Source organism: Quercus lobata, chromosome 11 (assembly GCF_001633185.2).
Source record: "Quercus lobata isolate SW786 chromosome 11, ValleyOak3.0 Primary Assembly, whole genome shotgun sequence".
Taxonomy (NCBI): Eukaryota; Viridiplantae; Streptophyta; class Magnoliopsida; order Fagales; family Fagaceae; genus Quercus; species Quercus lobata.
Genome location: NC_044914.1, coordinates 26,232,539 through 26,304,627, shown reverse-complemented (window position 1 = coordinate 26,304,627; position 72,089 = coordinate 26,232,539). Strand labels below are relative to the sequence as shown.

At 36.9% G+C, this 72,089-nt stretch overlaps 3 protein-coding genes across 3 annotated transcripts in view; 1 reads left to right on the top strand and 2 right to left on the bottom strand.

The window, feature by feature from the left end:
• Positions 1–1,051, bottom strand: part of LOC115966627 — a 1,353-nt gene extending 302 nt beyond the window's left edge. The window contains exons 1-2 of the mRNA XM_031085827.1: positions 737–1,051; positions 1–580 (exon numbers count right to left, since the gene is read on the bottom strand). The exon at positions 1–580 is cut by the window's left edge and continues 302 nt beyond it. Of these exons, the coding sequence (XP_030941687.1) occupies positions 1–580; positions 737–1,051 (895 nt within the window). The remainder of the gene's footprint in view (positions 581–736) is intronic.
• A 28,317-nt stretch (positions 1,052–29,368) lies between these two features.
• Positions 29,369–47,411, bottom strand: LOC115969230 (MADS-box transcription factor 23). Its single transcript, XM_031088835.1, has 9 exons — positions 47,332–47,411; positions 46,711–46,928; positions 39,072–39,150; positions 31,071–31,132; positions 30,234–30,333; positions 30,090–30,131; positions 29,917–30,000; positions 29,600–29,756; positions 29,369–29,500 (listed from the first exon to the last, which is right to left on the bottom strand). The coding sequence occupies exons 2-8, from the start codon at positions 46,890–46,892 to the stop codon at positions 29,652–29,654; spliced, it is 654 nt and encodes a 217-aa protein (XP_030944695.1). The 5' UTR covers positions 46,893–46,928; positions 47,332–47,411; the 3' UTR covers positions 29,369–29,500; positions 29,600–29,651.
• Positions 47,412–51,103: 3,692 nt separating this feature from the next.
• On the top strand, positions 51,104–51,652 carry LOC115966626. Its single transcript, XM_031085826.1, has one exon. The coding sequence runs from the start codon at positions 51,104–51,106 to the stop codon at positions 51,650–51,652; it is 549 nt and encodes a 182-aa protein (XP_030941686.1).
• Positions 51,653–72,089: the final 20,437 nt, after the last annotated feature.

Below are 72,089 nucleotides of genomic sequence, written 5' to 3'. Positions count from 1 at the left end.
ACGACAAGATGAAAGATTCAAATTTCATTTGCATACGCCTAACTTGACTCAAATACCCATGCATTCTTAGATCTCGGGCTTCCAGTTCTCCTTTCACTTGGCCGACTACCAATCTTGAATCCGAGAATAATTCTGCTATCTTTCTACCCATTTTCTGATCCATACTCATTCCCATCAATAAAACTTCGTATTCTGCTTCGTTGTTAGTAGCCGAGAATCCCAACCTCAAGGATTTCTCAATGATGATCTCTTCAGAGGATATCAAAACTAGCCCCAATCCTGCCCCCCGATGGTTTGCTGCTCCGTCCACATATACCCTCCAGGAGGAACCGCCTTGTGTGGATATCAGACCAACTGATTTTTCATCCATGTCATTTTGCTTCATGTTAGCTTTTTCTGGGCACTTGGCGAACTCGGTTACCAAATCGGCAAGGACTTGGCCTTTCACAGAGGTGCGAGGCATATACTTGATATCGAAAGCACCTAGGATTGTGCTCCACTTAGCAATTCTTCCAGTGTAATCTGTACTTATAAGTATGGACTTGAGAGGTAGTTGAGTTAAAACAACCACAGTGTGGGCCTGAAAGTAATGTGGAAGTTTGCGTGTTGCATGGACCGCTGCCAAGATAGCCTTTTCTAATGATAAGTATCTCACCTCGGCTTCATGAAGGGACTTACTTATGTAATAAATTGGTCTTTATACGCCGCTGTCCTCTCGTATTAAAACAAAACTAACTGCATGAGGGGCAACTGCTAGATAGGTAAACAGCACCTCATCCACCTCAGGACTAGACATGATAGGCGGCCTGGATAGGTACTCCTTCAACTGCTGAAATTCCACAGCACACTCCTCGGTCCATTTAAATCCTTTCCACTTATGTAGTAGAAGGAAAAAGGGATGACACATTTCGGCCGACCTGGAGATAAATCGGTTCAAAACAGCAGTCATTCCAGTCAGGTTCTGCACCTCTTTTGGATTCCGAGGTGCTTGAAAATCGTTGATGGCCTTAATCTGATTTGAGTTCACTTCAGTTCCTCTATGAGTCACCATGTATCCCAAGAACCTTCCGGAGCCTACACCAAAGGAACACTTTGAAGCATTAAGACGTAGCTTATACTTTCTCAGTATTCCAAAGATGTTCATAAGATTTTCCACATGCTAGGACACCACTTTACTCTTCACTACGATGTCATCGATATAGACTTCAATACTTCTACCCAGTTATGGTTCGAACATTTTAGTCATCATCCGTTGGTAGGTAGATCCGGCATTTTTCAAACCAAAGGGCATCACTTTGTAGTGAAAGTTTCCAATAGGTGTGACAAAAGTAGTCTTCTCTTGATTGTCCATGCTAGTGGTATTTGGTGATATCCTTAGAAGGCATCCAAGAAACTCATCCTAGGATGACCAACGGTTGCATTCACCAACTAGTCTATCTTCGGCATGGGAAATGGATCCTTGGGACAAGCCTTATTGAGGTCCGTGAAATCCATGCACACTCGTCACTTTCCTGTCTTCTTCTTTACCACCACCGTATTGGTCAACCATTGAGGATAAAAAACTTCTTTGATGGCCCCAGCCTGCTTGAGCTTGGCCACCTCACTTTTGACAGCTTCGGCGTGCTCTTTTGATGGTCGCCAAGGTGGCTGTCTTTTGGGAATAACACAAGGATTCACATTGAGTCGATGACAAATGAAATTTGGATCTACACTTGGGGCTTCATATGGGCTCCATGCGAACACATCTACATTTTCTCTGAGGAATTCCAGTAATCTCTCCTTCTCTTGCAAAGGCAGTTTAGCCCTAACCTGGAATCTTTCCGGATCATCAGCAACAATTACCCTCTCCAAATCTTCACACTTTACCTTGTCGACTAGTACATCCAAGGGTAATGCTGGGGGTTTTAATTTCTATAATCCATTATCGACGGTAGCCGAGGTCTCTGTCTCTGCCTCTGGCCGATGTTGTATAGTCGCTACCAAGAACTGCCAAGCTGCAACCTGGCTTCCTACTATCTCCAATACTTGGCTTCCAGATGGGTACTTCACTTTCTGATGTAGAGTAGATGAGACTTCTCCCAGGGTATGAAGCCAAGGTCTGCCCATAATAGCCATGTATGGAGAGAAAATGTCTACAACAATGAAGTCCACCTCCACCACATCCATACCGGTTTGCACGGGTAGTCTAATCTGTCCTTTTGGAGCGACCATCCTTCCCTCAAAACTCACCAGAGGGGAACTGTAGGCTGCTAAGTCCTCTGGCTTCAGACCTAGCCCCTTATACAAATCTGGGTACATTATATCAACAGCACTACCTTGATCAATCATCACCCTTTTGACATCGTACCCACCAATTCTCAGCGTGACCACTAGAGCATCATCATGGGGCTGTATGGTTCCAATCTTGTCCTCATCCGAAAAGCCCAAAATCAGGGGAACATCCACCCTGGCTCTCTTCGAAGCTTGGCAATGATCCTCAGCCGGAGGTCGGAACACTGACAGTACCCTGGAAAGACAAGCTCCAGTACTCCCTGGGGCAGCAAAAATAACGTTTATCATACCAAGGGGGAGTCTTGAAGAAACGTCCCCATGCATTTCTGAGCCTGCCTGGCTTACCCTACCATTGGAATGATGCAAGAGTTGCTTCAATTTCCCCTCTCGGACTAACTGTTCCAAATGGTCCCATAAGTTTCTGCAATCCTTCGTCGTGTGCCCATGATCCTGATGATAGTGGCAATAAAGGTTCGGGTTGCGTCTCTTAGGCTCTCTTGCCAACTTGTTTGGCTATTTAAAAAAGGGCTCATTCTTTATCTTCTCTAATACTTGCTGCACCGGCTCCCGAAAGTCAGTAGAACTTGATTGCCCAACGAAGTCTTTCCGAGGTCGGTTACTATTGTAACGGTCCGACTTGAAATCCCTCATCTCCTGAGAGATTACCTTAGCTTTTCCTTTTCCCTGAAGTTGGTCTTCTTCTACTTTTCTGTACTTATCAATCCTATCCATCAATTGGTGTACACTGGCAACAGGCTTACTAGTTAGAGATTTCCTTAAATCATGCTCGGTTGGGAGGCCAGCCTTGAAGGTACTTATGGCCACATCATCATGCTCTCCCTCTATTTCATTAAACATTTCCCAGTATCTATTTGAATAAGCCTTGAGAGTCTCGCCATCTCGCATGGACATAGACAGCAAGGATCCCAAAGGCTGAGGAACCCTACTGCAAGTGATAAAACGAGCGCCAAAAGCCCTGGTAAGCTTTTTGAAGGACTCAATAGAGTTGGCCCTTAAATCGTTGAACCATCTCATCGCCACCGGACCCAAACTTGATGGAAAGACCTTGCACATCAAGGTCTCGTCCCTGGAGTAGATAGCCATCTTTTGTCTAAAATGGCTAACGTGTTCTACTAGGTCTGACCGGCCATCATATAGGGTGAATGTAGGCTAGTGGAATCGCCGAGGAATGATCGAATTTTCTATATTCCTTGTGAAGGGTGATTTGGAGACTTGGCTTAACGCTTTGTTCATAGCGTTGTTCCCCAAGCCCCTACTAGGCGGGCTTTTGTACCTATGTCGATGGTCGTGCTCCTCTTCATAGGAGAAAGTCTCATTAGGCGGAGTTCTGAATCTCTGCCTATAACTAACTCCATCCGTCTCCTCGGATGATGGTTCGGAGCAAGGTGGGGAACGTTCTCGCCGGGCATAGCACAACTCTCTTTTCAACTCGTCAATCTCACGTTGCAGGTTCCTGTCATTTTTTGCATGGGAAACATGACTCTTCCCACGAGAGCGACTTTTGGTGGTATGAGTTGTGCGCACACTCCCCTCACGGCCTTCTCTCTGTTCGAGACCCCGGTGCTGATCACCATGCTGGGAGCCCCTTGACTTTGCTTGGTGTGGGTTGGCATCTACCTGATGTGGTCCTGCTGCGTAGTGATGTGGACCTGCTTCCTCCATCATGAACGTTGCACCGGATTTCTTTTAAGTTAGATCAAGCTCTTCCCACAGATGACGCCAATTGTAAGGACTTAATTTGTAACGATCCCAAATTCGTATTGGATTCGAACGTTAAAGGCCCAAATAATAAATTTGTAGAGCGTGGATGTCAAAGAACTAGGTTAACTCCAAAAGAAAAACGATTAAATTTAACGTTTATAGATGGATTAACACTAATATAACGATCAATTTCTCCGTGAAATAAGTTCAATTCTTTGTTTCATAAGGTTTTCTTCTATGTACTACTCGTTTAGAAGTCCCGATCCCTTTTCTCAATGCATTCTTCCATGTTATATACTGCCCTCTTGGTGTCATCTTCACCATACACGTGTAGGTTGGGTTCGGGGGATTCCTTCCTGTCCCATCCAACACCTCTTGGAACCTCCAACCAGCAGCTGTAAGGCTGCCTCATCACTGTTCAGGCATCACCTCCACATTAATGTGGTCAGAGAGTTGGTTGAGAGGCAATTAATACGGAGGCAGCTGTTGTTAAAGATATTTGTTTACCTTTTCTTTTTTACCCTTGGTCCCATGTCCCACCTTCAGTGGTAATGTAGCTATGAAGCGTGTTTGCAATAATGTGGCGTTCAGGTCGTCCTCGGACTCATACTGTCGAGAAGGATTTTGTCCTCGGACGAATACTGAACTCACCTCACGTGATATCTACTCTCCTTTTCATTTGGTTACCCTTATACCCTGATATGGGTCTCTTCGGACAGTTTTACGTCCTCGGATAGGCCACAGGCCCAGTTAACATGATTTTAATAATTTATTGATTAACCGCCCCCCACACACACACATATATATATATATATATATATTAAGGTTATGACACAATAGTTTTTAGGAAAATATAGTTTCCATAGATAGTTTCCAAAAGTATGTCTAACCCAAAAACAACATTTATGCAACATGTTATTTTTCAAAAATCCCATTAAAAAGCTACTTACCTCGCAACCGCAAAAGCCTAATTCTCCAAGCTCCAAAGAGATTAGCTAGAACCTAAACAATATCAAGTAAACCTATTACAATAAGCATAGAGCTTGAAATTGTATCTAGCTACAAATTAGGAATTGCAAAATAAGCACTTAATTAGGCAAGCCTAATATTTAACCTCATCAATAATAATATATTCCACTTCCAAATTTTCTTAACAAATGGATTCACAAGACATAAACTCCAATTTATAAAGTTAACCCATTTATATCATCTCCAACATCATGACTAGTTTCCATAAAATTTACACTACATCATTAAGAGACCCATGAAAGCAAAATCAAAATCAAAATATCCTCCAAGACAAGAAATTTAGAACTTCAACTAACTCCAAATAAACCCAATGGCAATGAAAAAAATTAAATTTACCAACCATCACAAGTTATAACTTAAAACCCCTAAATTTTCCACCATGCATAAACCTTAAGTAGTCATCATTAGCACAAATTATATACCCACTCATCAAATAATTCCACCAATACAAAACCCATACATAAAAACACATAAATATCACTTCCAATATTCATAAATCACATGGGTGTCATTATTAAAGCTTAGATAAAAATAACCTCAAGCAAAAGTGTAAAACCTACTAAAAAGATTAGAAAATTTTACCTCAAATAAAAGGGATGATGATGCTTAGGGGTTCCTAAGGATTTTTCAAGTGGTCTTGCCAGAAAATGATGGTGGAAATAGTGATATGGAGGTACCAGCGGGAGAGTTTGAAGGAGTGAAGAGGAGTGTTCTACTGAAAATGAAAAAGAAGAAAAAGAAAGAAAAGAGAAGTAAGGAGAAGTGAGGAGCCGGTCAAAGAGAGTAAGAGATAAGTGAAAATGAGTGGTGGGGAGTGGGGTTAGGTGGGGCACGTGAGAACTTAAAAATCTGATCTTTTACTTTTTTTTGTCTGACTGGGATGTTACAGTGGCACTTCTTCCAGTAGAAGTGGATGATGCTAATGAAGAGAATAACCACAATAATAGCACCCACAGTCTTAATGAGATCAGTGCTCCATGATGGCCCAAAGGAGTGAGTTGCCATGGCTATGAGAGAGAGAGAGAGAGAGAGAGAGAGAGAGAGAGAGATCTAAGAGTTTGAGAAAATGAGAAACATATGAGAGAGGGATGAGAGGAAGAAATAGAGTTCGAATAAGTCATCTTCAAAGTCACTTTGAATTAATTTCGTATTCGAAGTTAGCTTTCGAAGAGAAAGTGATGTTTGATTGGATGATTAGCCCCGTATGTAATGCTATTTGTATATGGCTGCCTTCTGAGTGAATGGCTTTATTGACTTATTGCAACAAAAAGTTTTGTTGCAATAAGTTTCAAATGTACTTTATTAACCTATCACAATAAAAAGATTTGTTGCAATAAGTTTTCAAAGGTACTTTATTGCAACAAAAATTATTGTTGCGGTAATCTATCACAACAAAAATATTGTTGCAATAAATTATAGCAACAAATTATTTGTTGCAATAAAGTATTTTTAATAATAATAAAATTATTTTATTGCAACAAACTTAATGCAACAAAAATTTATTGCAACAAATTTTTGTTGTAATAGTCTATTGCCATAGACTTTATCGCAACAGTGGGCAATGAAAATATTTCATTGCAATAGAGGTTTATTGCAACAATATGAAAGCTTATTGCAACAAAAAATTTCGTTGCAATAAGACTATTTTCTTGTAGTGAAAATTCCTAGCTCCGCACTCTATTGAGAGTTTCAACTTGATATCATACAACTTTTTGTTGGTTTTTATATACTTATTGGAGTTTAAAATATGAAAATTTTCTTAAGACATTATTTTGTGTGTGTGTGTGTTGTGAATGCGTGTGGGAGTGTCTCTTAACTAATATACTAAGAGCATCTCCAACAGATGTGGTAACTCTATTTTTTGGAGAGAAATGGCTACTGTTCACGCTCCAATGGGTTCGCTATACACAAAACTTTTTTTTTTTTTTTTTGAAGTTGCTACAGTGCTTTCTTAATTTAGTAAACACTGTAACAACTCTATTCCCTTATTTTATCTTAAAAAATTGAACAGTGGTATTTTTATACTAGTCTTTCTCTCTCATCCAAATGTTTTTCCTTCTTCTCTATTGTGCTCTTGGTTTCGGTTCAGAAAGCTCTCTCTCTTCAAAAACTCCTCTCTCACAAAATCAACCCTTGTCGCTGCTCTCTCTCACAAAAAACTCACACCGTGTTTTTCACAAAAGAACTCACATCGTGTCTTTCAATTGAAGTTCGCTCAACCACCTGTGACGAAGAATGGATTTTTGAAAACATTGGCTCAACCTTGAATATCGGTACCCAAAATTTTGATTTAATAGGGTTTTTGTCATGTTTGAATTTATTAGTTTATTGTACGAGTTGATGATTTGGTGGTTTTGAATGATTTTCTATTGTTCTTCACCACTATCTGGGTTTAGGTTTTGGGTTTTTGGTTCTTTTCTCTCTGTTTGTCTTTCACTCTGTTCTTGATATTTTCTCTATTTTTTCTATTTAATTAATCTTATTAGAGTTAATAAACTAATCTGATTCCCTTTTACACACCCAAACCAAGAAAAACAAAAAAACCCAAACAAACAAAACAACAAAAAGGAAAATAGAATCGTTTTCCTCATTTGATTCCCACCTACCTAAATTTCATGCCTTTATACATTGCTTTCCTTTGCCTCTTCAATAATCAAGTCAGTAATTCAATACCCAATTTTTTATTTTTAGAAAAGAATTCATCTTTAACTATTATTTTTTATTGTTTATCAGTAATATTTATGTCTCTGTTTTTTTTTTTTTTTTTTTTTTTTTTTTTGGTGTGGAAATATTGAGAATCTGAATTTTCGGTTTTTTTGTAGTTGAAATTGTGATGGGTTTCAAGCTCTAATCAAAATTTTTTGATCCAGTGATTTTTTTTTTTTTGAGTTGAGGTCAACCCTGCTGATTGTGGCTGTGTTCTCTGTTGTGTTGACTTTGAAGAATTCTTGGTAATGGCAATGATGTTTGATCGCTGAATTCATATTGGGTTTTGCATGTTTGTCATTTTTGCTTGGTGGGTTTTTGATATCTATGTGGTTGGAATGGTTTTTGGAAAATGTTTTCTGGGAATTCTTGTTTTTGTTCTTTTTAAAGAGAATTGTCATAATTTCCATATGATTCTTTGAATTTTTGTTTCTGAATGTGATTTTCATTGATAATGTGTGAATATGTGTGTTTCTATAGCTAAAAATTAAAAAAATGATTGACAAATGTATGAGTTGCTGTTGCATTGAATTTTGTGGGCCATGAATTAAAAAGTAGTGAAAATCTTAGAGTTCTTGTTGCAATTGACTTGTGTAGTTGTGTGTGTGTGTAAATAATTCTATGAATGAAAATGTAAGTGACTAATCTAAGAGTTCATGTTGCATTGAGTTGTGTAGTTCTAGAAGTTGTAATTTATGCTGCTTGGTTCCATGAGATTTTGTGAAAATTGTTTCTGAATGTACAATCTTAATTGTGAGATCTCGTGTTGTTAATATTTTGGGCTGAGAATGAAAAATTTATGGACAGCTTTGAGGTTGAGTTTTTTAGAATGTGGTGATCATTGTAGTTTTGTTTCACAAGCTCGAGCATTTAGCCAAATGTCTCCACCCTAAGTTGACTCCACAGCTAAGAAAGTACGTGGCAACAACTTCTCTATAGAAGAAGACGTGCTTCTTGTGTCCACATTTCTCAATGTCAACCAAGATGTAGTGCAAAGCACTAACCAAAAACGCACAACATATTGGTCAAGAATTTGGGAGTATTACCACCAGTGGAAGACCTTCACTTCTGAGCGTACGGTGAGTTCTCTAACGAATCGATGGTCAACGATTCAACTTTGCACCAATAAGTTTTGTGGGTGTTTGGCACAAATTGAATCAAAGAATGAAAGTGGTAAGACTAATGAAGACAAGGTACATTTTATAAAGAAATTTGTGTTAATTTGCTAATTTGTTCCAACTATTTCAAAATAGTAACTATAAACTATCTGTTAATTTTTTAGCTTAATGCAGCAAAAGAGCTCTATCAAATATTGCAGCATACCAAATTTCAATATGAACATTGCTGGAATTTATTAAAGTACTCACCAAAATGGTTGGCTATTGGTAACAATCAGCAACCAAAAAAAAGAGGGAGATCTGAGACATCTTCACCTTCTAATCTAGAGTCAATAAGTTTAGAGGATGATGGTATTCCATAAGTTCCAATTGTAAACTTGGAGAGACCAGTAGGGGTGAAGGCCGAAAAAGAAAGATTGAAAAACAAAAGTCCAGAGAAGGCATGACTTCACATATAGAAGACATATTGAATGTCATGATGGAAGAAGGAAGAAAAATAAGTGAGATGAAAATGGCTTGTATTGAGAAAGGACATCTTGTAGACCAGGAGCATGAGATGGCACAAATTCAACTTAAGGATAAAAAACTTGAAATAGCAAGAATGAAGGAGGACAATGAAACAGAGAAATTGAGAATGGAAAAGCTAAAGGAAGAAAAAGAGCTTATGATGATGGATGTAAATATGTTGTCTTCAGTGCAGCAAGAATATATTCGTCAATGCCAAATAAAAATCCTTGAAAAATGAAGGTCTTGTTCTTAGACTATTATCATTATCAATGCTCTTATTTTTTATATGATTAAAAGAGCTCTTTAAACTTGTTTTGTATATTGGGTCTCTCATTTTTGTTTTGCTGCATGATTCTATTGCACTATTCATTTTGTTTTGCTACAATGTGATTCTATTGTTCTATATATGTATATCCAAGGTGATGGTAATCTCTGCGACACATGAAGCTGCGTAATTTCATTTTGTTTTACAGCACATGAAGCTGCGAAATTTGCTTTAAACTTTGTTTTCCCCTTCTATTTTTCTGATGGTAATCTCCCCCCCTCGCTTAAGGCAGTTTATAAGGGAGATGCCTTTGCTTGTAGTCCTTCTTAGTTTTTTAATGAAATTGCAGTTTATCCAAAAAAAAAAAGAAAAAGAAAAAAAAAGGTGGTGTTCAACCTTATTGTATTAAAGCTTTTGTTCAAATTTCATGCTTCCCATATACATGGCTTTCGTTCAGATTGTGTGTGTGTGTGTGTGTGTGCGCGCGCGCGTTGCCCATATATAGGGGTTGTGTTTGTGTGTGCTGCCCATATACAGGGGCTTTCATTCAGATTGTGTGTGTGTAGCTTTAAAAATATTATTGTTGGGAGATTTAAAAATATAGCTGTTGGGAATGAATAGAAAAAGAATAAAAAAATATTAAAAAAAGAATAAAGAAAGGTTAAAGAAATAATGAAGAAATAATATTTAAATGAGATAGAGAATCTGTTGAAAAGTAGATTTGAAAAAGTGGGTAGCTAAAAAGTATAAGTTACTGTTTATTTTCCAAACAGTACAAAAATTTGGAGAATCTGCTAGAGATGCTCTAACAATTCGGCCCTCCAAACTAAAATTCTCGACTCTGCACTCTATTAAGAGTTATCTTGTCTTCCTTCCTTAGTAAACAGAAACTTCAACCTTTGGCCTTTGTTACCTTTTATTATATTAAAATACCAACCCTCAACAATTACAATTAAATTTGTTATGGAATTAGTCCAACGTCAAATATTCTAACATATATATACAGCCGTAGGATCACGCTCATATTAACCAGAAGGTACACCTTATATTGAGTACATGCTTCTCCTTTGTCACAGCTGGTGGGTACAACTCCTCAATAGAACCAACCAGCTGTTAAAGAGGGGAAACATATACTCGATTCAAGATGGATTTTTCCCATATTGACATGCGGGACATAAGGAACCAGAGGCCTGTGTTATGACACGTATATCTACGAGTTTTAAGTTTTGTGCGACAAAGTGCATGGAGTTCGTATGTTGTGTCGTATTTTTATTTTGGCCATGTTTAATAATTAAAAACTAGCAGTGTTTGAGGCTTTGAGTCAGACACAACTTTCTTCGATCTCTTCTCTCAATATCTGTGTTTTGCTCTCTTTTCTTCCTTTTTCTTCGTACAAAGTTCCTTAATTCCAAGAACCAGATCTGGCATGTCTTCGATCTTTGTACGTTTTTTTACATGACTTTTCTGTACCTACGGGATTATCTTTTTTTCCCTGCAAGCATGATGCATCAATTCCTTACTGAGAAGTCTGAGATTAATGTTTTTCACAGAAACCTCGTTCCTTTTACTTAGGGCTTCTTCGTATTCTGGTTAATATTACAATATTTGCAGGTTACTATGGTTATAGCTGCCATCTATATAGTTTGATGGGTGACAAACTGTTGATCTTCACTGATGGCATGCCTTCACACTTTGATGTTCTTTCTGATCTTCGCTGGCTGGTAAAGTTTGATCACTACTAGTTTCAATTTCTCACCATTTCTTTCTTTCTTTTCTTCTGTTTTGATGATGTTTATTGACTAAAATTTTCTTTTATGTTTATGATTTATTAATCAAATAATCACACACACTAGTTCTTTTGTTACAAGAAGAAATAATTATAAGTGGTTTGATTTGATCACGAGCTTAACTAGTACTTTTCCTTTAATTGTTTTATCTTATATGGCTGTTTTTTAGCACACTTTTTTTCCTCCCTTGTTCGCCTTTTCTTTGAAGCATTCCTCGTTTGATTGATGTTTACAGAGCTGGTATATGTCTCAACCATTGAAAAACAAATGACATGCAAAATATGAGTTCAAGTAGCTAGGGATATATCGCACTGTGTTAGGTTTAGAGGATCTTTTAGTTTTATATATTCTAAACCCTAATAGTATGGGTTTGAGCTTTTTAAAATAGAAACGCGTGGATTCGGTACTAGTCAGTAACCAATGTTATGCACGGAAAGTTTATTAAATAATTTTTAATCTTTTAATTTTTTTTAATATAAAATTTAATAATCAAGGTAATTTTTATAGACAATTATTATAATTATGTTTTTTTTTTCAAATTTTTACGTAATTAAATTGCATAAGGAACTATATACTTTATACCCTAAAGGAAATATAAAATAGAAAGATTCTAATAGGATTTTAAAATATATAATAGAATTTGACATCGATTATTATTATTATTATTTTTTAAAACAATGATGTGTAAATTGTGAAAACTCAAAGATTTTATGTTAGAAAAATATTACAAGATCAACCAAAATTAAAATATATTTGTTTTTAAATTAGACTATGACCTAATCATGCATTTGATTTATTAATTTTATTATACAGAAAGAAAACTAAGATTTCTTTGTAAAAATATATATATATATATATATATATATATATTTATATTAGTGTGCATATCTTCTCTTTTAAAAATCTATAAAGAACTTAGGTTTTCTGATACCACTTGTACTTTTTTAGATCCTTTAACACAAGTTGTTTAATCTAGTTATTTAGCAAAGTAATTACTTAGGTAAATTATTTAAATCTAGGTTAACACAAGTAAATCATATCAGGTAAAAAATACGGAAAATAAAGAATACAACGATATGATAACCCAGGAAAACCAAACCGGTAAAAAATCTGGGGAGGATTTAACCTAACTATCCTTAAGGTAAAACAGATTCACTATGAAAGAATTGATGTTTTTACAATAGTGACTTAGATTACTAACATCTTATTGCTACCTTGAGTAAAAAACTTACTACCACGACCACGTGATAGCTCTGAGTCCACAGACTATTTCTTTCTTTGATCCACAGCAACCACAAGTGCTCCCACTTGTGTTTTCTTTAAGTTCTTGAAACAGCAACCGAAGAGATCACCAAGCTCTTGGCATCAATCTTGATCTTGATAACTCTAAGTATGTATGAAGGTAAGCACCTCTAGATCTCACAAGAGATTCACACACATAGCTTATCAACTACTTTTAAAATGTGGCTAGAGTTTTTCCTTTTATACTTGAAGTAAAATATAAAACCCTACACATTATATGAGCTTGGGCTGAGTTGGAAAATCTGTAGAAAAAAAAAAAACAATCTGCAGGAGTTTCAATCAATCGAGTTTGATTTTCAATCGATCGAGCCTTGTAGAAATTGAATAGTAATTTCTTACAATTACTCGATTCCAACTTTACACATAACCACACTTTGAGCAGCCTAAATTTAGACTAAATGTTTTGATCATGGTTTCTCAACATTACACATTGAAGTTCTAATATATTTAGATCCTAAAGTCTTAGAACCTAACACCACCATATCTTATCTCTAATCCATAAACAATATGCTAATGCATTCCAACATTCAATTGAAAGAATTTGGAAAAAAGAAAGTGGAAGTGATATGCTGTTAAACGATATTATGTGCTGTCTTGGTTTATAAATAATTTTTTGGATGGTTTGAAATTAATGCTACATGATTCAAAAATGGTGTACTATATGAATTTCGCATTTATTTTTTTTTTAATGTTTTGAACATAATCAAATATGATAACACAGTAATACTGATTATATTTGGATTGTATTATAAATATCATTTACTCCAATCTAGTGTAAGAGTATTTACAATAACTAATACTTGAATTTACTCGAATTAAAACAACTGAATCCGATCTACTCAGATAAATAAGTGTTTCTGAAATTTGTGTTGGAATTCTATATAGTGCCAGTTTGTTTGCACTTTCAAAAGGAAAAAAAGCGCTTTTTGAAACCCAAAAAGTAATATAAGCGTTTGGTTAGATTTTAAAAGTAGCTTTAGCTAAAAGCTGTGTTTTGAAATTGTGAAGGAAGAGGACTTTGGTAGTGGGCAGCTCTTCGGAGCCTTTTGTAAAAGCTAACGCGCGTTTCATCAATATTACTGTTAGAGGCAGTGTTAAATTACCAAATTGCCCATTGTGCTGGTACAAAGGTCCTCTCCATGCTGCTCTGCTATAGAACTCACCTTAATTGATATTTAATGAAGTTAGAGAAAATGAGAAGCAGAAAGAAGATGAGAATCAGAGAAAGAAGATAAGGATGGGAGAATATAAAGGTGGAAGAAGGTCCTCTTTGTGTTGCTCTGCTACAGAACTCACCTTAATTGATTTTTAATGAAATTAGAGAAAATGAGAAGCAGAAAGAAGATGAGAAGCTGAGAAAGAAGATAACGATGGGAGAATATAAAGGTGGAAGAAGATAAGGGTGAATGGAAACGTGTGGTTGAGAAGAAAAAAAAAAGCAAAAAAAGAAAAAAAGAAAAAGAGTAAAAGGTAGAGTGGGATATGTGTCCATGCAAGGAAATTTACAAAATGAAAATTACAATTGTATTAGGACACAATAAATTATCACAAAAGTTTCAAAACAGTTGAGGTATCAAATCTTTTATTCGACTAGGATTGACCACAACTAAAAACAAATTGTATTGTGAAAATAATGTTACATTTTATTGTATCTCTGGACTTTTTAAATTAGTGCTATTTTCTTTAGAAAAAAAAATAATGTTATTGATACAATATTTTCATAACAATCTCATAATAAATTTTACATAGTAAGTTGTTATTGGTTCTCATTTAGACCTACTAGTAACATTATTATTTTTTTATCTACCATTAACAACTTGTCATATAGACTTTATTATGAAATTTTTGTAAAAATGTTGTGTTCATAACTTGCATTAAGAGAGATAATTAAAATAAAGAATTCTCTTTTATATATATATATATATTTAGATTTATATCTTGTCCTTTTTGGTAATTTACAATTCAAATCTCCACTTTTATAAGCCATTTTTCAAAAAGCATTTTTTAACAGTTTTTACCAAACACTCAGTTTTTTCAAAAGCCCAATTTCATACTACACTTTTTGAAAACCCCACTTTTTCAAAGAGCTTAGTTTCAAAAAGTTGAATCAAACTCACCCATAATAGGATTAAGAAGATGATGGTTTAACATGTAAAATATCTACCCAATGTGAGTTTAGAAAAGTGCTTTATTTATTTATTTATTTTTTTATATCCAAACCTGAGTCACCTTACAAGTTATCATTCTTGATTCAAGGCAAACCCTTTTTTGTTTAGTCTTATGATGTAGCATTAGCTCACTTGATAACGCATAGGATGACTCCTACGCTTTGATGAAAAATTATTATATGCTTTAATATATATATTTTTTCGATAAGTTATTATATGCTTTGATAGAAGGTCGAAACATTGTAGCATTTATCTCCACTAAGTACCTTTGTGGCGATGATAATTGATAATCACGCTGGGAAGTATTCGTCCGAGTCACAAATCTTGTTTTTTTTTTTTTTTTAGCTGAATAAGCTTGTTTGTTTATTTATGATATAGGATTTGCTACTCATAGTATTAAAAAGCACAATATAATGCCATTAAGAATAAGACATCAACATAATATTATCAAGGACTTCGACCAACTTTCTTAATTGCTGTTCTCTCTCCTCCCTTATCCTCTCTTTTCTCTTCGGTTCATCATGCGTGCAAAAAGAATTTGTTTATGAAATAAAATAATAGTCTTCTGATTCTTTTCCTAGAAAAATGATAAACAATAAAAGTATAGCGGCAAACGAAACAAACTTTGTCTATTAATAATAAAAGTAATCAAGTTTAGCTAGAATTCAAACTAAGCATACAAATAATTTTCAAACTCGAATTTGTATAAAAGTTTGAAAGCTTAAACTTGACTTAATTCATTAGTCAAGTTAAGCTCAATGTGAAGCTTTTGAGTTTAAGATCTAACACAAGTACATGTTTAAGCCTACATTAAGCTTAATAGGTTTGGACGAGTGATCTCAATTCTCAATTAATAAAATTCTTAGTAAGATATAAGTTTATTTGACCCTAAAAAAAAAAAAAATAGATATAAGTTTATTTGTCAAGCTCATATTGAGTTTATTATCAAGCTCATTAATAATCATAAGCTCACCAAATGTTCACGAGTTTATTCATAAAGAATAATAATAATAATAATAATAATAATAATAATAATAATAATAATAATTATTATTATTATTATCATCATTCTTAGACTCTATTCATTTATTAACAAACCTAAAATTGAAACTCAAGTTTAGTTTGTTTATTAGCAAACAAAGATGAAATTGAGTTTTTTTTTTTTTTTTTAATCAAGTCAAGTTTGAGCTACTTATTTTTTTTGCTAGGTAAGTGCAGGGGATAAAATTCTTGAGCAATAGGTTACAAAGGAACCCGAGTGCTACTTGGCTACAAGACCATTGGCAAGTTTGAGCTATTTATAAATGAATTGATATATTTATAATTTTATAACCCTGAATTATTTGGTGAGAGCAAAAAGCTTGTGTCTAACCAATAAAATAGGTATCTCAATGAAATATAGATCTGCTAATAAAAAATTATATTATTTTGTAGAAGAATATAAAATATAGAATATTTGTCAAACTCTAGCATGTTCTTATATAATAAAAAAGTTTAGCCCTATTCCCGTGATCAATCAATATTTGTCTTTGTATTTTGATTGGCCAACAATTTCGATGATCGTGCTGTTGCCTAGAGAAAAGATTCTCCTTTTTTTTTTTTTTTTTTTTTTTTTTTTTTTTTTTTTTTTTTTTTTTTTTTTTGAGAATCGAAAGATTTCAAAATCTATTCTCTAGGCAACAGCAAAAGATTTAAAAAAAAAAAAAAAAAAAAAAAAAACTCTCATAGTCATAGTGATAGATGAAAAATTATTAGATACTCCTAGAGTATCATAAATGTATACTCTTTCTTCTCACATGAATGGTGAGTTCTACCATGAATTTAATTAATAGGATTCACCATTTATGTGAGAGGAGAGAGTACACGTTTATAGTACTCCGAAAGTATACAATAATTTCCCTTGATAGATATGATCTAATATTAATTGTATACATACTAACTAAGAATTAAATTATGATACAAAATCCTTTTTATTTATTATTATTCCATGAAATGTGATTTAAAGTATTATCATTCCTGGGCTGGGTTGAGCGTCCCAACAGTTGGTGCCCCCCGCATATGATAACTGCGCGTTTGGGAGCATCAGTGATCAGTTTAACACTTTTAAGCCTGGTTTGGATACAACTTATCACGTCTGCGCTTTCAAGTTGTATTTTTTTTTTTCCAGCCGCTATTGTTGACCAAGTCTTCCGTGAACAGTACACGGATGCACTGTTCACAGATCCACACTTCACTTTTCAATAACTTTTTCATTAAAAATGGGTTCCACGGTATTATTCACATATTTAAAAATTATTTTGCTACAGTGTTTTCAGTTTTCAGTTTCAACAAAATAAGTTCTATCCAAACGGACCTTTACTTTCAGTTTTTATTTTTTTGTCTCAACTTTTATTAAATATTATTAAGTTAATTATTTTTTAATTTAATTTTTTTTTATCTCACCTTTAATGAGCTATCCAAAATTACCGGATGCCAAACTCATTCCTATTATTTAGAGATGGAGCACAACGTTTGATATGGAACTAATGAAATATTTTATGAGTGGTGGTTATAACTTATAAGAACACAAAAGTTTTTGCTACAATTTTGTCATAATTTTAATGTGGTATACTGCGAGTAGTCATCACTTTTACATGGAATCACTATTTTTATTTTTTATTTTTACCATTTGCACTTTGTCACATTACAGTTTTGACAAAAAAATTGTGAAATAATTTGTATTACTATATTGTTTTTGTATCCTAGACTTAAGGAAGGAAAAAAGTGTTATGTTTTTTTTTATCTTCTGTCCCACTATTTGTATACCACTTTAATATTCTATTAATAATAACTTGTCATGTATTCATTTGTCTTTTTTTTATTATTATAAAATAACCAAAGTTTCCCATTAGTTTAAAATGGGAAAAAAAAAAAAATCCAACACATAACAAGTTGTGATTAATAGAGTATAAAGTAGAACACAAATAGTGAGACATAAATTTGTATTTGAAACCAACCACAATAAAATAACTACTCCCACAACTATATATATGTTTCACTTGTAAGCAGGTTGCGTTATTCCTTTTTAGGTCATGTGAACCTCAACAACTATTGTATGTATCATATATTTTCTCTCACAAAATATAAGTTTCACAATGTCATGCATATGCTTAACACAATATAATGCGAGAGAAATAATATAAGAAAGTCTAGAGATACAATAAAATAATACAACTTTTTAACAACATATATCCTTCTCTTTAGTTGGGGTGAATTTGGCTTAACATTTTTTTATTTTATTTTAGCCTACAATAAACTGCCACCTGTTATAAAAATATTATGATATTTTGTTGTGCTCAAGTAACAACTCAAATAATACACATAACATAATCCAATATGTATCTGTAAAATAGTTGGTGGTGCTAGAACTTATCATACATAAAATACTCAAAAGAGTAAATGACTGCTTTTGAAAACGTGATTGCACTGAATCCTTGTCCCCCTTATTGCTTTTTTAATTTATTATTTATACTTTTCCCATGATAGACGTGAGTCGAAGTGTTCCTTTTGGAATATTAATTATATGCTTTATTTTCTTTCCACCCACCAAGTTCCGAAGACCAAATCAAATTTTCTTTTTCTTTCCAACTTTTCCTTCCTTCTTCTTCATCTAATCCGCGTCTTCTATCCCTCATGCGCTGTAGGTCTCAGTTGCATGGATGCAAACTTTTCATGAAATGACCACTGGAGCTGTTCTTCTTCTTATTCTTTTTAATTTTTTTTTAATTTTTTTTTGTTGAGCAACTATTATTTACTCTCTGGTTAATGTTAGTTTCGATGTGCAGGGTCAACTGCCTTTTAATGGATTTCCTTTCCACTCACACGTGTAGGTGAAGAACTATTTTCTTATTGTTTTGGTTTTGGTTTCTCGTGTACAGATAAATGCATTTCTCATATATATGTGTGCGCGTGAATCTAAGATTCTAAATACTTTATTGATGTGTGTGCTATAGTTTCCATTGACAAGAGTTTATGAGTTTGATTGTTATTCACTTAGAAGGGACAATTACCTTATTCTCTTGTCAACTCACAACATGCAACAAGGTTCTGGATGCTTTACTGATTTGAGCTTTGCTTTGTTCATCATCTCACTCATGCTAATTTCACAATCAATAATCTTGTTACACAACTTCCTACCTGCAGCTTTGTGAATACTATGTTTGATGCTTTGGCAGAGGTGCAAGCTGTGGAACTGGCTTTAAAAGAAGGATGAAAGAGATTGTTGAACCCGACGCAAAATCAGTAATAGGGGATATTATGGATCTTCAAAGGTACGTCAGTTGGGAAATTATGCAAATAAACTCTGATATTATGAGACTTGATTCGAAGCAAGCCTCAATTTCAGTTTTGCTTTGAACGAAGTCAAAGGTCCAGAAATATAAGTGAGACATTAAGAATGTAGAGCCAGGGCTCTTCCTCAGGTAAATCTGACTGAAAGGGTGATTATAGCTCTTAGTGCAGATGGGTCACTAATTGTGTTATTTTGCTCAGGTTTGTTTGACTCTCTTTCTTTTGGTTGTATTTCGTCTTAATGTTTCATTGTTGTTTGTTGGCAATGCTTGTTCTTTGTTGAGGGGAGAAAACAAAAAAAGCTATGCAGATATATAAGATGTTTATTGGCAGCTAATTCTAAGAAAGTTGTGTTAGTAAAAGAACTATTGTGTTATGACTAATGCATTATGAAGGATAATATAGAATCCGACTGTATATTAAACAGTAGATTAATTGAGATTAGTTGATTTACCAATTATGTATTCAATATAATTATAGGTTAATTACCATGAACAAACAAATAACTACATGAAAAGCAATAAGTAAAAAAGAACGTGGTACTGGATATGGTGATGAAGTGGAAAATTCAATAAAAACTAAGAAAATAACCACAATGAGGAAGACGTTCCCCATATCGACCATAATCAAGAGAAATTTACAATTAAGGGTAAAATCATTACCTAGACCCTACCCTATAGGTGAACTTACTGCATAAACTTTTTATAACTTCTTAACCTTTAAACTCTTCAATTATCTAGATGCTCCATGAATAACTTACAAGTGCTTCATGACCGAATCCTTTGATCGACTTTAAGAACTTCATGAGGATTTGAACTCGCAATAGTAGCATTAGGATGACTTATGGCTTCAACCTTGATCTCTATTAATCTTCAAGGATATTGTCTTCCAATCTACTTCTTGAACTCTAGTATGATGGTGAACTAGAGAAAATTAGGATTTGAACTTTTTATGTACAACAAAGTGCTCTCTCTCTCTCTCTCATACATTTTAGTTTACCTAATATGTTCTTATATAGTATGATAATAAGTAGGGCATAAATTAGAACTGAAATGACCAATTTCATGGGCCAATTGAGAATTTTGTTTCATGATTATCGATCTATCTAGAGATATGTTCAGAGGTGTTAAGTTGTGTGATGAGAAACTAGAAACTTCCATTTTATTGAACTAATTTGGGTCATCATCTTGAACTTGAATAAGTGCATTTGAACATAAAAAAATTCACAATTTGTCCTAATTTGCTAAGACTTAAACTATTGAATGTGATAATCTCCCCTTTGTCAATTATTGACAAAACCCAATACCCAAAAAAAGAAAAGAAAAAAGAAAAAAAGAATTATAACTCAAGATTACAAAATGATCAATTGGTCAATTAGAATATAAACTTATCAAACTCAATTAGCAGTCCCCATAAGCCAAGTATTGAACTAAGATAACAGACTTTATAAGCTCTATACGTGTTTTTTGTAAAACACTAAACAAACACATTATGCATATCACATGGAAATTATGACCGGTAATAATCAATTACAACTCAAGACATGCATTCTCACAAAAAACAAAGAACACACTTGCAAATATATTATCAATTGTAAGAATATGATCAATTAGTATAGCAATGTGTAACCAACTAAGGATATCAATTAAAGATAAAATTGTTAAATCAAGATTGATGTCAAGAACAAGTACAAAACCCAAAAGTACAGACCAAAAATATAGATGGCTACTCAAAGCAAATAGAACAATCTCCCCTGCAAAATGCTACACTACCCCTAAGCAAATTAGATAAAACTCCCCTTACATAGATATATACATCTCCCCTAAGACCAGCTCAAGGGATTTGGGGGCCTAAGATGACACTTAAATTTGGGCTTTCTATATATTTAATTTAATTTAATGATTTTTTTTATAGTTTTTTTAGTGAATTTCTTGTTCATTTGTGAGTTGTTACCTAAAATTTTTATAACTTTTTTTTTTTGAAAAATTTCTTATATTCATTTGTGAGATTTTCATCTAATTCTTTTCTATGATATTGTATATATTGCTAGGAAAAAATTATCTAAATAACCCTTTTGAGACTTGATTAATTTTTCACAATTTTTTCACAACCAATATATATATATATATATATAATGATTTCACAACATTCCTAATGAGCATAGAAAATATTTAAATTAGAGATTGTGGTGGACCTATGTGTGAGTTGGTGTGTTAATCTAGGAATGTTGTGAAATTATTGTAATATTTTGTTATGTCTATAGCATTAAAGTGTTATGAAAATGTTATGGATATAGCATTTCTTTAATCCATTAGCTAATATTTAGTGTCTAATTAATAGAAATATCCTTATTAGTACAAATTTGGGGGTCTTAAGCGACTACCTAATTGGCCTAGTGGTAGGGCCAGCCCTGCAATCTCCTCAACATGTATACTCTCCCCTTATATCACAAAGCATATCTCCTCCATCTTGTCATAAATGGACAAAGGGCACAAAACAATACACAGCTTAACTAGGGAACTAACACAAAAATTGTCTAGGTGACAAAATGCCGAAGACATCATGAAAGACATAAATTAAAAAAATAAATAAATAAATAAAATGAATGCATGCCATAAGCAAAAAATTGATGCAAAATATGAAAGATCAAGATAGCAAACATGAAATGGTATTTTGATCGATCAAGGGAAAATCAAGGATCAATTGAGAAAACAGAAACTCTAAATTTATTTTTTAATTTTTTTTTTTTTTTTAAAAAACAGCTCAATATAGCTAGAAGGAGTAGACACAGTCGAGAAGGTCTTGATTGATCGAGAGGCGAGTCTAGAATAGATCAAGAAAACATAAACATAATCAATTTACCAAGGAAAGCTTTCTATCGATTGAAGGGGTTGAGGGGTCGATCAAAACATGCGGAAATGCAATTATGCATAGCAGTTACTACAAAATTGATGTACAAGGATGCATAAGACTCTCAAAATGCCCATGATGCAACTATATGTCAAACGATCAATACTAACTCATGCTGCTTGACATGTACAACACCTCTCTCACCAAAAATCGCTCATGTGATACAAAAAGCATAAGATTAATAAATTTTTAAGGTCATTAAATTAGAACAGGCCATTCACCCAATCATTGATCCATTTCACATTAATAGTGGAATGTATCATATGTAGCAAAACTTTGATGGTTATGTGTGAAGCAATTTGTAAGCAACTTACAAAGTTTTGTGAGGTAGTGTTAAGGTCCAAAATGTGACAAGGAGCCGAGCCCATGAATACAAAGAAAGTCCAACCCATGGGGACAAAAGAAGGAGGGCTTGGGCCTTAAGTAGAAAGGAAGCCTAGCCCATAAAATAAGGACATAAAGGCCCAAAAGGGCCCAATGAGAAAAGGAAGAATAAGGAACAAGGAAACCTGAGAAGGAAAAGGATCTAGGATTAAGCCTAAGCAGGTCCTCTATCCTCGGGAAGCAGGTCTTCAGAGAAGTTTGGAGGATGCTGAGTAGGACGTGGACATCTCAAAAGGGGGTCCAGGAACAAGGCATTCTTATTTTGAAAAAGAACAGAAAATGAAGAAAGTCCTATCAAAGTTAAGCTCCTGGGATCCAGAAAGCAATGATAGGGACAAATGGTGGCCTTAAGATCAATACTTGATGAAAGTACCAAGGGACCTCGGGTAAGGCAGAGGACATGGAATAAAAAGAAGGTGGTCAGAAACCCTTCAAGTCCACCATTTGCAAGAAGGAATCCATCCCATTTCCAAGAAAGGCCAAATTATGAGAAGTCAACATCAAGGTCTCAGGGCCTTTGAAGTGTCCTTTTAAGGCCTTGGAGGAAGAATAAGAAGCATTGACTTTAGAAGGGAATTCAGATTTACCCAAGAAATGAGCTCCCACAAGTGGAAAATCAGTAGATGAACTTTCAAGTATCAATTCCCAGGAAGGCGAAATAAGAAAAAATAAAGAAATGACCAGCCACCAATGTCTCAGACAAAGTAGTGACTCAAGTACCTAGAAGGACAAAGGGAGAGAATAGTAATTTGAAGAGCCCTCCAAGAGCACTATAAAAGGGAGAGCCTAAGGTGAAAGAAGGGGGCATTAAAACACAAGTGATTAGGAGAGAAAATACAAGAAAAAGAGTCTTAAGCTTCTTTAAGCTTTTAATTGAGCTCATTAAGAGAAAAGAGGCATTGTAGAAGGCCCTGTGGCAAAATACTTAAGGAGCCACTCGGATTTAAAGGGACTCAACCTCACAAGTCTTGAGAGCCCAAGAGGAAGTACTCAAGTCTGTAATCTTTGAGGTTTATTGAACCTTGCGGAGTATCCTTGTAGAGTAGGACCTAATGTACTCTAATACTTGACTTAATAAAAAGTAATACAATCTTCTTTGAGGAATTCACAATCACCATCCTTTATTGTTTACTTTGCATTGTGTATTTGTTGTTCCTTATTATTTGCTCAACCAATATATATGTGTAGTGGAGTTCATTTGTCTTGTGCACAGGTTGGTTCATACAACAGCTCAAGAGGGTCGCGGTAAGCTAATCCCAGTCCCAATATCCACTCATCCCCTTTTGGTGACCCAGGATCCTCAATCAGTTCTGGGCCTGGAAACTATCAAAAAAAGGAAGACCCATAGGTAGCTAAACTAAGGCCATACAAGAAACCAGGCATACGAACCTCACATCCTATATCACTGTAGTTTAACAAGCACTATCATCCTTCGAGGTACATCTTATAACTCCCTTCGCTATTTGTCTTCTTAAAATCCCTTTTACTTAATTTATGAGCACCGATGCTTTCATTAAGCGTGAGGGTAATTTACCTTTCGGATACTAGTGGTAGGCAAATATTTATGTCTTTCTCATAAAATATTTTTAGTGTTCCGTCAAAGCAAGTGATATGGAAACAAACCTAACATGATCGATTACTGGCAAACATGCACACAAGTCCACCAAACTAGGCTCAACTAAGCATTAAGATTCAAAGCTACAAGAGGTACACAAACATAGACACAATATTTTATGATCCACCAAGGGGAATAAACACACAACACATTGTTTTTTGTTTTTTATTTTATTATTATTATTTATTTTGACCAAGAACCAAAAGAAACAAGCACAATATTAAATTAAAGAAATGCAAACGTAATGCATAAAGAAAAACGTGCAGTAGTGTACACAAATGATTCCTAAACTGATTATGCATGAAGTGCAGTCAAGGAATCAAGTAGGAATGTCCTAGTTTAAATTGGAAGAATTCAAAAGATGCTCAATTCTTGGAATCATTCTTAACTCCCAGAGCTCAAGTTAGAGAAAAATTAAGCATTCAAGCATCAATGGAGCAACCAGTTTTGAGGAAGGATCCCTTACAATTGAATCCTCTAACTCTCCCATTTATAGTTGGGTGTACAACATATGACATTTATTTCATTTTTATATGTCACATATCATACATTTAAATAAAAATTGAACAAGATTAGAGGATTCAATGGGAAGATCTTATACCATTGAACACTGTTTGTTTTGATATTAACATTTTCTAAAAAATAAATCCTTTTTTAAAAAGTATTTTTTAGAAAACTATCTTATTTTTCTATGCTTGGTAGTAACCTTAAAATGAACTGGAAAACTATTTTTAAACTTCTCTTATTTAGCTACATGTGAGATCGATTACAGAGTTGTTTTTCAAAAAAATTTAACGGATTTTTATTTATTTATTTATTTATTATTTTTTATCTCATGTCATGTTAAATAAGAGAACTTAAAAGGTAATCTTCTTTTAACCTTTTCTTTTAAATTTTTTTATAAACCAAACATAATATATATATATATATATATATACACACACACACAAAAACCATCCTCACATAAAAAATTTCATTGAAACAAGCAAAACATAAATAAAAACAACAATGACGGGGTTTCATAAAAAGTCTAAATATTTATAATTGCTTAAGTTGAAAGGTGTAGAAGGAAAAGGATTAAAAATCCTAATCCTAGAGTATGCGGCTACATACGGAAGGAACAAACAAAATTTAAAACAATACAACAGCTTCATTACGGACAATGTATGTTTAACATGTGACTTCTGTAGTGGACCTTAACAGCGAAAGATGGATGCAGCAGGGAATCTTCATAAAATCTCAAAGGACAGAATTTTAGCCCATTATTCAGTTATTCTTGTTTATAGTTGCAACATTACTAATTAATTTTTTGTATTTAAATTTTATTACATATATTTTGAATTTTTTTTGAATAAACAATAATATTTATTAGAACACACGAAAATAGTAATACTAGCATTTTAAATTGAGTTTATAATATATTACATAACCAAAGTATAATTGTAGCTAATCAATTTAATTGTAGCTAATCCATTTAAATTTATTTTATTGTAACACAATTAATCTTATTTGACACACTCATAACAATTTTTATTTTTTAAAACACTCTAAAGTTTCAATTGGCCTATTCACTAAATATTTCATGGGCCTTTTGGAGGTATGCAAAAAAGGAGGCCATGGCGCCCCTTGACTTTTAAAAAGTCCTAAATCAATCATACTATTTATATATATATATATATATATAAATTTTAACCTATGATGTTCGCTCCTGATAATAGCTCTTTATGTAATTGACTAATACATTTTTGTTCCCTTTAATTACTCTTATATCATACATAATCCATTAAATTAAATTGTATTTAATGTATACTGTACGTTGGACAAAACTTAAGTACAGTACATTAGGTGTTATTTCTTAGGTTCCTCTCTTAAAATTCAGTTATATGTGTGGACATAAAGGAAAGAAGTGTTGAAGTCGCCACCTAGTTATATGGTCTAAGAACCATGAATATAGCATCGTTTCGAAGAAGGACATTTGGTCTTATACTACTAGAGTATGGATTCAAAGTTTAGGTACGCTCATGAGAAAGTGTTAGGCACTCAAGATCGCCCAACCCTAAGGTTGGCCTTCCATTATTGTGTCTTGTGTCCTAACCTTATTTAAAACATGTTCAACACTTGCATCTATACTCGCACACGCACTATCATACATCTAAGCATACAATCATGGCATCTTTCATCCCAAAACACATATCCATCCTTAAAGCAAAATAGAGCCAAACACAAAGGAAACCCTAGCATTCATCTAACATATGAAAAACCATATCCTACATCTACAACATAGCAGCAAGCATATCATCATAGCAAGGCAAACATATTACAAACCCTAATCATACATCTAAGCATGTTCCATCATATTATCAAAGTGAAACCCTAACATAAATGTATGGACATTGTTAATGCATGACTTATCATTTACTTACCTCTCAACAACACAACACCTATGGCATTAATGCATGAACATGTAAATGAATGATATTAAAACTAAGAAACCCTAATCTAAACATATGATAACAAACAAACATGTTAAAAGATAAACAAACAGTTATGGGGTTTAAAACATATGAAAAAGAGGTTACACAGAACAAACATGTGAATGCAAAAACAAAACAAACAAAAAATTAAGGTTTCTAGGTAACAGTATCATACACGCTAGAACAGGTCTGTGTATGCATGAGTTCAACTTGTGCGCGTAGGCTAGATCATACATATGCAGATCCTTACCCAAAAAATCTAATTAACATAGAAACAAAGTAGAAGCCAAACAAAATAGAAAAATGTAAATTTAGCAACCTAACATGCTTAAAAAAATGAAGAAAACCTAAAACTAACTTAGACAAACATATATAAACATAAACTAAACAAAGAAATAGATTAAAGAAAAGATTAAAGGCTGAAAAGAAAAAGAAAAGTTCAAAAGAATACCTTAAAGCAAAAGCTCCTAGACTTGATTTTTAACAGTTCTCCTCAGTCGAATCTATCACAATTTAATAAAATAGTAATTAGTAATCTTAAACTCAAAAGATTGAGACCAGAAAGTGTCTCAATCAAATAAAAAAGACTTGAGGGTGTTTTGTGAAAAGCTCCCTTTTGATTTACTATTTTCTAGTAAATCTTAAGTTTCTCCCATGGGATTTTTATGTGTTTTGAAAATATACCATGTAAGACTTTTTATAGTTGAAAAAATGAGGTTTGGAACGGTTCCCAGACAATGTGAGATTCATTCCAAACCTTAGCTATTATTGTAGAAAACTTGTCTTTCATATGCTTCTGAAACCTTAGCTACGTACACAAGAATGTGCATACGTACGCATGCTTTAGCTTGCACACGCAAGTTGCGACTGAAGTACACAGGTCAAGGGCCACTTTGGTCTTTCAATTTTCCAAAAATAGATTTTTGCTCATTTAAAAGACTATATTTTCTATTTTAACACTGCTCAAGTTATTTTAACATCTGATTGGGCTTTAAACTGGCATTGGGCCTTAGAGTTTGAGCATTATTGGGGAATGGGGACCCGAGTCATAAGAGGTACAAAATGTGGTGTCTACAGTGTGACTCTTTTCTCATGTGATAAAACTATATTTTTAGTTAAATAGCCACATAGTTGAATTTTAAAAGGAGAACTTAAAGAATAACACTTAAGTTTTTTTTTGTTATTTATTTATTTTTTAGAAACAAACAATCACAAACACATACACATATAAGGGAGAAGGGAAAATGTTTTAACACAAAGGTACACCACAACCTAAAGAATAACACCTAAGTACTATATATAAGTTTTGCCCATTTAATTATATTTTATTTTTATTAAATTGACTTGTATATTTTTAGACAGGTTAAGACTTACTTTTTTTTTTTTTATGCAAAGATGTAAATACTTACTTGATGTAAATATTTTTATTTACGTAAAAATAAAATATCATATATTAAATCAAAACTACAAACATTTTTCGTGTATAAGTAATAAATAAATATAATATATATTAACACATGTGTGTTATTCTTTGCTATAGACCTAGGCCTAGAGTCGACGGTCCATACATTAGTGGTTTGGGCTAAAAAAAACATTCTCAAAGATTGCTTAGCTACTACGACAGATTTTTGTTCACTGCAAATTAGAAGAGAATTACATAGTCTTCAGAGAGTGTGTGTGTATGTATATGCATTGCTTTTTGCCACTCTTGGTAAGTAGGATTTAGATAAGACAGTGATGGGTGTCCTTTAAATTCATTGGCAGTGAGTTTCAGATTTATTGGTCTTCATGTTATCAATTTACAATCTCGAGGTGTTTTCATTGTAATTATATATACCTTTGAGTTGATAATTACTATGGCGGATCCAAGGAGATAGATGATGAACAATAGGGCAAGATTGAAATTATGTGCACACGGCATACATCATGCAGTTGATGAGATTATATATCCTAGCCAGAAAGCTGAACTCAGCTAGGGTTTGTGCTTGCTGTACAATTGATTTTTGTTTTTGCCTGTTTGCCTTTTGCTTCCGAAGTAGTTTTGGTCAATTGATTGTGTCTATTGCATATTTTTATGACGCATATATATGCTGTATTTGTTGCATATTTTTCATTTGTACGTACCTAAGTGTAATTAAATATGGATTTAGTCAGATAGTCCAAAGTATTTTAGAGGAACTTACAATTGTTTACTAAAATGAATGATAGATATAAGAAAGCTAGAACTACTAATTATCTAACACAACTTTCTTGATTGTTGGTACAAAAGTAGATGATAATTTTTCCATTGTGCTATGCAAGTGCCTTTTTGTTTGAATTGGTGACCTATCCTTGCATGCTTATGTGCCTAGCCATTTGTGTTACCACATTGATCAGTTTACACAAATAAAGTAGGATCTTTATCTGTACATTTTAGAATTTTTTTTACCAGTCATTCTGTTAAGATTGTGTTAATGCTTTGCTCGTTTTGTCTTTCTCTGTTGTTTACCTCTTTAAAATATTCCAATAAAAATAAGTTAAGAGTTGTATTATTAAGACAAATTTGTGGGCAGTCAGAAGTTTTTCTTGTTAGAGATACAACTGTTTAACTAATTTCATGCAACAAATTTTGATAACACTACTAGCCGTAGTCAATTTGTGATTAATCATTAATCATAACAGTTCACAGCAGTTGACAAATCACCTAGTGCTTGCCAGTAGACATTTACATATAGATAGGATCATTTTAAGCAAATTTTAAAGTATTCTTCGTAGAATGTTCCATAATGTAGCCGAATGCATTTTACAAGAAGCTGAAACAATATATCTCAACGGTAGAACTAATTAATTTCCCTGTGTGTGGCAATTTGTTGTTAGGATAATGATGGATAGCCACCCACAGTAATTGACCAGCTTCATTAATGCAGTTGTAATCTGTGGCAAAATTTGACAAGGTATTAATAGGATTAGTAATAATAGGATGCATCAATACTCATGAGTAGTTTATAGTATGTCATAAGATTGAAGAGATACCCCAATTTCATTTCTTTTGCTTGTGCTTCATTGTTTTGAGCCTGAGTTGTGCTTATAGCTGGAGATGGATGGGTGCTTGAAAGCCATATCCATTGCGGACAGTGTCTGGAGCATTTGTAGTTGTGTTTGCTTCATTTACATCTTTTTCTCCATAAACCTGAGAGCCAAAGCTTGTGTTTAACCTTTATTGGAGAAAAATCTATCTACTTTCAAGATGATTACCATTACTTTATTGCATATAAAAGGAGGGAGAGACAGAGAGAGATTACAATTGAATTTATCTTTATTTAATATATTCACAGGTTTCTTTCAAATACCTTCTTTTTCAACTCCTCATTTTCTTTACGGAACAGGTCTAACTCATTATGCAGTTCTGTGTTTTGTTGATGAACAAGATGTCCCTGCAATGAAACCTATGACTGTCAGCTGATGAATATGTAATTAGACCTAAATGAAAATTGAAGTAATTGAGTCAATCCTCTTGTTAAACCTTCCGATTTACTTCTTTTATTTCTTCAGTGTAAATTTGCTCCTGCAAGGAAAAAAAATATGACGATTCATGTGAATGCTGTACATAGGTAGGATCATCAATGTTACTGGATGAAATTTCAACTAGAGATAAAGGCGTTTATACCTTTTTCATGCGGATACCCTTCAAACTCATTTCCAGTGTGTTTTCCAAATTTTGTAGATCTTTGATGTTCAAATTAGCAAGTTCATGTCCCAGTAATTGCCTGCACCATCCATCATGCATTCAATTAATTGCATCTTTCAAGTGGATTGACATAATTTGGCAGTAATGACCTCTGCAAATATGCCTTATGAGAGCTAAAAAGGATATTGGTTTTAGCTGGACTGAAGTATCAGAAGCCACTTTTAGCCTCGTAAGCTACAAAAGTGTTACATGAGTTGACCTCTTTTTACAATTCAAAATTTCAAATTACTCAAGTTCTCATTCTAACTGTAACTTTTATTATGTCAAGTTTTTGGTGATTCAAGGTTTAGATATTAGGCCTTGTAATATAAGTTTGCAGGCACATAAAAGCATGCACATGACAGATACAGTAGTTAACTAATCTGCATGACAATATTTGACCATAATCAACAAGAAGTTAGGAGCTATCACATGTTTAGAATGAGTTATGAGTGAAGTTGCAGGAAGGCCAAAGTGAGTGTCGGGTTGAGATTGTAAAAGGCAAGGCATGATGTCGACTGTCCTTATTTTTCGGATATGGTCCCAAATAGAATAGAATACATAAAAAGGTTCAGTGAAATTGGTGTGAAATTGAAGTCAAACTTTCAAAAGTTGAGTTGAAGGAACCATAGTCATCATGGCAGGATGTGTACATGATAAACCTGACTAATTAGCAACATGGTAGAGTCTTTGGCTTTTGAGTAATGCGTTTCTGAACTTTCAATTCCAGGCATCTATATATATGGTATTATTTAACTCATTATCAAATGATTCTACCTGTTGCATTCTTGCACGTACAGCAGTTGTTGCCTCAAACTCGCTGCTTCCCTTTGCCAAAACTGGTAAGTTAAAGACAAAGGATTGTTATTATTAGTATTAGTTATTATCTTTAACAAATGGACTATGATGTAAGTTATGAAGGAATAAAACGACTAATTTGAATTTGATGGCACACAATACTGCGCACTTTTAGCAGTGTGACATCAAGGTTGCAAAACAAATTTCACATTATTAGAAATGATTCATTGCAATTAGCAGTGAAATCTATAAATATCTAAATTAAGGATTAACATTGGGAAATTTCATTGCAGATTAAGTTACGAGCTACAGTTTTGTATTATCTTTTGACTCATTAACCTCTATATTTTAGCGAATCAAAGATCTGATATAGCAATTTTTGTATGTTCATTTTGCATGTATCCTGAATCTGGATGCAATTTGATATTACTAAGAAAGAATGCTCCTAATTCTGACATAAAATAAAAGTAACGTGAAGAGATTCAGTAAATGAAATGAATTGTTGGAGAAAATGGGCCATTTTACATTGATACAATTACAAGAATATATGTGGTAATGAACATTGATATATTTGTCACTGAGACAATGACATTACGGTTACTAATTAATGCATATTGGCGAAAATAGTCACAAACTGATACATGTTTTAATGATCACTAGACTTTTGGTATTAGATATGGTGTAGGAAGAAAGATGGCTATAGGGTTTTTTATTTTATTTTATTTTTTTATTATTTTTTTAACAAGATAGAATTTCTATTCTAGTTTAATTTAAGTATATATGTGTGTGAAACTCCATCCTGAAAACTTGAACTCTAACCCTTATCCTCCACACCCCACAAACATTTATTCCTGTAGAGTAATTACCGTACCAAAAGTGCACAATGATAAAATGACTATAGATTTACTATGGGATGGATGTGTATTCGTTGCTTAGAGAACTTGACATGCTAAAAACGAATTTTCCCAATAGAAATTTCGATACCTCTATACGTCTTGATATTTTCTTTCAACTTTATTTTCGTATCAGAGTGCTAATCAATGCTCCTACTTGATGACATTCTCACAAGTTTCTAAGCAACTTCTATGGTTGAGGTCCTATCTTGCATGGACTCAGTTATTCTAGTACATGAACGTGTCAAGTACTGTAAGGAATGTTCGAAACTGATGTAGCTACATTCTTTCCGATATGCTAGGGTGAAACCTAGGGTCAGGGTAACATAGGTAAAGGGTAAGAGTAATATTACATCTATATTATTTTCTCAATAATTACACAACAGTATTATAATATATACTTCATATTATATATTTCATTTATTATATAATAAAATTTGTGTGTTACAGCTATATATAATTTTGTTAAGTAGATGTCCTCACTTTTTATTCTTATATTTCTTTTTCATTTTTTCACTTGTTTTTGATAGAGTACAATCTAAGTGCATTAAATTTATGAATATGATTTACCAAAATATATGTTTTCTATTATCAAAATGTTTTAAAAAGTTTAAAAATATTAGTTTGATTAAGATTCTATTAATAAAATTTTTAAAAAATTTAAAGGAAATTTCATTGTTTATTTTAAATTATTTAATCAACACCATTTTTTTAATAAATAAATGTTAGGTCTCATGTGTCATGCTTGTGCAATATGGTTCAACAGAAGTACTCCATATCATTTGACATGCTTTCTTTATGTGGTGAACTATAACTATATTAAAAATTATAAATTTAAAGTTTCAAGGGACTTAAAAAGTTTCATTATTTATTTTAAAATATTTTAGTAAATTTATTATAATTTTTTTGTTTTGTTAAAAACTCGAATGATCTACTTTGGCCGCACAAATTAAATAAATATTGGTTCTTTTAATTTTCCTATCAAGAATAAAATTTAGTTACAAATGATAGGCCAAGAATGTATTGACCCCTTGTGATAAATTAATCAATTAATTAGCCAAGTTAATTAATTAATCCGATTAACATGCAATACGCATGGTAGCACAAACAAATCACCAACTAAGTTAATATACAGTGAAAAATAAAGTTGACATGATAATTTGTTTATAAGTGGGGAAAACCTCCAAGGCAAAAACCTCACTGGGTGATTTTAAGGTCACCACTCCCGAAAATCTACTATTATCACAACAAGTAGTTATAAGTAAAGGAATCCCAGTACATTATACCGACCTAGAGTTGAACCCTTACCCCAATACCCAATTGGACTTGTTCTGTAATGACGATCTCTTCTTTCAATGCACAGCTCTCTGTACGTGGCTAACCAATTGATACACGGATCCAAGTACGTGACTAACCTCTAACTTAAAAATGATGTTGACTGCAAAGTTCTTTAGTTCATTAACTAAGGTTATCGATTCCGTATCGTACCAGCCGGTACGGTCGGAATATACCGTACCGGCCAAGAATCCGGTACGCTCGAGCTCCCTGTTTCGTACCGGAAAAAATACCGGCCATATCGGCATCGTACCAGCCGTACCGGCCGTATTGGAAAAAATTTCTGTTGTGTTTTTTTTTTTTTTAGTTGATGTTAAAGTTTAAAACTATGAATTATTTGTTCTTAATTGAAGTAATGTTTTATGGTAAACATGAATTTTTGAGATATTGTTTTATGGTAAATAGAGATTTTGTGTGTGTATGTATGTGTGTGTGTGTGTGTGTGTGTGTATATATATTAAATATATAAAATAGCGGTAAACCCGAAACAGTACACCGGTATTGACCGGTATCCGAAATATATCGTACCAGTGGCCAAACCGGTATGGCCTCCGGTACAGTATTGACATCCTTGTCATTAACACGATGAAGATCACGAAACTCCTTAGTTACAAAATCCTACAGCGTACAAATGCAGCTTCTTGAAGAGAAAGATGAACTAGGGTAAATTATCTCTGGTTACAATATGCTTGTAAAAAACATTTGCATTAAGTTGTATTCACTTGCATCAACTGTGAGGACCCTTAAAATAATCCTTATATATGTTTAGGATAGTAAAAAAAGAAAGCCCAAATATGTATACACGGATTTGATTGAAATCAAATTTGAAAAATTGATTTTCTTAAATCTCGATAGATAGGGTATCTATTGAGCAACTGTTGAGCATCGGGCAAAAGCTGTCTTTTAAACCTCGATAGATGCTATCTGTCAAGTTAGCTGTCGAGTTTTAAAAACCAACTCTTCTTCACTTGATTCTTGGATAGATTTGCATGGTTTTAACACTTGAACTTGAAACCTTGTTCTTTGAAGTATTAAACACATTCTAGCCAATTCTATATTAACATATGTTCCTAACATGATTCACATATGTTCTAACAACAAAATTAGTTGTAACTTAAGGCTACAATTTTATTCAATAAAATCAATATTATTACATATTTTGAAAATCTAATCGTTGAATTGTATGTTTTTTACGTTCTTAATATACATGTAAAATTTTGTGTCAATTATATTATTTACTATATGATCTATACGTTTATAATTTATACATAATTGAAAATTATAAAAACTTGCAATTTAAACAATTTATTGATGACGTAGCTATTGATCTTTAATTTTTTATAAATTTTGCAAATATAGAGGATATAAGAAGAAGATATAATTGTTTCTCAAAAAAAAAAAAAAAGAAGAAGAAGAAGAAGAAGATATAATTCAATAGTGAATTTGTCAAAATTCACCTCCAATAAAAAGATATTGAGTAACATTATAGTCTTAGGTTACAACTAATTTTATAACTAAACTTTATTATTTTAGTTTTCAATATTAATTATATTGTCGAAATATTTTCTTTAGTGTGTGCATATATATTTTATTAGGTTTCGACTATGTTTAGAGTACTACTCCCTCCGTCCCACTTTGTTTGTCCTATTTGAAAAGTCAAACTTTTTAAGGGAACATCATTTATTATCTTGTCTACCTTTTAAAAATGTATAAGTTTCCAAAACTACCCTTAAATAAATTTATCAAAAAATTGAATTAGTAAATTAATAGGGGTATAATAGAAACATTAGTATATTAATGACTTTTATTTTTAGAAACATGACAATATTTTGGGACATCTCAAAATGGAATAGAGGACAAACAAAGTAGGACGGAGGGAGTATAAGCCAAGAATAGAAGAATAGCCTACTCAATTACAGTTAGGCTATAAATTTGGAGTCATGACAATCAAAATACCAATCCTGATCTTAAAATTTTACAATTTTATGGTCACAAGAAGCCAAAGCTTTTATGATCCTACTTAAATCTTGAATTATGAAGATACCTAGCTATAAACGTCCAATTTAGATTTGGAATCTAATAAAAGCTAATCTAATTTATTATGATCTTAATTGTAACATCCCGTCAATTTAAAAAAAAAAAAAAAAAAAATGTAAAGTTAGCATTTTTTTGTGGACCACGTGTGTCCCCACCTAACCCCACTACCCATCATTCTCATCCACTCATTTTCACCCACCTCTCTTCTCTCTTTTGGCCGGCTCTCTCTTTTCTTTTTTTCATTTTCTCTCTTTTCATTTTACTGAAACACACACACACACTCACCCGCCGGCCTCCACTCCAAACCATACCATCTCACCATCATTTTTCCGGCAAGATCACCGGAAAAATACTTAGGAACTCCAAAGCATCTTCATCATTTTATTTGTGGTAAAAGTTCAAATCTTTTTTTTATGGGTATTATGTTCTTGTTTGAGGTTATTTTACGCAAACTTTAATAACGTTATTCATGTGATTTAAGAGCTTTGGAAATGATATTCATGTGTTTATATGAATGGGTTTTGGTCTTGGTGGATGTATTTGATGAGTGAGTTCATGATTTTTACAATGATGGCTATCTAAGGCTTGTTATGGTGAATATAATTTTTATTGATTATTTGGGGCTAGTTAAAGATTTAAATTGTTTGTCTTGGAGAAAATTATTATTTTGGTGTCATGGGTCACTTGATGATATTATAAAAATCTTGTGGGAAGCACTTGTAAAGTGTGGAGGTTTTGATGTTAGATATGACACCTTGAAAGATTTATGAGTATAAATGGGAGTCTATGCCTTGCAAATTAAAGCGTTTTGAGGAATTTTGGAAGTAGAATACATTACATGTGAGGTTGAATACTAGGCTTGCCTAATTAAGTTCTTACTTGGCAATTCCTAATTTGTAGTTAGATACAATTTCAAGCTTTGTGCTCATTGTGATAGATTTGCTTGACATTGTTTAGGTTCTAGCTAATCTCCCCTTGGGGCTTGGAGAATTAGGATTTTGCGGTTGCGAGGTAAGTAGCTTTTTAATGGGTTTTTTTTTTTTTTTTTTTGGAAAATAACTATGTTTTATAAATATTGTTTTTGGGTCAAACACATTTTGGAAAATTATATATGGATATATATTTTCTTAAAAGTATTGTGTTGTGACCCTGTAATATATTATATATATGAAAATGTATCATATTTGGTATCGCATTTGAGGAATACATGAATTTTTGACATAGAAAAATAAGCATCTTTAATTTAATCTTTGATAAGAAAATCATTGATTTTGTGGTATATTGAGAAACTTAAAGATGCTTATCTTGTCTTGTATTATTTGGGAAATTGATAGAAAATATCTTGACAAGAATGAAGCGGAAAACCTTGTAAACTTTGTAGAAGTTAGATTATTTAAGGTTTTTCTGAAACTATTTGGATATAAACTATGTGTTTCAAAGTAATGTAACTTGTGAGCTTGTGTGCTTTTTAACACCATGTCATGTGTGATTTCCTGGTGGTCACTGTAGTCTTTGTGACAATGGAATCAAATCTAGGTCAGTACCCTTTCACTTTGGATGACGCATTCTTCCCTGTTGTCCATGGGGGGAAGAGGTTCCTTGATTGTGTGGGTGAGGCTGTTGTCCATGGGACCAAGAGACCACATGCAAGAGAGGTTCTATTTGACGCGCTCTCTTTGCTGCCCATGAGGGGAGAGAAAAACCTTGAGGGTATGGATGAGGCTACGGTCCATGGGGCCAAGGGTCTACATACCAAAGAGGACAATATCATGCCAGTTGTGAATGGGTGGATCCCCTAACCAGTTTATGTGGTAGTATGGTATATTTATGATAAATTACTGTATGTTAGATTTTATGGTTTTGGAAATTATATGGTTAGTGCTCACAGATTATAGTATATAGTTTCAAGGTATTTACTTTGAGAAACTTTGTGTTTCATTATTTAATCATTCTTGTCATATTATTATTATTGAAGATGAAACTTGCATTTCCCCCACCCCCATTAAATGTGCTACTTACTGGGCTCTGTCTCATCCCATTATTTTATAAACTTTTCAGAGTAGGCAACAATCTTTTGAGACAGCTTTTTGGTTGCTAATAGTAGTTAGACTAACTACTGATGGAGGCTGAATTTTCATAATGGATATATTAGATGGTGTACATCTTAGACTAGGCTTGACTCATTCTTTTGTATATTATAGTGGTTATGACTGTATTCCCACTGATGGGACAAGCTGTATTCCCACTAGTGGTATGTAATTATTTATTTAGACCTCTATTCTTTTGTAGCCAATGGTCCTTGTAATTAATGCTTAGAGGTCTGACTTACTCTGAGAGTATATTCTATGAGATTATTATGATAATTCTTGATGTTGGCACTTGATAGGATTTATGTGGATTGAATTGTCAAAAAGGAAAAAAATTTACAGGTACTTGAGACGTCTTTCTCATGCTTTGGACCTTTTGGGGTTTGGGGCATGACATTAACAGTCCAAAGATTGAATAGTTTGTCATTTGAGAGAGAGAGAGAGAGAAGATTTGAAGGTATAATGGCTATTTAAATGGTTTATAACTTTTTGGTGAGCCAAAATTAGTTGGAAGAGTTAGAGTAACTATCTTCAGCAATATTGGGAGGAGAGTACAAGCCCCAATATTAATTGGAAGAGTTATAGTTGATGCATAATGTTGTAAAACTTAATTATTAGTTTTAAGTATTTTATAGAGTTAGCTACATTGTAATAGTTTATAAGTTTATACGAACCATATGATTGTCTTATGATATAAATTTAAAGAACCTCACATGCACCTGATCTCAGATTGGATCTCATTTTGACAACTTTGATTTAAGTGAGGAAAAAAAAAATAAGCATAAGAACCAGTACTGTGCAACCAAGATGAGGAACAATTTCTATATAAAAAATTAAAAAAATTTGCAAAATGAGCAAGTTGAGGAGACTTTGGCGAATAAAGATTTTAATTTTCAAGTCTTACTTTTCTAATTATTTGTCTAATGGAGAAATCATTGGCACATAAGTAATATAAGTAGATGAACAGTCAGATGAGCAAGACTTTAAACACGTACCGTAAGCAGTTGGTAGCAAGTGAAAATTTTAATAATTTAATATTTATTTATTATAACAATTTCATAGGTGTTTTGGGAATAAGAGAAATTCCAGAAAAAATTTACTTCAAATAGTTATGAACTTGCATGGTTGCTACGTTGTGAAGCCATGCATATCACACTGATTAACCTAGTACGTAACTTTGGCACATAGAGCATGCAATCGATGGATAGGCATGTTGATGCTACAACATGGTAATTTATACCTCAGTCGTTACACTTGATACCATCACAAAGAGTAATGCTACATATACAAAAAAATTTACAATATTTTCACAATATTTTTAAATTAGCAAGTTTTTGTTAGTTCTCATTTAATGATCTACTATTTTTCACAATTTACTATCAACATGACATTTTTACTTATTATTAATGATCTACCACATTAGGAGTTGTGAAAACTTCTATCAAATTTTTTGAGTCTATAGCCTCCAATCACAAATAACCATATCAATTTAAAATTGGATGATAGTAGAATTTATAGTACCTCCTAGTATCAATCAGTGAAATAAATTATCAAATGTTGATTGCATATGCCTCTATTGATACAGGAAAATTATAGAGAAGATTAGTGAGTGGTTCATGAATGTTTACCTTAACTTCGGAAGCAGGATTCATCAGCTGATGATGTTCCTCTTTTAGCTTCTTGTATCTTTCAATAACAGACTTCATGCTGATGAAATAATTAGTCATTAGATCATCATCATCATTAACTTACTTAGCACAGAAGAATCTCATTGCTGTTTATTACATAAGTGATTTTAAAGAACACGGTAGCAAATGAAAGCTTACGAAATATTATCTCTTTTAATTTAATTTTTTTTAAAGATAAAGCTGTGTTGCAAAATTATTAACGGAGAGAGAGAGAGAGAGAGAGAGACAGAGAGAGAGAATATTAGAAAGAGAAATAAGGTGTGTTTTTCCATCACTTTAGCTTTTGGTTTTATCTCTGTGCAACACCATCACCATCACCATCATTATAATTTTATTCATTTTTATTACAATTTAAAAATAAAAATAAAAAGAGATAAAAGGTGTATATGAGCTAAACAATCATAAATTCAAACCAATTCCATCTAGTTTCCATATATTAAAAAACCAATTATTGGATTACGCCTAAAGACATCGCAATTGAGCAAAATTTATCGATGGTGATATGAAGAGTTAAAAAGGAATTCTAGAGATGTGTAATATAAGCATTTACCGTAGGGTGCACAAAATAAAGTGCAAATATTGCATTGATAAAATCAATCAACCTCAAATGAGAAATCACGAAAATGTTACAATTAATCAACCACAATTGGTAAATCATAATCTAATAGTCAATCAAAATAGATATTGGAAGAAATGACTAATAAAATATGAAACTCATAAAAATCTTTATAGAAATGTGGTCATATTTTGCATAAAAAACATTTAACATGATCAATATTTCATAATTTTAACATGATTATAGTGTTATTAGTACAAAGAAACCAATTTAATCGAGGTTAAAGTTCTTTAAAAAATACAAATATTAAATTAATAACTTTGCAAAGCATTCAACAAGTACCACCATTAGAATTACACTTATACAGTTGGTTAGGCATCACGCCTCATAAAGAGAAGGTCACTAATTCAAAACTATCACTTTCTCTTTGTAAAATCAAAATGAAGCGAGTTCAAAATGATCTTTTATAGAAGTCCTGAAATTATTTTCGAAGTTTTTTGGAACTGTTAGTACTGAAGGGTGATCATTCAAAATAGACACATGCATGTTTTGTTAGGTTTTAATGGGATGGTGTTTGTGTCACACTACTGAAAATGATACCAAGGAATTCTAGCAAATCTGACGTAAACCTGTCTAGCCTTGACTGAAAGACCATGCTTACACTACGTTTAGCTAGCGTTGCAAAACGAACAAAATGAATCTTTTAGTTGACGTGAGGGCATCAGTAATATGAAATAGTTTGTGTGCATGCAGTGTTATTCGGTAAGCAAACACACCATTGAGAGCTGTCCTTATCCCTGCTACGGCGATCCCAAACAATATTCCAAAACTTCCATACATGTATCAATGGACCATCAATATAAGTCGAAAAATGCATCTTCAACTGGATACTACTGATAATTACTTCCTTAATCAGTCGAATGAATGAAACTTCTAACCATGCATGTTGATGCTATTTGCCAAACAACTAATTAGATATTCCATGGGTGAGTGAAAAGTAGTGAGAACTTTAAATAATTCTACCTTTACACATGATAGTTGATCATGCTTACCATAATTAGTTATTTTGGTTTTCTACTAGCGATTTTAACCATAACCTCAGCTCTATTTATGGGGTTGAATAAGATACGACTTATTTGAAATTAATTAAACAAACAATTCACAAAACCAATAAAATTATATATATATATATATATATTCCATGAGCAACAAAGGGGAGAGAGAGGGATTCGAACCCTCGATAGTTCTTTGTTTCGAACTATACCAATTTTCAAGACCGGAGCTATCAACCACTCGGCCACCTCTTATGATTAAATTAAATTATCTTTACAAGTTTACCACTATCCTCTGTACTCATTGCTGATAGGCATTGCTTCGTCTCTTTTTCATTGTCAGACTAATACTGTTCGCCCTCCCAACTTTTATATCCTTATAAATGATAATAATAATAAAAATTATATTTTTTTGAAATTTAATATATTATGTATGATGTCGAGGGATCATGTTATAACAAAAGAATATGTGACTTATTTAGCAAGGGACAACAAAAATGACTAGGTTTAACATTCCTCATCAAAACTGTTCTTCCAAATGGATACTAGAGAAAATATTCTATCGTTTGTTCGAAACTAATGGAAATTCGGATGAGGAAAATGAGACAAAATTGATGTAAGACAAATATATATGAATTATTGATATATATTTCTAAAATTTTCTGGAATAGTGTTTTATTTTCTTGTTTTATGGAGTTTTAGAAGTATTTTAGTCAAAACTTTCGTTCTAAAATGGTAGAGAATATTTTTTGAATTATGATTTTTTTTTTTTAAGAATAGATTTTAATAACTTAGGGTTCCTTTAGGGTTTTCTAACTTCTCTAGGGTTTTTGTCAAGTTTTTCTATGTAAATTTATGGTTGTAGCCCCTAGACATGAAGACTACTTATTTTCAGAGAGGATTTATCAAAAAAAGAAATTTATTGATTTTAGTGTTCTCATTATATATATTCTAGAATTTTCTTTAGGGATTTAAATAATTCTCTTAAAGAATTTAGGGTTTTTTAGACGTGTTCTATTTCATGTAACCATCCCATTGCATCACTTGGTAGAGCCTTGTCCTTTTTCTAATATGATGGTTAACGGATGAGACAGTAGCAATTCTAATTATAGCAAACTCGTACAAGAAGTTTTTACAATGGGCAAATCCTTCATTTTCAATGTGACGCCAATAATTCAAATATGACACCCAACAAGCCATGCATACGTGACGTGTGCCAACCACTCACCAATCTCTTTGTAAGGAAGAGAACATCAGAGATAGGCTAGAATTGCAAAAGAAATTATCAATACTATTCACAAATGCATTTCAAAAAAAAAAAAAAAAAATTTAATCTTTGATAGAATAATGTATAAGTGGGATTTCATTTATTCGATTCTTGATTTGGATGATTATTTTAATTTTTGAGAAATCATTATTGAAGTAAACTAGTGAGACAATTTGGCATTGGAGGCCAATTTGGTACCAGTTTATATAAATATGAATTTGATAAATTTTATGTACAAGTTGGTACTGATAAGTACTGGTTTAATGGCTAGTATGTTATATTTCCCCGACATAGCCGATACTAGTACGGTGTTAACTTTCCTAAACCAAACCATTTCTCTTTCTTGCGCAAAAGAGAAAAAAAAAAAAAATTGAACCCACAAATCCTGGCTCTAGTTGTCTAGCAAGGCTGCGATCAGTTTGATTGGAGATTGGACCATGAACTCCAGCTTTGATGAGACCACGAATGGTACCATCTAGTCCGTTTTTCTCTCCCCTATTTCTCTTCCTCTCTCCTATAAAACTTTTGCAATTGTCTTTAGCAATTGTTTTGGCCCATGTCACATGACTATAACATTATTTCAACAAATAGTTAACTAATAGAAGTACCAATTTGGCAAACGTGTAAATTTTAGATACTGAATTGGCTAAAATAAACTTTTAAGAGGTGTTATGGCCACTGCCTCAAAGTTTAAAGGGTGTTAAAGCATTTTTCTCAAGAAAAATATTTTGATGAGATTGGGAGACCACTAAGGAAGATCAATTCAATTAGAAGGTTCCTGACCCACAATCCATATAATGCAATTTATGATTCTTTGCAAGAATGGGAAGTGTGGAAAGATGAATTTAAGATCTTATAGAGAAGGAAAATTCACATAAAATGAATTTATAGAATTTTGTGAAACAAATAAGAGTCTTCGCTCTCTAGAACAATCCCTAGGTCAAAAAAAAAAAAAAAAAAAAAAAAAAAAAAAAAAAGAAAAAGAAAGAAAGAAGAGAAAGTGTTGCTCCATTCTTAACATGTCTAGAAGCATGCATTTAAAGTGCAAGGAAATGCCTAAAGAACTTTGGGCTAAAGTTGTTGACTATGCATTCCATTTGTCCAACTATTGTCTCACAATGAGTAGTGTACAAAGAAAAACCACACAACAACTTTGGAGCAAAAAGAAGCTCACAATTTCCCACTTATGTGTATTTGGAAGTATTATATATGTACATGAACTAGATAAAGAGAGGTCCAAACTAATTAACGAAAGTGGGAAGTATGTGTTCATTGGATATAATTCAATCTCTAAGGGCTAAAAGCTCTATAATCTCTATGATCCAAGCACTAGAATAGTCATTTTCAGTTGCAATGTGAGAATTGATGAAAAAAATTATATCAAATTGGAGTACCTAAGAAGAAGATAAGTATGAATTCTTTTTTCCACTTGAAAAAGAAGAACATGTGGAGAAAGTTTCAAAAATAGTTTGTCACACCACCTTCATGACCAACACCTCCTGTTCATGAAAGCACATCCTAATAATCATCACTAGATGGTGTTCTAGTGAAAGACAATAAGGATTAAGAAGTCTCCAATATCTCTTTGATTCAACAGAGAATATAGATAATCTAGTCCTCTCCTATCTGTTTAGTGATAGGGAACCTACAATCTTTAAAGAAGCAATGCAAAAAAAGAAATAGAGAAACGTTACGGACGAGTAGGTCAAGGAAATAAAGAAGGATGAAGGTTGAGATCTAGAAACTCTTCTATATGGAAAACTGGCAATTGCAACGAAATGTGTGTACAAGATGAAGAAGAATAAAACAAAAGAGGCGAATATATAGAATAAGATTGGTAGTTGAAGGATATAACTGGATCTAAATTGTTGACTATGATGAGGTATTCACTCCAGTTACTCGTTAGGAAACTATACAAAAAATATTTTGTGGGCTACAGCCATAGCGATTGGGCTGAAGATATAGACGAAAGAAAGAGTACAATTAGCTTCGTATTCTACATAAACAAAATTGACACTTTTCACTAGCAAAGTTGGGTATGTTTCAACTAATTCTCATCTTTGACTTGTTATTTGACTTAGAATTTTATTAAAGGAGATGCATATACTGCAAGTAGAAGCTATAAATATATTTGTGGACAATAAAAATCACTAAATCTTGGAAAGAATCCTATCTTTCATGACTAAAGCAAACACTTTGATGCGGGCTATCATTTTGTTCGAGAGTGCATCACTGGGATGGAAGTTCAACTTGAGTTCATAAAGTCACATAATCATCCATAAGAGAGAAGCTCAACTAGAATTCGTGAAGTCACATAATCAAGTGTCAAATATATTCACCAATCCACTCAAGTACAATGCTTTTTACAAGTTACGAGCCTTAGAGTGATAAAATAAAATGAAAAAAGTTTAAGGAGGATGTTAGAAGTTAACTTATTTTATTTAAACTTTCATTTATTGCATGAGTTTTGTATATTAAATAAAATTTTAATGAATAGAACTTTATTGAGGTTTTGTGTAGAAATTACAAAGTGACGTGTTTATATAATAAATGTAGTTGAAGTTAAAGATTGCATGTATATATATCTATACATTCGTTCATTTAAAACCAAGAAAAAAAAAAAAAAAAAAAAAAAAAAAAAAAAAAAAAAAAAAAAAAAAAAAAAAAGAGAAAGAGAAATATAAGAGAGTTCTCTTCCTCTTCCCTCTCCTCTCTATCTTCTTTTAAGTGTGAGTCTCATTCGCAACAAAAGTGTGAGTCTCTTCTATTGTGAGTGGTGTATGAGTGTTTGAGAGTGTACGAGTGTGTGAAGGTCCACAAACTTTCAAAATGCAATTTTAATTATAGTGCAGTCACTAAGCTGGAATCTAATCCAGAGTTGTATGGTTTCTTGCTCCAACTTCCAACAACTGAAAATTTAGCATCATACTACATGATGAACCCGAAATCAAACCTAAGATACTCATCAATTTCAATAAGGGTCTGAATAGGGTTTTTATATATAGGGGATTAGTCATTTCCATCTATAGCAAAAGTAGTGAAGCCGCTCAAATGAGGAAAAACAAAATATGTTTTAAAAGGTAGAAGAAGACCATGGATGCTTTAACAGTAACCTGCGCAATAAACTAAATACAATAAGCATGCACGTTCCCAAATGCGCGTGCATGGCTACACCAGCAAACCTTGATCCGGCGACTCCGGTGTGTATATATATAAAGATGTCAAGTTATGGCCCACAAAAATTTTAAAGCTCCTAAATTTTTAAATACGTGAGACTTCTCGTACAGATACAAAGAATCAGAGACATTTTCGAATGAAATATTCAACTAATAATAGATTTTGTTATGACTATTTTTTTTTTTTCCTGAGATGGAATCCACTTAATGTTCTAGCAAGTGTAACGTATATATAAATATATGATAACTATTAAATAAGAGATAGAGAGGAATGAATGGGAGGAGAAAAAGGTATTGAAATTTAGTCAAATGAATAATTGTCTATGCTAATATGGCAAGGAGTAAAAGGAATTTCTTAAAAAGATCCTATACTTAGTTTCTAAACAAAGTTAATTGAATCCAGAAATTCATAATACATATTTAAAAATAAGTGTAATATTTTATTCTCATGATTCGTATTCTTAAGAACATATTGTGAATATTCTTATTTTGGGGTATCAAAATTATTGTTTATATGACGTGAAATAGACTTCATTTATTGGAAAATGATTAGCTAAGACTTAAAATAAAATAAAATAAAATAAAATAAAATAGTGTTAATTATAAGGTCATACATAATAATACTAGCAAACATGGAACCTCTTCTCTGCACTTGATTCCTTTCTTCCTTCTTTTCTATTTTTGGGTAAAAATTGTACTCTTTTTTTTAGGGGAATCCATCATGTTTTGGAGGAATATTTATATAGTATTTTCATTGACCAAAAAGTTAAGAAACTTGAGTACCATCTTCTTTGGCTAGCTAGGAACTTTATACCTGAAAGAGCGTACCCTTCACCAAATCAATGACTCATGAAATCTAATCATAAGTTTCTTCACCAAACAAGATGTAAACATGTGTAATTTCATTGACGAGCACTTTAGTCACATCTACTCCAATAGACGGTGACATATTAGTACTGCTAAACAGTACACCACCCCCCATCATTAGCAATCATTGCCAATAGTACTGAAACGATTTGTGTAGGTTACAAAAAGCCTAAAACATGCTGGGTTGACTAAGACTTTGAGACTAGGAGGGAGGTCAATAATGTTAGAGGGATCAGGGGCTCGTATCATAAATGAGTCAATGACTTGAATCTTCAAAAACAAAGTCATTTCTCAAAATTTGTTCTTCACATAGAACGATTTTCTTATATATTTTTTCACCAAACGCAGAAGAACTCGAAACATATTTCAGGTTTTCTTCAAGATTTAAATGGCCACAAACACATTACATATGATTCAAAGTGGTTTTCCAGAAAATGTTATCATAGATACGTGTAGTCTTTTTAATAAGTGTAAGGAGTTAGGTAACAATATTTTATGTCAGAATAGTGCAATACAGATTGTAATCGATGTCCTTATTCAGATATATATAAACCTAAATAAAAAATTCACCTAGATCCAAAAGCTATAGAGAACAGCACATATAATACAATAGAAAATATACTTTCAATGAGGGAGAGATAATTAAGAGAGATTATCAAACCTAGTACTTGAATAATCATAGAGCCTGCCGGTGCTGGAGAAGATGATAAGCCCAACTTCAGCTTCGCAAAGGATAGAGAGCTCCTTGGCCTTCTTGAGCAAGCCATTTTTTCTCTTGGAGAAAGTCACTTGCCTGCTAGTCGAATTGTCGATCCTTTTAATGACAATCTTTCCTCTCCCCATTATCTCTCTGATTATCCCTTGCTCCCTTTCTGCTAGCTAGATTGACGAACACAGTTACTAGTAAAATCATTGTGAAATTACTCAAAGCTAGCTAGATCCACTACAAATTCAATTACTAAACAATTTTTTTTTCTCTTCCTAATTTTCTTTTTGTTGTTTAAAACAAGAGAAAAAAAAGGTACTTCGTAATTACACCTAGAAGAAGTATAAGAACAATAACAATATCCAAAGGGGGGGAAAAAGGCAAAAAGGGTACAACCAAAAATAGAAGAACAACAAGGAACAAATTAGATCAAATTAAAATCCTATAGTATTCTCAAAAAAAAAAAAAAATGTTAAAATCCTATAAAAAAATAAGTGTGTAGAAATGGAAAAAGCTAGCAAAGAGAAGTGCAAGTAAAGCAAATTAAAGCATGAATGCATGTAGGAAAAAGCTTACTTGATTGAGGTATATGCTATAGTGATAGAGAGGGAGAAAGTAGAGAGGTTTGTGATGAAGAAATAGATAGATAGATAGATGGTTTCTGTTTAGAGTGATAGATAGCTTTTTTCTAGGGGAATGCCAAACCAATGTTATTTTTTGGATTGAAATGGCAAGCACGGGGCTGATACTATGACAAAGAAAAGAGTTATTTAAAGCAGACTCATTGGGTGGTCCTGTACGTGGTGTGCAATGTGCCGCACAACCCAAAACCGCCTTAGTGGGTTCCAAGGTGTGGGACCATATTTCCCCCCAAGCCCCAGGACCACTGACCTCATTACCATAATTAACACAAAAATGTTTACCCGCTCCGTGTCCCTCGTCATGGTCCCTGTTTTATGGTAATTGTTACCCATCCATTGTGGGTGGGGGTGCCCTTTAACCGTCATAGTCACCGTTAATCAACATATATTTATAGAAAGTTTCGAAAATTTTGTATCCTTTTAACTAAGAGACAATGATGTTTCTTTAAAGAGTTGAATTTTTGTTAAAGTTTTCTATTAACGACAAGTAGAGACTGTGTATTTGAGTATATGAGAATTTAGAAAGCAATAGAAACAAATAAACAAGTACTTTTTTTAACTAATTCTTGCATGGCTCTTCTAAAAAAGTCTAATTGATTTTAATAAAAGATTTGTCCTAAACCACTACCCAATGGCGGCTTTAAAATTCTAGGGTAGTTATTAATAAGCTTAAATTATACAAAATCTATTAATAGTAGAATTTGAAATCATTTACATCATTGTAAAAAAAAAAAAAAAAAAAAATGCAAATACATGAAGTTACTAATAAAATGAAAAAGTAAAAAGGGATCGGTGAAAAATAGAGTGACAATTAAGAATGTTGATGTGAGTGCAATAAAGTGAAAGAGAGAGAGCCTGGACCATTGATAAAAAAGAAAAAAGAAAAAAAAAGGAGAGAGAGGGGGGTAGAGAGCAATGGATGATTCATGTTGTAACTGCAAACCAAGATGTCGAGGAGAGTAGAATTGCTACGATTGCAAAGCTAAGGAAAGCAAAGTTGCTGGCATTGTTAAGGAGAACTCAAAATTACCGGATCTCTTTTGGTACTTTTTCTTTCTTTTTGGCAAAATGAAATTAGAGATTATTTTAATATAATGGGTTGAACAAGTTATGAATTTGAATTATTAGGGGTAGTTATTTTTTATTTTTTGAACGGACTTTTTGTTTTTGGTACTTTCTTTTTTAGAAAAATGAAATTAGAGATTATTTTAATGTAATGGGTTGAATAAGTTACTAATTGAATTATTAAGGGTTTTTATTTTTATTTTTGGTTTTTGAATGGGCTTTTTGTTGAATATTTTGTTCGTTTGTTGTTGTTTGGCCTAATCTTGTTGTTGTTTGGGCTATATTTATTATTATTTGAGTTGATTTTTATTACTGATATTTAAATTTTTAATTTTTAATTTTTTTTTATTGTTTAAGGGGTTAAGGGTTATATTGGGGGCCAAGCTTATTTTTGTGAGAAATGTAACATCCACAATAATTTCACAACAAAACCTTGATAGCAAGCTGTTGTTAATGGATAAACAATTAAAATTAGTGGTGACCCCAATTTAAATCCAATAATAATTTACCACATAAGATTTGTTATAAATTTGTAGTGAAAATATTATGGACATAACATTATTCTACTTTTGTCGAATGCAAATTGTACGGCACCTAACATCCAAGTCCATTTGGGCCTTGGGCCATGGGTTAACAATATGGGCCGGGGGTCCAACCTCCGCACCGCTAAGGATCTCGTCCCAAGCCCACAATAACTATGAGTCAAAGCTGGGTGTTGTCCGAATACTTGAAAAGTGGACTGCGGGTGCCCTGCTCACATACTGCTCGGAAAATCATCCTCGGACGATATACACATGCTCAGTCATATCACCATTTGAGTGCTCGGCAGAACCCTAAGAAACTCCGCTGCCGAACACGTTCGCTACAGTGGGAACCATTTCCAAAGTCACTCATACCCAAACATCCACTTAAATTTATCAACATTGGACCTCTCTTTGCACTAGTTAAAAAGATAATGATGATCACCCCATTAACAATGGGCTATAAATAGGAGAAACTAATGAATGGAAAGGGGATGCAATTTTGTGAGGAGAAAAGAGAGAGAAAGAAAGGGTTTGAGAGGAAGAAAATGTAGAGAAAGAGAAAAGTGATCTCATTGAGTCTCTAAACCTGGAACAACCCAAAGTAGGATACCCAGACCCACCATACAAATAAGTTGTGAGCCCAAGTAGCGGTTTGGCCCAGCAAACCCGTCTTTGGTGCGTACAATTGGCACCCACCGTGGGGCTCTCCTACGATGCTGTGGTTCTAGAGGGACTTGAGCTCAGGAAAAATGTCTGAAAGGCATTCAGGGGGTCACGCGAAAAGTGGATCCGTAGGGTCTTCTCGGGGGTCTAGCTGGCGAAAGCGCAGACGGAAGGAACGAGAAGATAGGGAGCACGACCAACAAGAAGAAATGTCTGGCATGGGAGAAGGATCGTACCAAACCCAACGAACAGTCTCTGGTGCTACGGGACGTAGGCAGAGGGAGGAACAAGATGAAGAGCTTGAACGACTGCGCAGACTAGTTAGGGGTTTGGAGCTGGTGGTATGGCGTAGGCGTTGAAGAAGAGACAAAGATGACCAACAACGAGAGGTCGGTATTGAGGGAAATAGATATGGGGAGGGATCTAATCAGTCCGAATCTCGGTTATGGCAAAGTCGTTCACATTCCCGAGAATCCCATCAGTACCGAGACCGTTCACATTCGCGGGGATCTCAATGATATAGGAACCGGTCTTCCTCCCGAGAGTCGGGGCAACGCCGAGACCGCTCACGTTCTTGGGAAAATCAAGTTAGGAACTCAGTCTCCCCGGAGGAAAGGCGGCCTCGAAATGCTGCCATGAGTCGCGCTTTGTGAAAAGTAGATCGATCCTCGTTTTCGGACGAAATCGAGCAGGCCGAAATGCCAGACACGTTTACCCGCCCATCGTTCAATTGCTACGGCAGGAAAACTGATCTAGTAGAGCACGTCAGTCATTATATTCAGATGATGTCTTTGCATACTCATAATGATGCGCTGATGTGCAAGGTATTTCCTTCAAGTCTGGGACCAACTGCTTTGAGGTGGTTTAACAGGTTATGGAAAGGATCCATACGCAGTTTTTCCGAACTAATTCAGGAGTTCGGCATTCGGTTTGTGACCTGTAACCGAGTACCTCCGCTGGTAGATGCGCTTCTGTCAATAAAAATGAGGGCAGGAGAGACCCTCCGTAGTTATGCTAGCCGGTATTGAGAGCTATACAATGAGATAGGTGGGATAACAAAAGGGTCGCAGCAAGCACTTTTAGGATGGGGTTGCCCGAGGATTCTGGGCTACGAGAGTCGTTGACCAAGAAGCCTCCAGAAGGGCGGGAGAGACCCTCCGTAGTTATGCTAGTCGGTATTGAGAGCTATACAATGAGATAGGTGGGGATAACGAAAGGGTTGCAGCAAGCACTTTTAGGATGGGGTTGCCTGAGGATTCCGGGCTATGAGAGTCGTTGACTAAGAAGCCTCCAGAAGGCATGCGGCAGCTTATAAGACGCATTGAGGAATATAAATGATTAGAGGATGACCGGCTGCAAAGCAAAGGTAAAGCACCAATGATGAATCATCCCCAGAAAATCGGTTTCCCGTTCAGATCTCGGGGGGGTCTGACGATTCAAAAGCCAATCGCACAGATGGGAAAAGTGAATGTAACGTTTAAGGAACTGGTACATAGGATTCTTGACCGGATCAAACACGAGCCGTATTTTCGATGGTCGAACAAGATGGGAGGGAACCTATCCAGGAAGAATCAGAATCTATATTACACTTATCATTGGGACAAAGGTCACACTATCGAACAGTGCCGGGTGTTGAAGGATCACCTCGGGCAATTAATTAAGGCCGGGCATTTAAAGGATGTCGTGCTGGACTCGGGGGATAGAATCACAGGGCAAGATACTCGACAAAGGGGAAAACCTCTCCCACCCCTTGTAGGGGTGATTGAAGTTATCCATGTTGCCCCGGAAAAGCTTATTGCAGGAAGAAGGAAAGGAGTGTTGACAGTAGTACCAGTAGAGGGTAACCCGGACCTACAGTCGCCGGGTAAGAAGATGAAGTTTGTATGGGAGCCTATCTCATTTGACGATGACGATTTGGAGGGGACGATCCAACCACATGATGACACATTAGTGGTCATGGCCTGGATAAATGGCTTCTTAGTAAAAAGGGTAATGATAGACTAAGGAAGCGGGGCTGACGTAATGTACCCAAATCTGTTCAAGGGACTCGGACTGAGGAAAGAGGAGCTGATGAAGCACACTTTGCCCTTGGTTGGGTTCGACGGTAAAGTAGTGATTCCTGAAAGGCAAATTTCACTTCCCGTGATTATGGGAGGGAAGGAGGTGGCAGTGACATTTACAATAGTAAGTTCATTTTCCCCATATTCGGCCATCCCGGGGAGACGGTGAATCCATTCAATAGGGGCTGTCTCATCTACCCTACATGTAAAGATCAAGTTCCCAACCGAGCAAGGTGTCACCATGATAAGAGGAGACCAGCAAACGGCCAGACAGTGTCTTATTGCTGTAGTTAATTGGAAGTGGGTGAATCAAGTCAATCAAGGAGAAACAACCGGACAACTAGAAAGAGATGAGGGGACTGGGCGGTCTGAACAGGAGCAGGTTGAGCAGGAAGATGCATCCCAGAAGGTCCCTTTATAGCAATCACAGGGGTCTCGAGAAGGAATGGGGGCTGGCTGCGCCGAGGAGCTAGTAAAGGTAAAGATATTATCGGACACTAATAAATATTTTTAGATTGGAGTGAGCATGAATAATGAGGAAAGGGTCCAAGTATTGCTATTTCTGACTTAAAACATAGATGTCTTCGTTTGGAACCCCTATGAAGTTCCCAGGGTTGATCTCGGGTTAATCATCCACAAGCTTAATGTAGACCCCTCGTATCCCCCGAAGAAGTAGAAGCCGAGAAGATCAGCAAAAGACCATGTTGAGGCGATAAGGCAGGAGGTAGAAAAGTTGAAGGAGGTTGGAGCAATAAAGGAGACCTTTTTCCCGGAGTGGCTGGCAAACACCATGGTCGTCAGGAAGAAGAACGGCAAATGGAGGGTCTGTGTAGATTTCACGGACTTGAACCGAGCATGCCTAAAGGATCCGTTTCCCATGCCAAAAATTGATCAATTGGTGGATGCCACTTACGAGCACCCGAGGATGAGTTTCCTAGATGCCTTTCAAGGATACCATCAGATTGCCCTGGCCGCCGAAGACCAGGAGAAAACGGCATTCATATCCCCTGACGCTAATTATTATTACACCGTGATGCCTTTTGGGCTAAAGAATGCCAGGGCGACATACCAGCGGATGATGACGAGGATATTTCAGGATAAAATTAGGCATTCAGTTGAAGTGTATATTGACGACATGGTGGTGAAGAGTAAGCAAGAGGCACGACATGTAGAGGATCTTCAGGGGGTGTTTGAGGTGGTGCGGAAACATAAATTACGCCTTAACGTCGAAAAATGTGCCTTTGGAGTGAGGCCTGGCAAATTTTTGAGGTACTTGATCACCAACCATGGGATAGAGGTTAATCCCGATCAGATAAAGGCCGTGAAGCATCTCAGGTCACCAAACAATCTGAAAGAAGTACAGGTGTTGACTAGGATGTTGGCCTCTCTTAATCGGTTCATCTCAAAATTCTCAGATCGCTACCGTCCATTTTATCAGCTTTTAAAGAAGTGGAAGGGATTTCGGTGGGATGATGAATGTGAAAAGGCTTTTCAGGATCTCAAGGAGTACTTAACGTGGGCGCTGATGTTGACTGCACCAGAGCCCGGAGAGGAGCTGTTTATTTACCTCTCGGTGTCTGACCATACTGTAAGTGTCGTGCTTTTAAGAGACCAGGGAGTACAACAATCCGTGTATTATATCAGCAAGATCCTAGTCGACGTAGAGACCAGATATTTGCCATTGGAGAAATTGGTGTTGGCCCTAGTACATGCCACTAGGAAGTTGCCTCAGTACTTTCAGGCTCATACCATGTATGTGTTGACCGAATACCCTCTACAGTCATTATTGAAAAGATCTGATTTCACAGGGTGAATAGCTAAGTGGGGGACATGGCTCGGGGCATTTGACGTAAGGTATAAGCCGAGAAGTTTAGTAAAAGGGCAGGTATTAGCTGATTTTGTGGCGGAATTCTCTCCTAAAGGGGAAATGGTCTGTCGGCTGGAACATTGCCCGTGGAATGTGCATGTGGACGGTGCTTCCAGTGCCAAAGGGGCCAGAGCCAGGATTGTCATAATTACCCCAGAGGATATTCTCTTAGAGCATTCGTTTAGACTGGGGTTTAACGCCTCCAACAACAAGGCAGAGTATGAAGCTTTGCTTGCCAGATTGAGGGCAGTCTCAAGGTTAGAAGCCTGGGATGTGGAAATTTATTCGGATTCATGGCTCATAGTCAACCAGGTGTAGGGAAGTTTGAGACTTGAGATCCTCGGATGAAAGCATACTTAGAATTGGTAAAGTAGACCATAAGTAACTTTTGTATGGTGAAGGTGATCTAAGTGGTCTGAGTACAGAACAAACACGCTGACTCCCTCACCACACTGGCATCGTCAATTGCTGAGGAGATTCCCCGACTAATCAGAGTGGAACTTGTCCCCGAGCCTAGCATTAAGGTGGCGAGAGATGAGGAGGCTACAAGGGTCGAAGTCACAACAATCTCAACACTTGGACCAAGCTGGATGAATCCCATCATTGACTTCTTAGCTGACGACCGAATCCCCGACGATGAGAAGGAAGCCAACAAGATCCGTAGGGTAGCTGCCCAGTATTAGTTGTCCAAAGACCTAAAGCTCTATAGCAGGTCATTCGGGGGACTGTATCTTTTGTGCTTACACCCAGAGAAAGTAGGCCAACTCATGGCCGAGCTGCATGAAGGGGTATGCAGTAGCCATGTAGGAGGACGATCATTGGCGCACCGAGCAATGACTCAGGGATTCTGGTGGCTCCAAATGCAAAAGGATGCTGCGGAATACGTTCGAAAGTGTGAGCAATGCTAGAAGCATGCCCCTCTGATACACCAGCTTGCCAACCATTTGAACCCAATTAGTAGTCCTTGGCCCTTCACATAATGGGGGCTGGATATACTCGGGCCATTTCCCCGAGCAACGGGCAATCGAAGATTTGTTTTGGTAACCGTCGATTACTTCACCAAATGGGCAGAGGCGAAGGCTCTGGCTAATATCTGGGACGTAGATGTGAAGAAATTTGTATGAAAGAATATATTCACCAGGTTTGGGGTTCCGAACTCCCTTATATCGGATAATGGATTGCAGTTCGACAACCGAGCTTTCCGCAAATTCTGCAGCAACCTCGGTATTAGAAATAGATATTCCTCTCCAACATATCCCCAAGGTAATGGCCAGGCTGAGACCGTGAACAAGGTAATCGTGAACGGCTTGAAGAGAAGACTGGAAGGTGCAAAGGGCAACTGGGCCGAGGAACTACCCAATGTTTTGTGGGCATACCGGACAACTCCTCGAAGGTCTACGGGGGAGACCCCATTCTCTCTCACGTACGGGGCAGAGGCCGTGATACCAGCCAAGGTCAATTTGTGTAGCACGCGAGTTTCAGAATTCAACACATCCCAGAATGATGGTTAGCTGATGGAGCGTCTCGATTTACTTGAAGAATACCGGGACACAACAACTATACGACTAGCTGAGTACCAGCAAAAGCTTGCCCAGCATTATAACCAAGATGTAAGGGTGAGGGAATTCAATGCCGGAGATCTGGTACTGAGGAAAGCAATAGGAAGCATGCGAGATACAAATGCTGGGAAGCTAGCTCAAACTTGGGAAGGACCGTACAGAATTACAGCCATTGTAGGTGTAGAAGCGTATTATCTGGAAGACATGAACGAGATATCGTTGCCCCGGCCTTGGAATGCTTATAATCTTAAGAAATTTTATCAATGACCATCCATGCATGGAAAAATGTACTTTGTACTAACTAATATGATAACGATGTAACTAGTTCGTGCAGGCTCAACCAATTCTTTTTTTTTTTAGTACGTCCGATTAATGAACACGGAGGAAGCTGAAGAGATTCAAGTAGTTAGTAAATTTCTAAGGACAGAAGCCTGCTTCTCGGTTCGATCCCTATCACCGAGCAGGTGGAAACCTTATTCAAAAATTTCTAAGGACAGAAGTCTGCTTCTCGGTTCGATCCCTATCACTGAGCAGGTGGAAACCTTATTAAAAAATTTCTAAGGACAGAAGCCTGCTTCTCGGTTCGATCCCTATCACCGAGCAGGTGGAAACCTTATTCAAAAATTTCCAAAGACAGAAGCCTGCTTCTCGGTTCGATCCCTATCACTGAGCAGGTGGAAACCTTATTCAAAAATTTCTAAGGACAGAAGCCTGCTTCTCGGTTCGATCCCTATCACCGAGCAGGTGGAAACCTTATTCAAGAATTTCTAAGGACAGAAGCCTACTTCTCGGTTCGATCCCCATCACCGAGCAGGTGGAAACCTTATTCAAAAATTTCTAAGGATCGAAGCCTGTTTCTCAGTTCGATCTCTATCACCGAGCAGGTGGAAACCTTATTCAAAATTTTCTAAGGACAGAAGACTGCTTCTCGGTTTGATCCCTATCACCGAATAGGTGGGAACTTTATTCAAAACATTCTAAGGACAAAAATATTACAAAATGAAAATATTATATAGGTGGAAACATGCCCTGTTCATTAGTGAAACATGCATGCACGGAAACTCTGAAGTATTTACAAAGATGTTAAAATATAAATGCATAGTCATAAAAAGGATTAAGGTAATTGGCCAGCAAATAAACCTTAGTCAAAACTAAGCATAAAAAATCAATTACTTCATCACCAAAACCCGGTGAAATTAAGTTTAAACCCGGAAATTAAGTAACTGTTTAGTAAAGAAACTGGAAATTAATTGTTTAGTCGCCACAGCTCGGCAACATGGGCAAACCAACTCGAAATAAAAGTTACTAAATAAAAGCAAATAAAAGATAAAGTAAAACAGGTTCGGCAATCAGGAAGTAAGATCCACAGGCTGCGTCACAGAGGCCATCTCGGTGGAATGGTGCTCGGATACAGAGGGCTGGAGATGAACATTTTCACCAGAAGGGTCGTCAGTAGGGGGGTTGCTAGTGGCTTCTGTCCCGATCATTTCCACATGAGCATCAATCTGCTCCACCAACTCCTTCAAACTATCCGTTTCCTCCTCGTCATTTGGTCCTGCAAGGTTCTACGCGACTGGGGTAGGGTCTAGAAAGGGGATTCAGCTAGGGTCCCTAAGAGGGGAGTCTTCGGGCACTCCTAAGGCCTGTAGGGCAACCATCCAGCCCTCCTAAAAAGACAGCTACCGAGCTTGCATTACTACCGGCTCAACGCCCTTCTCTGCATCGGTAAAACCCTCATCATACCACTTACCCTCACAAGCTTCCAGAGCTGCTCGTAAATCAGCAACTTCCTTGGACAAGGTAGAGTTTAAACTTGCTACTTTGGCCAGCTTCACTTCCGTTTCATTTTGCTGCGTCACCAGCTCCACCGACCTTTTCTCAGCCGACGCCAGGGATTTCTCCACGGCAGCGGCCCTCTTCTCGGTTGACTCAATAGTTTTCGTCTTCTCCTTAGCCGTTTTTACAGCCTCTTCCTTGCCGACTTTCTCCCAGTCAACCTCCTCAGTAAGGTCCTTCACCCTTTCGTTCAGGATATGGGCTAGCTGAGCAGCCTGTTAGAGACGACATTACTCATGCACGGTAACTTAAAGAAGCAACGTATATGGCAATAATAAGAATATGTGTAAAAAGCAAGTGTATAAAGGAAGAGAAGTTACCGCGACAATGTGCCATTGGAGTCTTCTCCCTATGGACTTATCAGTCCCATCCGCAAAAGTGCTCACGTCCTCGGGTAAAAGGAGACCGTGCACCAAGAATTGGGCAACACGACCCCCTTCTCTTTTCTCCCATGCCCGAACACTGGCACTAGTCGGGAGTGACGTGCCATCTAACTCAAATGTGGGTAGCCATAACTGCGCCGATCTAGAGGATGAGGCCACGTTTGTCCCAACCTGGGCTGAGGGCTCCCGAATAGTGACACCCCTGGACGGTTGGTGAGGAGTTTGAACCTGAGCGTCTCCCGGGCTAGTGGAGGTTAGGTCAGCGACCCGTTGTCTCTTACGAGTCTACCCGGAAGGAGAAGGAGGAGGTGGAGGATGAGCGGGAAGAGCCGGGACATGCCCTTGGGGTGGCTGCTGCTAAACGGCCTGACTTGCCCCAGGAATAAAACGACTAACGGTCAAAGTCTTACGGATCACCATATCTTCAGGAACAGAATGTGTTCTAAAAGAGTCACTAGATTCTGCGGCTTCTTGTTCGGCTGCCTGAACAGGAGCCTGGGGTTCTGCAGGTACAGCTTCATGCTGAACGGCCTCATGAGCATGTTCCTGGAAATATCTAGAGGCTGCTTCAGCTGATTTGTCCCTTACAAGCACGAGTTCATCTGAACAGGTGTATCGTGGGCTGAGGTCTTGGGCTTCGCCTACGGTAAAATTGGGAGGGAGAAAGTTCGTATGCCGAACGTCTATATAGGAGAGGAGAGGACTATCAACAATAAGGGCTTGGCTGAAGGGTTGCCAAGTGGAGTACACCGGATCTACGCCGAGGATGAGGTGAGATGCACGGAGTTGCCTGTCTTAATGCACAAAAATTTCGGACTTGAGCACAAAGTTCAGGTCCTGAACGTGAACTGTTCTGATGTCTTGGGTAAACACTAAATCGTCTGCAGCAAAAGATGATGAGTCAGAGTTAGGGCAAATAAAAGAGTTATGAACGGTAGGGATATAATAAATTAAAGGTTAGAACGAACCAACTTCGTGCCGAGATAAAGGGGGAGGGATACCACCGGCAAACCAATTGCCACGCACCTGGATATATTCCCCGGCAGAGTTCCTATTAGAGTCCGGCAAACATGAAATTAATCGTACCCTCGGTCTCTAGTCTTTAAATAGTAATTGGATTTCTTCTTTCCACATAAGATGTACATGTGGTTTATGTCATGGTGGTCTAATTGTAAACCAAACGTTTGATTTAACCTACTCACACAACTCACTACCCGATAAAAGTTGGGGGGCAGTTGGTCGGGACTCAATCTGTAGTATTTAAGGGTATTAAGTAAAAGTGGGTCTACAGGAAACCTAACCCCGCCCTCTAGAATAGACATCAACGGGAAAAAGGCCGTGCCTTCCCCTCTATGGAGAGCAATCTCGCTTTCATGGCAATACACCATCTCCACATCATCAGGGACGCTAAAGTTTTGCCTAAAAGTGGCTAAAGGCGCTCCGGCATTCAAAAGATAAGCAAAACCCATCCTAAAGCCTAAGAATCAAAAAGAACTCTGGGAAAGGAAATAAAAGCAAAGGAAAGGGGAAGAAGACTTACTTTTGGCTCTAAGGGAGAGGAGGATTCTGGGTTTGTGGACAGGTACACAGGTGAATGCTCAACAAAGAGAAATTTCAGAGGAACAAAGAATGAAAAGTGAGAATATGGATTATGATGAACTATTTATAGGAACCAAGGGAAATGAGCATCGATTAATGAGCAATAATTGGTATTAATTAGTAATGATGAAGTAAAAAAGAGTGGCCTTAGAAATACCCAGAGCGGCCAATATGCGTGCCTCAGTTTGTGAACTGACAGGTAATAATGATGGCAGAACCAGAAGGTCTAAAGCGACGCGCCTTTTGAGAAACACATTAATGGACCACTGTAACCGCCCAAAACGCACCCGTTGGATTTCTCGGGCAAATTGCTGCCTCTTTGGCTCCTTGATTCGTCCCTAGGAGCCATGAACGAATCAAGGGGGGGCTATTGTACGACACCTAACATCCAAGTCCATTTGGGTCTTGGGCCATGGGCTAACAATATGGGTTGGGGGTCCAACCTCCGCACCGCTAAGGATCTCGTCCCAAGCCCACAATAACTACGAGACAAAGCTGGGTGTTGTCCGAATACTTGAAAAGCGAACTACGGGTGCCCCGCTTACATACTGCTCGGAAAATCATCCCCGAACGATATACACATGCTCGGTCATATCGCCATTTGAGTGCTCGGCAGAACCCTAGGAAACTCCGCTGCTGAACATGTTTTCTGTAGTGGGAACCATTTCTAAAGCCACTCATACCTAAACATCCACTTAAATTTATCAACATTGGACCTCTCTTTACACTAGTTAAAAAGATAATGATGATCACCCCATTAACAATGGGCTATGAATAGGAGAAAGTAATGAATGGAAAGGGGATGCAATTTTGTGAGGAGAAAAGAGAGAGAAAGAGAGGGTCTGAGAGGAAGAAAACATAGAAAAAGAGAGAAAAGTGATCTCATTGAGTCTCTAAACCTAGAACAACCCAAAGTAGGATACCCAGACCCATCATACAAATAAGTTGTGAGCACAAGTAACGGTTTGGCCCAGCAAATCCGTCTTTGGTGCATACACAAATTATTGAGATTCTCAAGTTATAAGGGTGTTCAGTATTTTTTTTTTTTTTTTTTAAGGGTGGATAAAAGAAGTTTTAAAATTGATTATGTATATAAACTCCTTTTTTTTTTGCAAGTATATATATATATATATATATATATATATATGTTTTTTAGCAAGTGAGGGGGACACATGTAATTAAAGCCGTCACTGCCACTAAGAACCATTTTTTAAATTGGACCAATATGGGAGGTATTAATTAAGAATTTAAGACCCTTCATTTGTAACTTAGACTTCTAAGTTTGAGTAATATTAGGGGCACAATAATTTTCACAATAATTAAATTACAGTTATATTCATGTTGGTTTTTAACATAAACCCATCATTAACAGGTTTATAATCACTTTATTATCTACTATTAATGTTTTACCATTTATAAATTTATGAAATATTTTTGTAAAATTTGTAGTGAGTCATTGTGTGAGTTTTGGCCTCTCCCACGCCCACATATAGGATGAGAGATTCAGATTAGGAAGAGCTAGTATCCAAACAAAAAGGAAGAAAGCGAATGGGGGAGAGTTGATTCGTCGTACTTTTCATGGGCGCGTGCTTGTTGCGTGTCTCTATCCAATAAATTGTCCACACATTTGTTTCGACGAATTTAAGGGCTTTCTTTTCCTGTTTTTGGGGGACTTTCTTTTAGTTCTGTATCTTTTTTTCTTTTTGGCTCAATAGTTTTGAGACCTAGCCTTTCTATTATTAGCAATTTGACACAAATATATGCAACCTAGCTTGATTATCAATGTATATGCAACCTAGCTATGAGCCTCATTGAGCTAAAAAAAAAAAAAAAAAAAAAAAAAAAAAAAAAAAAAAGCATCTAACCAAAGACAGCTATGAGCCTTAGGTAACTAAGCTTGGGTCCTTTGCTCATAATTATGGTCTAAAAGTTTGTTTCTACTCAACTTGGCTTAATAATTTGTTTTCATTCAATTTAGTTAATTTGTTTACTAAATAAAATCAACTTGAGTTATATTATTTGTTTTTATCAATCTGATTTGGTCTAACACTAAACCCATAAATAGGCTAGGTAGCTTAGGTTTATTTAGGTGTTACATTCTTTTTTTTCTTTTTCTCTCTAAAAATAATAATTTTTTCTCAAATCAAAACAAAAGTAAGTGGTCTAAGATGGGCCCATTTACAAAAGCACAATAAGAGTAAATTTATTAAATAATCAAATTCTCACAACTTGTATAAACTTACCTTTTAAGATAATTACTTATGAACTGTTCATCTAAAGATACTCATACGTGACACATCTTAAATTAAAGAAATATATATTTATTGGATCATAATCTTGTACATCTTTTTAGAAAAGGATGTTCTTTTCCCAATGCCAAAGTTTGCATTTCCAATCAATTAGGAAACACTTGTAAATCAAATCTTTATCTCTTTTAAGCCTTTTCTTTTTCTCCTGTATATCCATTTTCCTTGGTCGAATTTAAAGAGGTATATTGCCATGCTAAACTATTTTTAATTGATCTAGGGAACTTTGAGCAATCAATGCTTTTTTCTCTTGCAATCTTAATATTTGGGTTTTGGTTTGATTGCTATAAATAGTCAAAAAATTTGGTTGCCTTGCAAGTTGCAACCAAGAACACTCACAGATACACCATTGAATGAGTCCACTACTTTAGTCGAAGATCTTGCTGGTAGGGGCTATCGTGATTAAATCATTATGAGAACAAAAGTTTAATTCTTAATTATATAAGGAGAACTTGTTTCATTAATAATAATAATAAAGTAGAGCATGATTGGAAGGTCTTGTTCATAGTACATAATAATAAATATAAATCAAAGATGTGATGGCCTGAAGTGCTAATTTTTCTTAACTCAGTGGAGGGCAAAGCTGAATGAGACAATCGTATATATAGAATGTCTGCTTCCTAACAGAATTAATAATTATGATTAAAAAAAAATTGTAATGGAAAAACTTCAGTTAATTATAAAAAAAGAAAAGCTTGGGCAATGCAAGTATATCACGCTTCAAACTATAATTAAGATTTATGGTGAGCATAACTGTATAAGATGACTTTCTTAACTATGAACATGCTGTTCGTTAAGCTGACTTTCTTCCTACATCTTTTTTTTTTTTTTTTTTTTTTTTAGAGCAAGGTAAGAAATTTCTATTAATACTGAATAAGGTCATTTTGGAATACATACTTCAAATCATGGGGAAGAGATTCCATCAGTACATCTAAATCAGCAAATAGAACTACTCTTCTAGCAAGAGAACCAGCATGATGCTATATATGTACTTGTAGTTGCACGATTTTCCTGGTCCAAATCCTACTGATCAGGCCTTGGCCCAAGGCGCAACACACAATAAATCTTTGTAGAGGATGGGTCAAAGAACTTAGCCTCAGTGAACTTAGTCGGTCTGATGCATGGAGAATGTGATTGCAGAAACAAAAACACAAGAATGGATATCTAACAGCAGATTCTATTTCCTGGGTACCGATAATACATTTTTTCGTCCCTCTCTTTGAGGGACTCCACTACATTATATAGGCCTCTCATTCTTATCTGAACCTTACACTTGTTGATCATCTAAGTCCCCACTTGAGCACCTGTCCTATCAGACGCCCTTATCACTCCTTTGTGAGTTGCAGTGGCCAAGGTAGCACTGTTCAGGAGTCTTTTCCCCATTAATGAGGCCAAGAGAGTGGTTGTGACATTTAATGTGGTGGTGGCAGCTTTCCATGAGATATTTCGGGTTTTATTCTTTTTTATATGCTTGGAGGATGAGCTGCAATGGTTGGGGCGAGCTCTTGATCTGGACTTCATAATGTCCGAGGAGGAGTTACTCCTCGGACAGGTTTCTTTTTCCGCAATTGGGTTTAAGTAATGTTTGGGCTATGACTTCTCCTCGGACAGGATTCTTCTCGAATGGGCCCGTAGTTTAATCAGCCCATTATTTTGGGCCGGGCCCCACAATAGCCCCTCAAAACTCCGGTTTTTATCTCCTTTCGAGGAGAAAAGCGGGGTTTTGATGTTAGTGAGAGGATGGAAGTAAGGAGGGCTTGGGGTGCGTGTGCGGGCAGTAACTTTGGATGCGCTACAATTTACGAGGCGCGGCCATTTACTCCTAGAGGCTTTATGTCCCCTTCATCCAACGGTGAGGCGTGGATCGGACGGCCATCATTTTTTCTCGAATTTTTAGGCAGGAGCGGTCTTTTCTCTCTCCTCCCGACTATATAAGACGTTAGAGAGGTTCAGTTTTCTTTTTATCGGCATCCCATAAACTCCAGAGGATTCCAGAAAACTCCATCGAACTCTAGAGATCTGCGAATACTTGCGTCCGCTAAGCCTCCATAGCCGTTTTTCATGAAGCGTCTCCTCCAAGAGAGATTTCCAGGCATCCTATTGAGTGTTTTGTGAAGGTATCAGTAAATTTCGTTCATTTCGCTGTTTCGATTCCCTGCTCGGATTTTACTTTTCTCCTCGATCTTTATTTTCATTCCTCCAGTTCAACTCAGATGGGTAGATTCAAAAAACTAGTAAATACTCCAGCCGCTATGGAGGCCTTTAGGGCAAAATACCACATTCCCCCAGAGGTGGGGCTACAGTACTGTCCTCTTGAAGGAGTATTGACAGATAGAGGCGAGGGAGAAGTTGTTATCCCCATGATTTCTTTCATAGAGGGAGGGATGACACTTCCCATGCGTAGGATTACAAGGGAATACCTATTCAATCATAGGTTGACGCCGCATCAGTGTGCCCCAAACATGTTCAAGATACTAGGCTGTGTAGACGTCCTAGACGAGCGGATGAATCTAGGCCTTACCTGGCACGATGTGGTTCATCTGTACGAGTGTCACCACATCGAGAAAGGAGGGTATTTTCTTAAGTCCCGATCCGAGGTCGTTAGGTTGATCTCTTGTCTCCCAGTATCCAATAAGACCGTGAAGAAGGATTTCCTTATTGCTTCAGGGGAGTGGAGCGATGGTATTCATTGTCCAACTCGGGCAGGAGTCCCAGGTGCAGCGTCTTTAGGGCCAATCCTTTTCGGGAAAGGGTTTTGTATTGGGGGGTTATTTTTCTCGCTTTCTTTACAATTAGAAAATTTCGTGAACTAATCCTACTCCTCTTGGATATTTGCAAATAAAGTTCATGTCGCTCCTCGGCTAAACCTTGTGAATGTGCCGGCGTTGAACTACCTTCTAAGGTCGGAAATTTACGCTACTGAGGACGGACAGTTACGTGCAGCTCATCTGGTTCTGGGCTATCAACCTCTAAGCCGCTCTTTCCAAGCTATTGGTCATGCCATAAGAGCTGGCAGTCCGAGGTTGGCTAGGATTGACGTGTCTAAGCCCAGGTTCCTAGCTCGACGTGATCTTCCACCAGTCGTGCTACCTGGCATTCGAGATCCCTTGCTAGCAGAGTAACTACCTTCGCCAGACGACCCTGACGTTGCTGTTCCGGTTGAAGGGGAAACCGAATCATCTCGTATTTCTCTTGAGGAAGAGATAGACGAGTTTTATTTTGAGGAGGAGGTTCAGCAAGCCCCCTTGATTGAGCTTTCGAATCCTGAAGGAGAGCAGGATCGACACTCCGCAGCTGGTGCTCCCTTAATCATAGCCTGCTCGGACGACCCTTCGGACGAAGAGATAGAACCCATGGCCGGTAAGGGAAAAACTTTACGGGAGTTGATGGCTTCCCGAGGGAAAGGACAATCGTCAAAAGGTCAGTCATCAAAGGGACCAACTCAGTCACAGGCCCAGACCCTTCCTCCTGTGGTCCCTCAGGTTCCCTCGGACCTCGGCCTCCAGGTTAATCCGGACCTGAAGAAGAAAAGGCTAGTTGACGCTCCTGAGGAAGGTGAGGTGGTTGCCTAGCCGACCAAGCAGTAAAAAACCACCCAGGCGCCGAGGAGCAGAAGGGGTGACTCCATGGAAAGTCGGGATGAGGAGAACCGTGCTGAGGTGCGCGCTACCCCGTGTACATGGAGCCCCAAGCTAGAGCTAGATAGGGTTGCTGTCCCCTACAATGCGTCGATCCGAGACTATAACCGGGGCCGAGCAGGGTACGTGGCTGATGCCTTGGAGCAACCCTTACTTCTTCCTCGGGATATGGAGGCCTACAGGCGGTTCTCTCAGCCCGAGATTTTCCTATCCCTCAAAAGAGATCTCGCCATGGTAAGTGACCCTTTTACTATTTTATTAAATTAATTTATTTAACCCTGTTAAATTCTAAACCAATCTTGTTTTGTTTGCAGATTACTCAGCAGGTATTTGTGGCTGAGGAGTTTTGTCGTGATAATCGTAGTCGGGCTGAGGCTGAGACCCAGTCTCGGACGGAGATGGAGAAAGCCTTGGGGTCCCTTAAGCACGATTACCTTGAACTCACGGAGAAGTTCAAGGGGTCGGAGAAACGGCGCAAGAGTGCAGAGGCCGGTTTAAAAAGTGCCGAGACATAAGCGGAGGATCAGCGCAAAAAGCTGTACGTGACCCAGACCAACCTTACCACCGAGAAGCAGGCAGTGTTGGATCTCAATACTGCCCTACAAAAAGTCGAGGATAAGCTACGGCGGGTCAAAGAGGAGGCTCAGCTGATCCGAGAGGCTGCGGAGGCTGAAAAGAAAGCTTTTCGCCAGCTCAGGATCCAAGAAACGGAGGCCAGGCTATCCGAGGAGATCCCCGAGGTGTGCAGGGACTACTGCAGCATCTCATGGGCTCATACCCTTGATGCTGCAGGAATTCCTGCGGATTCGGCGCTGAGAATGCCCGAGAACATCTTCTATCCTCAGGAGATCCGAGAGAATCCTGATGGCGCCCAAGCGGCTTCGGAGTAGGATCTGGCGGTGCCTGATGTCGTCCCTATGCTTGATAAAGCGAAGGATCCTACCACGGACTCTATCTCCGAGGCTCCTCCTCCTCAGCCAGAGCAGAAGAAGGATCCTCTTGCTAAGGCTTAGTTTTTATGTTTTTAATTTTTGTACTTCCCTTTTTTTTTTTAAATGAGAGTCATCCGGTTTTGTGTTCTTTTGTAAGGACCTCTCTTTGTATTGACCTCGGAATATTAATATAGAATATTCTCTCTGTTTCCTATGGATGTATGCTAGTACCATTCCTTTATTTAACGTTTGCAACGACATAAATAAATATAAACGGTCAAGATAAAAAGGATGCTGTGCAGCGAATTTGGATGAGGGTTACAATGATGCTAGACTGCGCGCGCGCCTTAAAATGATTTCCCTTAAGTAATAATTTCCCAAATTGTCATAAGTAATAATTTCCCCTAAGTCTGTGGTCCAAGGAGCCATGCAGGACTTAGGTTCTGTTTAAAACTTGGATAAATTGTCATAAGTAATAATTTCCCCTAAGTCTATGGTCCGAGGAGCCATGCAGGACTTAGGTTCTGTTTAAAACTATAAATAGTTGCCACAAGTAATAATTTCCCCTAAGTCTGTGGTCCGAGGAGCCATGCAGGACTTAGGTTCTATTTAAAACTTGGATAAATTGTCATAAGTGATAATTTCCCCTAAGTCTGTGGTCCAAGGAGCCATGCAGAACTTAGGTTCTGTTTAAAACTATGAATAGTTGCCACAAGTAATAATTTCCCCTAAGTCTGTGGTCCGAGGAGCCATGCAGGACTTAGGTTCTGTTTAAAACTTGGATAAATTGTCATAAGTAATAATGTCCCCTAAGTCTGTGGTCCGAGGAGCCATGCAGGACTTAGGTTCTGTTTAAAACTATGAATAGTTGCCACAAGTAATAATTTCCCCTAAGTCTGTGGTCCGAGGAGCCATGCAGGACTTAGGTTCTGTTTAAAACTTGGATAAATTGTCATAAGTGATAATTTCTCCTAAGTCTGTGGTCCGAGGAGCCATGCAGGACTTAGGTTCTGTTTAAAACTATGAATAGTTGCCACAAGTAATAATTTCCCCTAAGTCTGTGGTCCGAGGAGCCATGCAGGACTTAAGTTCTGTTTAAAACTTGGATAAATTGTCATAAGTGATAATTTCTCCTAAGTCTGTGGTCCGAGGAGCCATGCAAGAATTAGGTTCTGTTTAAAACTGTGAATAGTTGTAAATAGAACAGTAGGCACAGGATAATCACGAAACAAAACATGGGCTAAGCCATTTTCATTAATAATAATATCTTCTGAGGTTATTTACATTCCATGGTCGAGGTATAGTTTTTTCATCCAAATCTTCTAGATAGTAAGCGCAGATAGTAAGCGCCTATCCCGGCCACGGACGTGATGCGATATGGTCCTTCCCAATTGGGCCCCAGCTTACCCCAAGAGGGGTTTTTTTGCTGGCGAGAATCTTTCTCATTACGAGATCACCCGAACCTAAAGGTCGCAGTTTAACATTGGCATCATATCCTTGTCTTAGCTTCTGGTGATAATAGGCCATATGGATCGTTGCTTTTTCCCTTCTTTCCTCGGCTAGGTCTAGAATTCTTCCCAATAACTCGTCGTTACTGTTTGGGGTAAATGAGTTAGACCTCAATGTGAGAAAGTTGTTCTCGATTGGGAGCATGGCCTCAGCCCCATAAGTCATCGAAAAGGGGATCTCACCGGTTGACCGTCGCGGCGTTGTCCGATAGGTCCATAAGACGTGTGGGAGCTCTTCTACCCATCTCCCCTTTGCCTCATCCAGTCTTTTCTTCAGTCCGTTAACTATGACCTTATTCACAGCCTCGACCTGCCCATTTCCTTGGGGGTAAGTGGGAGTGGAATATCGGTTAATGATCCCAAACTCGCGGCAATACTCCCTAAAGCTCTTACTATCGAATTGAAGACCGTTGTCTGAAATGAGTGTGCGTGGAGTTCCGAAGCGGGTGATAATGTTCTTCCAGATGAATTTTTGGGCATCCACATCCCTAATGTTGGCCAAAGGTTCAGTCTCCACCTATTTAGTGAAGTAATCGGTTCCGACTATTATGTATCGCTTGTTCCCCGCAGCTTTGGGGAAAGGACCGACGATATCAAGACCCCATTGTGCGAACTACCATGGGCTAGAGAGGGGGTTGAGGACCCCTCTGGGTTGGTGGATATTTGGGGTGAATCTCTGGCACTGATCACACTTCTTGGCGTATTCTTAGACCTCTCTTTGCATGTTCGGCCACCAGTATCCTTGGGTGAGTGCCCTGTGTGCCAGCGACCTTCCTCCAGTGTGACTTCCACAAATTCCCTCGTGTAACTCTTCAAGTAGAGACTCGGATTCTTCTGGATGTATGCAGAGTAGGTACGGCCCAGAGTAGGAGCGCCGATATAGTTTGTGGTCTTCTGATAGCCAGAACCGAGGAGCATTCCTACGTATCTTCTCGGCCTCTAATTTTCCCTCCGGTAAGATGTTGTTTTGGAGGAAGTTTTCTATAGGGTCCATCCAGCTGGGACTCTTTCTGATCTGATGGACCTGGGCCAGGTTTCTTCTAATGGGACTTGCCTGGACTAGATCTTCGACAAGGATCATTCTCGGCAGATTATGCGCCGAGGACGTGGCGAGAGTGGCCAACGAGTCTGCGTGGGTGTTTACACTCCTGGAAATGTGCGTCAGATTGAAGGACTCAAAACTCGTCTGTAGGCGTTTGACTTGTCCTAGATACTCTTGCATCCTAGCATCTCTAGCTTCCAGCTCGCCCGTCACCTGGCCGACGACCAATCTGGAGTCCGAGAACGCTTCTATTACCCTTCCGCCCAATCTTTGAACCATCGTCATCCCTTGAAGTAAGGCTTCATATTCGGCTTCATTGTTCGTAGCCGAGAACCCGAGTCTCAGTGATTTTTCAATGGCAGCACCGTCTGGCGATACTAAAACTATTCCAACTCCGGATCCTCTCTGGTTGGCTGCGCCATCCATATAGACCTTCCAATGCAAGGTTCCTCCTACTGAAATTGTGCCAATCGATTTTCCATCCATGTCTTTTCGCTCGGTTATTGTTTCTACAGAGGGTTCAGCAAACTCCGCTACAAAGTCTACGAGGACCTGACCTTTGATGGAGGATCTGGGCATATATTTAATATTAAAGGCCCCCAAAAGCGCACTCCACATTGCGATCCTTCATGTGTAGTCAGCGCTTCGAAGCACCGCTCGAAGGGGAAGCTGAGTTAGAACGATGACCGTATGCGCCTGAAAGTAATGAGGGAGCTTCCGAGTGGCATGTACTATCGCCAGAATTGCCTTTTCTAAAGGTAGGTATCGCACCTCGGCCTCATGTAATGATTTGCTCACATAGTAAACCGGTCGCTGCACCCTATTATCATCCCGTATCAGTACCAGACTTACAGCATGGGGAGTTACAGCGACGTACGCAAACAGCACCTCGTCTGCCTCAGGGCTGGACATGATGGGTGGTCGTGATAGGTATTCCTTAAGTTGTTGGAAGGCCCGAACACAATCCTTCGACTATTCAAACCCTTTCCACTTGTTTATCAGGAGGTAAAAAGGTTGACATCGATCCGCTGATCGCGATATGAACCGGTTTAATGCTGCAATCATGCCAGTGAGCTTCTGCACTTCCTTCGGATTTCGAGGAGCCTGTAGGCTGTTAATTGCTTTGATTTGATCGGGACTTACTTCTACTCCCCTGTGGGTTACCATATACCCTAAGAATTTCCCAGACCCGACCCCGAATGAACATTTGGAAGCATTCAGCCGCAACCTGTGCTCCCTTAAGATAGCGAAGATTACTTCAAGGTCTTTCACGTGCTCGGACACCCTTTTACTCTTCACAACCATATCGTCTATGTAAACCTCAATGATCTTGCCCAGCTGTGGCTCGAACATCCGGGTCATCATCTTTGGTAGGTTGACCCTACGTTCTTTAGTCCAAACGGCATCACCTTATAGTGATAATTTCCGATGGGCGTCATGAAAGCCGTCTTCTCTTGGTCTTCTAACGCAAGGGGTATCTGATGATAGCCCTGGAAGGCGTCCAGGAAGCTCATTTGAGGGTGACCCATAGTTGCATCCACCAATCGGTCGATTCGGGGTAAGGGGAATGGGTCCTTTGGGCACGCCTTGTTCAGGTCCGTGAAGTCCACGCAGACTCTTCACTTCCCTATCTTCTTCCTTACCACCACCGTGTTTGCCAACCATTCGGGGTAAAAGACCTCTTTAATAGCCCCTGCTTTTTTCAGTTTTGCCACTTCGTCTCTTACGGCACTAGCATGTTCCTTTGAAAGGCGTCGGGGTGGCTGCTTCTTCGGAGTGGAAGAGGGGTTAACGTTCAGGTGGTGACAAATAAGGCTAGGATCAACTCCCGGGGCATTGTAGGCGTCCCATGCAAACACATCGACATTTCCTCTGAGAAATCTGATGGTTCCTCTTTTTCTTAAGAAGGCAACTCAGAGCCGACCTGAAAAAACTTCTCCGGGTCGTTGTTGACAGCGAATTTATCTAAACTTTCACACCTTATCTCCTCGGCTAGCCTATTGCCTTGCCCTGCCGAGGCGGCTGGTTGCTATAAGCTCTTTGGGGCCGAGGATTCGGCACGGGGCCGATGTAAGACGGCGGCCACCATACACTGCCTGGCCACGGCCTGATCTCCTCGGATCTCTTCTACTTGTCCTCTGGATGGGTATTTTACTTTTTGGTGAAGTGTGGAGGATACGGCTTCTAGGGCGTGGATCCATGGCCTGACAACTATTGCGGTGTAGGGTGAGTAAGCGTCGACTACAATAAAATTTACCTTCACCACCTCGAACCCAGTCTGTATGGTTAGTCTGATCTGCCCCTTTAGTGTAACAATTCTCCCTTTGAAGCTGATCAGGGGGGAGTCATAAGCTGTCAAATCCTCCGGCTTCAAGTTCAGCCCCTTGTATAAATCAGGGTACATTATCTCCACCGCACTTCCTGAGTCTACCAACACCCTTTTCACATCGAAGCCTCCAATTCTTAACATAACCACTAAGGCATCGTCGTGAGGTTGAATAGTTCCTCTCTTATCCTCGTCCGAGAATCCCAGTATCAAAGAGCTTCCTTTTTTCGACCTTTTGGGTTCCCTTTGCTTGTCCTCCGAGGGGAGCCGATCAATAGCCAGTACCCTGGGGAGGGGTGGTCCAGTTCTTCCTGGTGCGGCGAGGATAACATGTATCATTCCGGTGGGGGGTCTTAAGGACACATCCTTTCGAGATTCTTGTATTGCTTGACCGGGATGGCCGCTCGAGGGGTGCAGAAGGTGACGCAGCTTCCCTTCTCAGACCAACTGATCTAGGTGATTCCATAGATTCCTGCAATTCTCAGTAGTATGCCCATGGTCCTGATGATAGTGGCAGTACAGGTTCTGGTTACGTTTGGAAGGGTCTCCAGCCATCTTTCCTAGCCATCTGAAATAGGGTTCGTTCCTTACTTTCTCCAACACTTGTTGCACTGGCTCCCTGAACACGGCATTCACCGTTTGTGTATTACTCTGTCCAGCCTGTCTCGAAAAATCTCTCCTTGGCTGATTATGGTTATACCGCTCCGACCTAAAATCGTTTGCTTTGGGAGGAGCGACCTTCTCCTTTCTTCTTCCTTGCAGCTGATCTTCCTCCACCTTTTTGTACTTGTCGATCCTATCCATCAACTGATGAACGTTGGCAACTGGTTTACCAGTGAGGGATTTCCTTAAGCCATGCTCGGTGGGGAGACCGCTTTTGAATGTGCTAATAGCAACATCATCATGATTGTCATCTAACTCGTTATACACCTCCCAATATCTATCCGAATATGCTTTCAGGGTTTCTCCTTCGTGCATGGATAAGGACAATAGCGAACTGAAGGGTCGAGGGACCCTGGTGTTTGTGATAAAGCGGGAGCAGAAAGCCTGAGTGAGCTGCTTGTATGAGCCTATGGAATTCATCTTCAGGCTGTTGAACCACCTCATTGCCATTGATCCCAAGCTGGATGGGAAGATTTTGCACATTAGGGCTTCATTTTGCGAGTAGATTGCCATTTTTTGGTTAAACTGACTCACGTGTTCTACCGGGTCTGCTCGGCCATTATAGATGGCGAACGCTGGTTGGTTGAAGCGTCGAGGCAGCTTAGCCCCTTCGATTCTATACGTGAAGGGTGACCTTGAAACCTGGTCCAGCGCCCTCTTCATAGCATCGTTTCCCGAACCCTTGCTGGATGGGCTCTCATACTTCCGTACAGGGCGTGGTT

What these genes read in the sequence shown, in the direction of transcription:
- LOC115966626 (XM_031085826.1), top strand. Translation starts at nt 51,104, where the DNA reads ATGGGAAAAGTGAATGTAACGTTTAAGGAACTGGTACATAGGATTCTT.
- LOC115969230 (XM_031088835.1), bottom strand. Translation starts at nt 46,892, where the DNA reads ATGGGGAGAGGAAAGATTGTCATTAAAAGGATCGACAATTCGACTAGC. An exon ending in TATGATTATTCAAGTACTAG is followed by an intron (nt 39,151 to 46,710) that starts GTTTGATAATCT and finishes TTATTTCATCAG; the next exon opens with CATGAAGTCTGTTATTGAAA. An exon ending in ATGAGGAGTTGAAAAAGAAG is followed by an intron (nt 29,757 to 29,916) that starts GTATTTGAAAGA and finishes TTTGGCTCTCAG; the next exon opens with GTTTATGGAGAAAAAGATGT.